The sequence below is a fragment of the Cynara cardunculus genome, unplaced genomic scaffold (genome assembly GCF_001531365.2).
Source record: "Cynara cardunculus var. scolymus isolate 2C unplaced genomic scaffold, CcrdV1 Un_Scaffold_723, whole genome shotgun sequence".
NCBI lineage: Eukaryota > Viridiplantae > Streptophyta > Magnoliopsida > Asterales > Asteraceae > Cynara > Cynara cardunculus.
In genome coordinates, this window is record NW_020200608.1 from 84,741 (window position 1) to 150,682 (window position 65,942).

At 36.6% G+C, this 65,942-nt stretch overlaps 4 protein-coding genes across 14 annotated transcripts; all 4 read left to right on the forward strand.

Annotated features, from left to right (window-relative positions):
• Nucleotides 1-3,722: 3,722 nt before the first annotated feature.
• LOC112501939 (glutamate--tRNA ligase, chloroplastic/mitochondrial) lies at nucleotides 3,723-16,826 on the forward strand. Its single transcript, XM_025105720.1, has 13 exons — nucleotides 3,723-4,080; nucleotides 4,157-4,275; nucleotides 5,491-5,612; nucleotides 7,615-7,797; nucleotides 8,681-8,799; nucleotides 8,920-8,968; nucleotides 9,059-9,160; nucleotides 9,519-9,621; nucleotides 9,725-9,788; nucleotides 10,116-10,230; nucleotides 14,687-14,787; nucleotides 16,206-16,362; nucleotides 16,447-16,826. Exons 1-13 carry the CDS (start codon nucleotides 3,797-3,799, stop codon nucleotides 16,657-16,659), a joined length of 1,731 nt encoding a protein of 576 aa, XP_024961488.1. The 5' UTR covers nucleotides 3,723-3,796; the 3' UTR covers nucleotides 16,660-16,826.
• Nucleotides 16,827-25,079: 8,253 nt separating this feature from the next.
• LOC112501943 (brefeldin A-inhibited guanine nucleotide-exchange protein 1) lies at nucleotides 25,080-44,821 on the forward strand. 7 transcript variants are annotated; one of them, XM_025105729.1, is made up of 12 exons: nucleotides 25,080-26,201; nucleotides 29,055-29,372; nucleotides 31,618-31,948; nucleotides 32,602-33,024; nucleotides 38,118-38,407; nucleotides 38,796-39,069; nucleotides 39,392-39,891; nucleotides 40,490-40,562; nucleotides 40,707-40,811; nucleotides 42,608-42,965; nucleotides 43,240-43,922; nucleotides 44,006-44,821. In XM_025105729.1, the coding sequence occupies exons 1-12, from the start codon at nucleotides 25,168-25,170 to the stop codon at nucleotides 44,606-44,608; spliced, it is 4,992 nt and encodes a 1,663-aa protein (XP_024961497.1). In that variant the 5' UTR covers nucleotides 25,080-25,167; the 3' UTR covers nucleotides 44,609-44,821. The 7 variants fall into 7 exon arrangements, with proteins under 7 accessions (XP_024961497.1, XP_024961496.1, XP_024961495.1 ...); XM_025105728.1 differs by having other exon boundaries at nucleotides 32,602-32,866; nucleotides 32,957-33,024; nucleotides 40,490-40,811; XM_025105727.1 differs by having other exon boundaries at nucleotides 40,490-40,811.
• An 883-nt stretch (nucleotides 44,822-45,704) lies between these two features.
• LOC112501940 (protein FAR1-RELATED SEQUENCE 5) lies at nucleotides 45,705-54,073 on the forward strand. 4 transcript variants are annotated; one of them, XM_025105723.1, is made up of 3 exons: nucleotides 45,705-46,587; nucleotides 46,654-48,255; nucleotides 53,767-54,073. In XM_025105723.1, the coding sequence occupies exons 1-3, from the start codon at nucleotides 46,078-46,080 to the stop codon at nucleotides 53,938-53,940; spliced, it is 2,286 nt and encodes a 761-aa protein (XP_024961491.1). In that variant the 5' UTR covers nucleotides 45,705-46,077; the 3' UTR covers nucleotides 53,941-54,073. The 4 variants fall into 4 exon arrangements, with proteins under 4 accessions (XP_024961491.1, XP_024961489.1, XP_024961490.1 ...); XM_025105721.1 differs by having other exon boundaries at nucleotides 45,705-45,939; nucleotides 46,016-48,255; XM_025105722.1 differs by having other exon boundaries at nucleotides 45,705-45,856; nucleotides 46,016-48,255.
• Nucleotides 54,074-58,573: 4,500 nt separating this feature from the next.
• On the forward strand, nucleotides 58,574-60,716 carry LOC112501946 (SNF1-related protein kinase regulatory subunit gamma-1-like). 2 transcript variants are annotated; one of them, XM_025105738.1, is made up of 6 exons: nucleotides 58,574-58,739; nucleotides 58,893-59,065; nucleotides 59,252-59,298; nucleotides 59,359-59,722; nucleotides 59,807-59,970; nucleotides 60,419-60,716. In XM_025105738.1, the coding sequence occupies exons 1-6, from the start codon at nucleotides 58,574-58,576 to the stop codon at nucleotides 60,714-60,716; spliced, it is 1,212 nt and encodes a 403-aa protein (XP_024961506.1). The 2 variants fall into 2 exon arrangements, with proteins under 2 accessions (XP_024961506.1, XP_024961505.1); XM_025105737.1 differs by having other exon boundaries at nucleotides 59,252-59,722.
• The last annotated feature ends 5,226 nt before the right edge of the window (nucleotides 60,717-65,942 follow it).

Sequence of the window (65,942 nt, forward strand, 5' to 3'; positions counted from 1 at the left end):
TGAATCATCATCGACCACTGCCATTTGAACCACCTCTGACCACCACCCATTTAAACCACCGTTGACCTGAACCACCACGACCACTACCGATCTGAACCACCGTCAACCACCGTCGGTTTGAACCACTACCGATCTGATCCACCGTCGATCTAAACCACCTCTGATCACGGCCATCTGAACCACCGATCTGAACCACTATCGACCATCTCCATCTGAACCACCACAAACCACCATCGATCTGAACCACAGCCAACTACTATCGATCTGAATCATCGTCGGCCACCGTCGATCTGAACCACCGTCGACCATCACCATTCTGAACAACCACAGATCTGATCCATCGACGATCTAGACCACCCCCGATCTGAACCATCGCCAATTTGAACCACATCTGACCAAATCTTCTAAACCTGCTAAATCTGGATGTTCAACTGCCAGATCTTCTATTAACTCAAGTTCTTTATATGTGGTAGATATGAAAACCATTGGCATGGTATGGAGAAAGAAAGATCACTTGCATAAGAAAAACGCAAGTATTTCCAAAAATAGCTCTTCTGTAAAGAATTCGAATGTAAAGCCTGATAGTTGTAAATGTACTCAAATTGCTAAGAAATATGTAATCTGAATTCTGATTTGAAGAAATCAAAACATTTTTCACATTCAGATATATTGCTTTTAGTGCCAAAACATTTGCATTACAACTATTGTGGTTGTAATTCTTTCGTCATCAATGTCAAGTGCAAAAGGCAAATCAAATCCAAGAAGTCCAAATATTTATCAGATTCGTCACATAAAATCAAACCTACTAATGCGTCAAGTGCTCAAAAAAAATTCAAAAGAAAAAAAATTCAAAGGAAAGATGAACTATATTTCGTTGATGTCAAATTGTTTGGAAATGGATTCCTAAACAAAGATATGAATGGCGTGTTAAAACTATCTCTACTAACTTTATAGATGTTAATCCGAAAGGACCCATTGTGAAATTGGTACCTGAGTCTAAGTGATTATTTTTGCAAGACTGTCATGTGTAGTACATTGATTCTAGATGCTCAAGACACATGACAAGATGCAGACACTTTCTGATGGGCTTCAAAGAAAAACCTAGTGGAACAGTTACTTTTGGCAATAAACAGAAAGGTTATATAAGGGGATATGTCACGTTATCGAATGGCATTGTGACGATCAAAAAGGTGTTATACGTTGAAGGACTAGAACATAATATTTTTAGTATCAGTCATTTCTCCGATGGTGGATTTAATGTCAGATTTTTTTGTTAAAGGTTGTGCCATAGATGATTCTGATGGAGTTGAAGTTATTAGAGCTAAACGTTACGGTAACCTATATGTTGTGAATTTTTCAACTCTAATTGCTTCTCGGCCTTTTTTTTCCAAGACGTCAAAAGAAGACAGTTGGATGTGGCATCGAAAGTTATCACATCAGAACTTCAACGACATAAACAAAACTCGTAAGCATAAATCTTGTCATAGGTCTATCAGAATTGCGGTTTGACAAAGATTCATTATGCTCAGCATGTGAAATGGAAAAAATGGCAAGAAGTTCCCACAAAGCAAAGATTGAATCTTCATGCAAATCACATTTGGAAATGATTCACATGGATTTATGTGGGGCAATGTGAACTCAATCGATGGATGGCAAAAAGTATATACTGGTGATGGTCGATGAATATTCCAGATACATGTGGCTAGAATTTTTGAGAGCCAAGTCTAATGCGCCTAAGCTGATAATTGCATTCATCAAGCGTATTCAAGTTCTTCTATAACTATGCAGAAAATCAGAAGTGACAATGTCACTGAGTTTAAGAACGAGACTCTTCATAATTATTTACATTTAGTTGGGATTTCTCATAATTTTCAGCCGTTCGAACTCCGCAACAAAATGGAGTTGTTGAAAGAAGAAATTGGACTTTGGTTGAAGCAGCTAGAATAATGCTTGCTTACTAGGGCCTACCTATGCATTTGTGGGCGAAAAGCAGTTTCAACTGCTTGCTTCACGTAAAATAAAACGATTATTGTCAAGCGTTTAAACAAAATGCTTATGAGATTATAAATAAACGAAAGCCTAATATAAAATTCTTTCGTGTTTTTGGCTGCAGATACTTCGTGTTAAACTATAGAGACAATAATGGAGAGTTTGATATGAAAACAGATGAAGGGTACTTTCATGGATATTCTATCACATCAAAGGCCTTCAGAATCTACATCAAACAAACCAAAACTTTAATTAAATGCATCAATGTGAGATTTGATGAATCATGAACTGCTGAATAGTAAAGTTCAGGACTCAAGCTATAATCGTCGATTTCTAGACAACACAGTTCAGGACTCAACCTACAATCGTCAGCTTCTATACAAGATAGTGTAGAACCTGCAATACGAAACAAGACAATGGATCCTGATTATTCTTTTAAATCAAATTTATTTTCATTGTTTAAATACGTTTTTGATTTAGCCTTGGATGTTTATGCAGAATATTAAATTTCAGATGCATCCAAAGTTAACAATTCAGTGGTTTCGATTCCGCAAGTTACTCAACTTTTTGGACCATCTGAAGCTGATCAACTGATGTTCAACCTGAAGTTGTTCAAGCTCAAGAACCGACTCAATCTGATATTGTTCAATCTGCTGAAGTTGTTCAATCTAAGTCTTCTCAACCTGAAATTGATGCTGAACATTCAGAAATTCAAGTTGTAACTGATGTGTATGATGATCATAATAATTAAATTGATGTACAACCCTTACCTTGTACACACAAATGGACAAAAGATCACCCCCTAAATCAAATAATTAGAGACGTAAATTCCAAAGTGCAAACACGATCTGCACCCGCAAATGAGTGTCTATTCGTAAGCTTTTGGAGTGTGAGAGCGAAAGAAGACATCTAAAGCATTACAAGATCTTGACTGGATTAATGCGATACAAGATGAACTTCAAGAGTTTGAAAGAAACAAAGTTTAGATACTCGTTCCAAGACCAAAAAATAAATCAATAATCGGTACAAAATGGTTATTTTGAAACAAAAAGGATGCAATGGAAATTGTAGTTCGAAACAAAGCCAGACTGGTCGCAAAAGGTTACTCTCAACAAGAAGGTATCGACTATGGTGAGAACTTTGCTCCAGTTGCTCTAATTTAGGCTATTAAAATATTTTTAGCATACACAGCTCACAAGAACTTGAAGACCTATCAAATGAACGTCAAGTCAGCATTTCTAAATGGAATTCTCCATGAAGAAGTATATGTGAGTCAGCATGAAGGTTTTGTTGATCCTCAAAAGACAGATCATGTCTATGTCCTAGACAAGGAACTTTACGGACTTAAGCAAACACCTAGGACATGATATGACACTTTGACCCAATTTCTATTGAAATCCGGTTTCAAGAAAGATATGATAAATACGACGTTATTTAAAAAAAACAAAAGCTTAAATAGTTTAATTATCTGCTAGCCTGACTTAACCATAAGATTGTTAAGATTGACCATACAACGTTATTATCTGCTAGCCTGACTTAACCATAAGATTGACAAACATATGACAATTTTTTTTATATGTAAGTAGTCCGCTTGTCAAAGGGAACCGGTAAGTTTTCATTTTTTTATCGCCATGTAGTCTGCCCGAAAGTTTTCATCCCATGTAGGGTTACTGTTTTCCATCGCCAAGAGAGTTGGTCAAAATTTCACATCCCAAACGATTTAAGATTGTAAAAAACTTCAAAGACGACGAGTCCATTTTAAGGATAATCGTTATCTGTTTGTGCCTTTAGGCTGGTCAGTCTGTAGATGATGAAAATGGCGACTCTTGCCGGAATTGGGATCGGCACTGGGACTCGATTGGTTGTCCCACAATCAAAATTCATACTCCGTCATTCGTCCTCACAAACCTGCAACACTTTTACCAGCATCTCTCTTGTTCCAAAGCGTACTTTCTCAATCTCTGCCTCATTTTCAGAGGATAGCAATACCCTCAAAGACCAACAGGTCCGTGTCCGTTTCGCCCCTTCTCCCACCGGTAATCTTCATGTCGGTGGCGCCAGAACTGCTCTTTTCAACTACCTCTACGCTAGGTTGGTTTTCGTTTCTCCTCCTTAACTTGATATGAAAATCCTCTACTTCTATAACGACCAAGTTTAATTGGAACAGGTCTAAAGGTGGGAAGTTTATACTGAGGATAGAGGACACGGACCTGGAGAGATCAACAAAGGAATCAGAGGAAGCTGTGTTGCGGGACCTTTCTTGGCTGGGTCTTGAATGGGATGAAGGTTGGAAAATCCCTCCCCTTCTCTTTGCTCCAAAATTGGAGTCAGTTTCAAAAGGATTAAGTTTTAGCTTCAGAAATATGCAAGAATTGTTAGGGTTATGGAGAAAAATCAACAACTACGTGAACCAATAAAATTTTTATGCCATTAGAAGAATTTTGAGATGAAAAACTAAAAGGATAAATAGAAGTTCTGAATTTGAAAACTACAAGGCATTTTCAATATGTCTGATTCACAATGTTATGCACTCTGGATCTTTTCCAGAAGAAAAAATAAAGTAAACAAGCACCTGTATAAGATCTTGATGAATTATTGTTATCCTATATCTACCGTGAGAAAACTTAAGGTTCTACCCACTTCCCTTTAGAAAACACCTACACGTCTTTGGTCTTCTTCAATCATCTAGTCAGGTACTCAATCCCTCAAGAGAAAGGAGGATTGGATCAAGTACTTGTGCCATCTGATTTACTATCATTTAGTTCACTATTACCATTCTTTTGTAAATTTATTAGTGCGAATTCCTTTCTTTTCCTTTTGCATTGTGTTCTTTGGTTCAACACCCCCTGTCCTAGTGGGTTGTGCAGCTGCTTCTTTTAGGCTAGCAGTGACAACAGGGGTTGGATCAGGTATGAGAGCTTAAAGAGGGGAAGGGGGGTTGGGAAGGTTTCTAGACAAGTAATTGATCTTTTTCGTAGGAATGCTATGTGTTTGAATCCTTATTTCAAGAGAATGGGCCTACATCTAAAAAAATCAGCTGTGAGAATTAGGAGTCTTAAATCCATTTCTATGTTGGTACTTGATTATGTTCTCATTTCCATATCATTTCATTTCTATGATTGTAAGTAAGTAAAATCACTCTTCAATCTTGTCCTTCTCTTTCACCATTCCATTTTACTTTCACGTTTGTTATCTTGGTCGCTTGGTTTTAGTTTTTTAGGTAATCAGTGGTATAACTTTTTTGTATATTTGTGTGGTTCCTATCTCGAGTCAATTTAACAATATAAGCTTAGGTTGCAATTAGGGAAGATACTCACCTTGTTGGTGCTTTAAATCTCCAGGTTTTTCTTGTTAGCTGTGTTGATTATTAATTTACAGATGAGGTTTCCATATTTAAAGCAAACTATAGTGTTTCTATGAATACTTTTTGGCCTATCCCTGGATCAAAAGATATTGTAATAAATTTGAACTCTGGTGCAACCTTTGATGTTGATTATCTAGGCCCTGAAGTTGGTGGTGGTTATGGTCCATATCGGCAGTCAGAAAGGAATGACCTGTACAAACAATATGCTGAGAAGCTTCTACAATCTGGTCAAGTTTATCGTTGCTTTTGCTCAAATGAGGTAAGCATCCTCAACCTCTTGGGATGGATATATGAGGGATGTGAATGTTGAATATCTTCATATCTATGGATGTGCTGGTAGCGAAAGAAAATTATTGTTCTGAACTATAAGGTTATTTTTCATTGTGTATTCTATTTCATGAACCGTAGAACTAACAAGTGGTTGACAGTGGAAAGAAAAAATACTTATGCAAACCCTTAATCAAGATACATAAGTCATAAATATGAATCATGTAATTAATTTTTGGACTTTGAATGCATACTTTTTATAAAATTATAGCAAATGGCTAGCCCAAGGGCTGAGTTGGTATTTTGATTTTCTCACCCACCATATTATGGTTTCTATCTATTAGCAATTTCTTATTGTTATTTTGAAAATTGCATTCATATTTTAAGTTTATAGAGAAATTATGTTGTGGTTCTCATTGAATAACAAAGGAGTATAAGTATAGCTTAGAAGCCTAACTATAATCCCATTATTAAAGGAATTTGATAACATACAAGGAAACCATCCAACTATACAACTATCAATCAAATTTGTTACCAACTATACAGATATCCAAATCTGTAACAAAAGGAAAATATAATCCCACGAAATCAGGGATTATCTTTTGTATATCAATTCCACGCTCCCCCTCAAGTTGGTGCATATATATCATACATGCCCAACTTGTCTATAAGACAATCAAATGGCGATCTGAATAGCCCTTTGGTCAAGATATCTGTTATTTGCTCTTTGGATGGAATGAATGCAATGCAAATATACCCATTGTCCAACTTTTCCCTTATGAAGTGTCAATCCACTTTAATGTGTTTTGACATGTTGTGCTGGACTGGAATTTGTGAGATGCTAATGGCTGCATTATTACCCGCAAAACAGTTTCGTAGGACCGTAAGTGAGCAAAGATCCTTTTGATCCAGATAATATAACATATGCCATCTGCCATTGACCCGTTTGATCTGATTGTTTTACATATGCCATCAGCTTCTGATACAACACTTTGTTTCTTGCTTCTCCATGTGACAAGATTTCCCATACATAAGTACAATATCCCGATGTAGATCTTCTGCTTATGTTTGGTCTACCCAACTTGCATCAGTAAAGGCTCCAATGGTTCGATTCTCTCCTTTTTAAAGAGTAGTCCTTTGCGTGTATAACTTTTTAAACATATAAGAATTATGTGGACAACTTCTAGATGTCCTTGGTAAGGATGATGCATAAATTGACTCACCATGCTAATTGCAAAAGCATATGTGATAAATAGATCAGCCTTCCAACCAGCCATTGATATTGATGAATATCAACCAGTTTTTCATCAGTAATACCATCCTACCTTTTGTTAGGGTCAATTGGGGTATTTATTGGTCGGCATGCACTCATTCTAGTATCTCCTAGAAGATCCATAATGTATCTCTTTTGTGACAAGACAATACATTTACTTGACCTTGCAACCTCTATCCATAACTTATCTCCAAATATTTTTGCAAGCCGGTGAAGAGATTATGTTTTTTTTCATCTTGGACGTCCCTTGTTGGTTGGATTTGTTGCTTGTTTTCAATTTTTTTTTGATTATGGGTCGCCAATACTTGTGATTGATTAACCTTAGTAAGTTGGATAAGCTTTTTCAACTTTGATCATTATATCAATGTTGATGGATTGTATGCCGTTTTGTGCTCCCCCTAATTCTTAATCTTGCCGCCCCTGCCTGAGTCTAACAATATGTTAATTTTTCGATCTTTCGCTTGCATACATGGTTTTGTGATTTGTGGTTTCAATTCTAGGTATTAGCTAGAAGCAGCGATCATTGTTATACCCTTATGATCATATTTACTATTTCCGTCTCTCTAAACTAGTTAATTTGCTTTACAATCAAACTTTTCTTTATACTTCTTTTGGTATTTTAGCCTCCTTTATCTTCGAAGAATAATTTCAGTTTTAATGTGATGGTTTTTTTACCTTTTGGTTGGTATCATGGTATGTTAAATCCTGTGAAATCATTTAGGAACTTGAGCAAATGAAGGAGATGGCAAAAGAAAAGCAGCTACCTCCTGTATATTCTGGAAAGTGGGCCCAAGCTACAGATGAGGAAGTTCAAGAAGAGTTAGCGAAGGGAACCCCATGTACTTACAGATTCCGAGTGCCTAAGGAAGGGAGTTTGAAAATCAATGACTTGATTAGAGGAGAGGTAATTCATTTGTGTACAAACTTAATTTGATCAGCTATAAGATGTTGAAAATCAAATGTGTTACATTCTTCCTCTAACTCTAAAATATATTGCAAAAGTTATGTCATGATATTTCATTACCACCTCTATTAATTTCTGCTGAATTTGGAACTTCCAGAAATATATGCCAATCAACTAATTTTGGCATTATAAAGTAGGTAAAATGCAAAATCAAGAACTAGGTTGTTCGTTTTTTGTGCTTCTATGTTACATATTTTCATGCCTTATATGGCAGAATTTGGTTCATGATTGATGCTCTCATTTTGAAATTTGTAAAAGCAAGTGTTTGGTTAGAGGTATTAAGCAGTAATTAATGAGAATGAAAATAAGAGAAAGTGTTTGTTTTTTTATAATATAATGGGTCCATTCCTTCAGAAGCCCAAATTTTTATTCCGGGTTAAACTGAGGGGAATGAAAATTCATTCCCTGTCATTTTCATTTTCATACCCATTTTCATTCTTCTGCCTGAACCAAACGCCCCCTTAGTTTTGTTTTTTTATTTTATATTGGATTCCACCTTTTAGTTGCCTTATAAATAATCAGCTTAGCACTGTACTTTTTCACGTTGTCTTCTTGGCTGAAGTAAAACCGCTGAATGTATTTATGGTGTTACCTTTGTATGTTGATGGAAATATTATTAAGATTGGATTGTCACTAGTACTTAATAGCATGTATCATGCAGCCAGAAATGTATTTTGCTAGAGTATACTGAAGTATTTAATTTTTTCAAGTATGCTGGTCTGTGTGGTTGACATGCAGATTACTTCTCTGAAAATGGCTCCATCCTAGATATATGGTTATTCTTCTTGTAGTTAGCTGTTGATATTTGGATAATGTTGTGTAGGTCAGCTGGAATCTAGATACACTTGGGGATTTCGTAATTATGAGAAGTAATGGACAACCAGTGTATAATTTTTGTGTCACAGTTGATGATGCTACTATGGCTATCTCACACGTTATAAGGTAATCTAATGACCATGTATCATGAAACTTCTGTTTCTTTTTTACTTAACAGTTGTAGACTTCATTGCATCATAATCATTAACATCATTATCTGATATGTTGTTAAACACTTGGCTTCAGAGCCGAAGAGCACTTACCTAATACACTAAGGCAAGCATTGATATACAAGGTAGCTTTTCTACTTTGCTGATTTTTTATTGTCAACAAACTTGCTCCTGGCTTACGATCACTCTTTTCATTATGTGTTATTTTGTCATAGGCTCTGCGGTTCCCGATGCCTACTTTTGCACATGTTTCGTTGATTCTTGCCCCTGATCGCAGCAAACTGTCAAAACGACATGGTGCAACTTCAGTAGGGCAGGTAGATGCCAATTTTAAATTTCAATTTTTTTACTTATTTATTTTTAAAACCAAGGTTCAAATTCACTCTGCCTGTTTCCTAATTTATTTGGGATATCGAAGACAAATGGCGATGTTTTCATGGCTGTCCTCTTCTCACCAGTATTATGGCCTATGGGCCACCCTTGTTCTTTTTGCATGATTGCTCTCATGACTTCTCAACACAAGAAGGATTAATATTTTTTATAGAAGATGTCGACGTTTGTTTCTGTGCGGATAAAGTAAATATTATCAGTTCTTGGGACCAGGGGATTACTGCCTGCATGTACTTATTTTTATTGCTTTCTTTTTTCATGATTAATAACTTATGATCTTAACAGTATAAGGATATGGGGTATTTGCCTCAAGCAATTGTTAATTATCTAGCATTGTTGGGTTGGAGTGATGGGACTAATGCTGAATTCTTTACACTGGAACAACTGGGTTAGTACATCTAATCTACTGTTATGCACATAATATGTAGCTGATGATATCATTTGATTGGAGTTCCCCTCCGTAATCTTTATCTGTTTTTCTTGGGTTTCAGTTGAAAAATTCTCGATTAACCGCGTCAACAATAGTGGAGCCATATTTGATTCAACCAAATTGAGGTGACATACTGTGTTCCTTAGTTCCTAATATTGCATGTATGTGACTGCGGTTGTAGCTGTTTTATGCAACATAACTTAACCAACGGAGACTAGTCATTTGTCTGTATATCTATCAGTAATACAGCAAATCATTTGAAATAAACAGTTCTAAAATAATCTTGGAATAGTCAAGAGACTATTGTTCTAGTTCTAACTTGGTTGATTTTTTCATCATATGTCCTTAATCACATGGGGTTTGCATGTTGATTTTTCCTGGTGATTTTATTTTCTTCCAGAAAGTGTCGATCTCCAAATATTCTTAACTATAGCACTTCTCAAAAACATTAGGTGGATGAATGGCCAACATTTGAAAGCTCTTCCCACAGAAGAGTTGATAAAAACCGTTGGTGAGCAATGGAAGAGTGCGGGGATCCTAAATGAATCGGAAGGCCTATTTATAGAAGTAAGAGTTCTATTTTCAAATATTCTCTTTATGTCGTTGTGCAATGAGAATGTCAATTGCTTTCCCTGACGACTTGTTGATTGTAGTTTTATTCATATGACTACGGGATCATCAAGCTTGTGCATCTCAACATGCATGTGTGTCTAACGAAGCATCATATTATGGTGTTTCTCTTTTTGCTCAACAAAAATTCATTGAGAATGCTTAAGCTACAAGCCACTTGATTGTAACGAAAAGCCCTTTACCATCAGCAGATTACATACACAATATCTTTGAGATGATCAGATGAACATATATACCAGTAGAATTGACACTTTAAGATTTGGATTGTCACTTGAAACTTGAGAGGTTATGAGATGTATAGAAGGTTAGATACCAAGGAAGGAGAGATTGGAATATATAGGTTGACAAAAGCCAGGGAGTGGAGACGTCAAGACTTAGGAAACGTAGAGGTGTATTGAGAATGAGAATGAACAGGTCTCAGAAAAGGATGCAGACAATAAGGGGAGATGTTGTAGGAACTTTCATATGCTATTTAGCAAGGGAAAGGGAAAGGGAGGGGAAGGTAGAGGGAGTAAGAGGACATCACAGGCCACACAATCTTTTTTCTGTCGGCAAATTAGCATAGAGGAAGTGGATGGGGCACTAAAGAAGATGGGGAAGGGTAACCAGATCCCCATTGAAGTGTGGCTGTGTCTGGGGAGGTGGGGGATGCAATGATTGCCTGAGTTCTTCAACATCACACTTGGGATTATCCAGATGCCTAAATAATAGAGGCTTAGTGTGGTGGTGCCGCTCTATAGGAACAAAGGTAACACACAACGGGTGGGATATACCGGGCTTCTTTGGTTACCTGAAATTCGAGAGGTGGCAATTTAAGATTAGCAGCAGCCTGAAACTACAGTCGACACTAACCAAAGGAAATGCAAATGTGAGGAATCCCTTTGTGGTTCACCTTGTTCAATAATCAGAAATTATGTTATAACCTGAGTACCTACTCAAATTGAACATGATTTATATAACAAAAGGATAGAAGCTTCAGCTTGATACACCAGCGAAGTAGGRTGGTGACGGAACTTGATGAGATGCTTATGCATCACTGGTTTAACCTCTGTATGACCATGACATAACCGACACCAAGTAATCCTGTTAAAATGCCTATTATTACTTGGCAGTTGGCACATGGAGAATTTTTTTTTTAAACCCTTACGGGCCACAAGATAACATCTGAAAAACATATTAGTGGCTTAATAACAGACTTGAATAGGTACTCTCCAGGAGATGTTATGATTGCTAGAAGCTTTGAATGATGCCTTGAGATTATAAACTTGTTTGAGGCGACTCTGTACATACTCGAAGTGTGTATATTTAGGTGACTAGATTATTGGGAAAACGAGGTGTCAAGGATGCCAGAGAAAGGAAATCTGGAAAAGGAGAGACATGAAAGGCTAGAAAAGGAATGTTAGAAGAACCATCAGAAAGAGGAAGGGTGGAGAGGACAAAAGGCAGAAAAGGTATGGGAGTATGCCAAAAGTACCTACTGGAAACTTTGCCAAATTCAATGCCAGAGGAATAGAACAAAGAGGATGCAGATGCCAAACAATCAACCCACTGAGGATACCTATTGCTCTGTAGTCCAACCACACATTGAAATTTGGAGAAACCACAAACACAGCACACAAATAGCTGGAAGGAACACTCAGTTAAATCTCACCTATCAGTATCATCACATCAAGCATAATCATGAACTACCAATCGACCACACAACTGAAACCTGAACCTAGTAGCTTGCAAACTGAACTCCCAAAAGTGGTTTCAGACTATAATAAAAGAATGCTACTTAATACTTACCACACTCTTTGCAAGGCTATCAGCTATATTTATCTGCATGCTTGATATTTCAGATGAGTCGGTCAATCATAGCCTAGTTGGAGATCCATGATGAGCTTGTTTCTCTGAAGTGCTAGATTTTCTGCTCAGCCTGGTTTCTAGAAGAAGTCTGGCTTGATAATTGGAAGTTGGAACATTCAGGTGAAGGTGTAAGCATTTTGTAGACAGAAAAAACTAAATTATTGAACTCCCAGGATGACATGGTTGATACTTGTGATGGTTCTGAAGGATTCAGTATGAATGCTTCATTGAGCTCTACATTGTAGCTGTATGCGATTGGATCGTCACTGCATCAGTTTGTTTCTGGAACATTGACGTAGCAAAGAGACCACATTTCTCGGCTTTAAGGACCTTCCAACATCCATGCTTTTTTGTATTTCTAGATGAACATCAATGATGCATCACCATATATTGTAGAAAGATTGATTGTGCCCTACAATCTATTGGTTTACCCTCTACTTCCAATCGCCATCTTCAGTCAGTCCAGAAGAAGATGACTGGTTCTATTTCTTGGTACTAAAGGCATTGGTCATCACTGCTAAATAGAATGCCTCTGTCTGGAAAACATTTTTTTTTGGGAGAAAAGGGGATGGAACCCTAGGAAACCTTTATTCAAAAAAGAAAATGGAGCTACAAATTACGAGGGGCATAACCCAAGAATAACAACATGCCTACCAAGGAAGTGTTTAGGGAAAACACTCGACAATGGTCTAACTCTAAACCCAACTCTAGAGTTAAAAACCCAATTTCCACATAAATGACCACCCAAAAAATTATCAAAACATAAMAACTTGAAAAAGCCCAAGTGGAAATGTCCAATATCGGTGGTGGAGAACCCGTCATCATGGCCCAAGAAAGTGGAAAGGAGACAGGCCCAATCTTCAAAATTGATTAAATACTTGAGGTCCACCATAAATTGGGCAGCAACTTCAAAAGCACAATTGTGAGTGGGTAATCCAAAGCCAATGGCAGCTGACGATGGAGATTGCAATTGAGGTCCAAGCGACCTTGCCAAGAGCCCAAATCGCACATATAGGTCGCATAAGCAGAAAGYTGATCATCAGAGAAAGCACAGACTTTTTCCAAAATTTTCCAATCTCCACTCAACTTATTTCCAAACTCTTTCCACCAAACCTCAAACTTTTTTGCCCCATAAAAATCATCTTTAATATCTAAAAATCCTCTAAACCTCCAATCACCATTAATGTCACTTCTACAGATCAACCTCCTTATAATTAGAACACAACAGATGTCAAGCCTAGTATTCCAAAATTTTAGATTTCTGCTATGTGACCAGCAGCCCAATATCTCAAAAATATTCCACCTTATTTCTCCCAAATAGCATAACTAAAACTGCACCAGCTCATGGTAATCTTGCTGGAACCCCAAGGCATAAACCAGAAACTTATCAGGAACATCCTACATTTTCACCATCCATATAATACATTAAAAACTGATCAGAAACATCCTAAAGGTGATAATTAGTCTATAATAAACTTCAAAGCAAACCCAGGGATGAGACCAGAAAGAAATCTTCACAGCAACCAAAAAGTATATTGCAATTTGGCCTATGGTCATTGCAATAATAAACCAACTAGAGCTGTCCCAAAGAAATACTCCTAACCAGCAGCCAAATCTTCTTTGCAGCTTCAGATTGAGAAAACAGCAGTAAACAGATCTGACCAGGAGCAATACCAAAACAGCACCTGAATAAGGACACCCCATTGCACCTTATACAGCCATAAAGAACTCTCAACTCTATAATTTTTTAAGAACAATCGTATTAACATGTGGAAGCTGTCCATATCAGCAGCAAACAGACTATAAGCCAACATAAACAATATCAGATCAGCAACTGATTTGATCTGCATCTTGAATAAATGGATATAACAACCCCAGGGCTTGCAGAATCTAAATTTCTGCATCTGTTTTGACCATTCACATATAGCATCCAGGATGAACATTAGAAACAGACCCAAAGGAGCAGTAGCCAAATTACGTTTGTTCATAAAAACAGCAGCCACATCAATAGCATTTGGAACAGAAGACATAACCAACTTTTCCCTGACAGCTTCTGATAGATGTAAACCATAAAAGGAACAAACAGATCCAATAAGACCCCCACCTTTAAACTCCTGCAGCTGCTATTAACACCCCAGTGCCACCAGATTAGCAGCCAAAGAACAGCAGCATTAATGATAACCAGCACCTGTCCTGATCAGTCCAATAACCAGATAAAATACACTATTAAACAACTGGGAGAAGGAACCAGCACGGAGTCCAAAGAAGGACCTGATTCTGTCTGGAGAACATTTGTATGTGGTTGCTGTGTCTAGTGATGGTAGCGATTAATAGCCTGCAATTTGATAGAAAATGCTCTGATGTTGGACCGAGAGCTTACTGAAAGTGCATATTGAATTCATTATGCATGTTAATGGTTCATCAAGTGGAAGTACAACGAGAAATTTAACCCCAAGGTCCTTTACCAATAACATGCATTGTGTTTTGTGTTTTTTTCTCAATGCTGTTCCATTTGATAATTATTGTGATTGTTTCTTGCATACAGGATGCTTTTAAACTCCTGGAGGGTGGGATTGACGTGATAACCGATGCAGAAAAATTACTTTCAGACTTGCTATCTTACCCTTTGCATGCTACTCTATTAAGGTTAATTGCTAAACTTTCTGCCATATCGGATCAATATAATGTTGATATTCATGGATCATCTTATTATCTCATAAAAAGAAATTGTGTTCACTATTCATCAACATGATAGCAATCTTTTTTTGTCATTTTCCAATGCGAACATGTTTGATGTTACCTTTTGATAATTATATTTATTTTATAGCGAGAAGATTTGTCAGGATTGATATATGAATTAAGATGAATCGATGAAATAGAGAAGAAGAATCTACCTGTATGTATTCACAGTTTCTTCATTACATTTACACGGAAGAGAAGGATGATGGGTTACGAGATCTAAATAAACAGTGGAAGCAAACCATGACCTAAATCGAGGATCCAATCGGAACAGAATAAATCAAGTGATAAATAACCATGACCTTTGATGATAAAATCAAATCTTTATGATGATTGAATCTGGAAGTTGAAAACTTTAAGCTTCTAGCCTCCAACTATATTCATACAAGCACTTGGATCATCGAATCCTAGGAAAGTTTAGACCCCATTAGGTGCGAGTTGTCACTTCATAAGAGAGAAACTCAGCAAAGGTTTCACTTTTAGCCGTAAAACCCTAACCAGTTGGGGCTTTGAATTGCAAGGAAGAACGAGATGAGAAGCCAGAGGTGGATTAGGATAAAAGTAAATTCTTTTGAAATTAGTTGTATTTCATTTAATAATGTTCCTCTCTTATGAACCAAACCTTTATTACCTCCTCTTGGACCTATGGCGAAGCATATATGTTCCCACGAACCATACTTGGACAATGTTGTTGCATGAAAATGCAACAGAAACACGTAGAAATGTTGTTGCAGCAAAAACTATGTTGTAGTGATGCTGCAACTTCCTTATCTCTTATAAAACCTTTAGACTATCATAATCTATTTATTCTAGCCCAAGTAACCACTACCTTTGCTAATTAATTCCTTGTCCAAGGTAGCGTGCGACCCTTTGGGTTCTCGTCACGTTGATAATAATAATAATAATGAATCCTATTCATTATTATAATTAATAGCAGTATCTAGCAACACTTCATCACTACCCAAGTTACGGAAGTTAACTAATTCAACAAAATCAGAAATTTGTATGGTCATCATAGTGTAAAAATGTGTCCCTTTATCCTAGATGCACAATGGTTTGTGTCAATTTTTGTTTAAGTTCAATATCTTAACATAAATTGAATAACTACCATATCGATATCACATATCGGCTAACTGAGCATGTATAATTTCTCATTCTCATTCTATCAAGGGTCCGGAGGCATCACTCTTGTCATGCAAGAGGGACAAATCCAATCTCTGATAATGCCATTGGCAGTTGTAGATATTATAAAGAAAAAGGCCTAATTGAAGTAGGATGATGATGTTGTGATATGTTTTTAACTAAAATGATATTGCCATTGGCAGTTCTGAAGGTAGGGACGTCATAGAAGCTGGTCTTCCTGTGGTTGCAGACAGCTTGTTAGCAGCATACGATAGTGGTGAGCTTGTAGCTGCACTGAAAGAAGGAATACCTGGGTGGCAGAAGTGGGTGAAAGCCTTTGGGAAATCTTTAAAACGCAAGGTTAGAAGATAATATCTGTTGTGTTGGTTGTATGTTGTTTGGGGTTTGGATCATGGATTACTTATTGAAGATGTGAATGGGCAGGGGAAATCTCTGTTCATGCCCCTCCGAGTTTTGTTGACAGGAAAACTTCATGGTCCAGACATGGGAGAGAGCATAGTTTTGATCCATAGAGCTGGAACAAGTGGCATTGTGGCGCCTGAAATTGGGTTCGTGACATTGGAAGAACGGCTCAAATCATTGCGGCAAGTTGATTGGGAAGCATTTATCAAGGTGGAGTCTGCTACTGTTGCTTAGATTTGTCTTTCTGCATTCAGATTTTGTAGAATTTAGGCATCAATTCAATTCCCTTTGTTTGGTATAGTAGTTTGTATTGCATTGGGTTATTTATTTTTCTTTTTCTAAAGTCAAATGGAAGCTCTTGCTGATATATTCTTTAGCTATCAGTAATCCTATTTACAAGCAACACTCATCTCTCGAGTCAAATTTACTCTCTTTAGATGGTTATATTTTTTTCACACATTCTTCTTAATTCTCACTCCAAGATTCTTTTAATCTCTTTTACGTAACTGAATACTCAATATGTTTTGTTATTTGATACTTTTTCATATCGTCATAAGTTTTTTTTTTTACATTTTTGTTTCAGTCTACCAAATATTTTTTCAAAACAGCACCACACAATTATTCATCTTTCATCCTATGAAATGCGTTCCAAAATACTTTGTTATTGTAAACCATGGCATAAAATATCTCAAAAGTGGACAAAATAAAAATATATAGAACTTGCAAAAATGTAGTTCTAAAAAACACGTTAAAAAAAATTGCATAATAGGGTTAGATTATGTAATCTGACCTGATTGCCATCAAATTCATCAAATTGTTGTTGAAATCATTGATTTTTTTTTTAGAGAAATTGATTTCTAAAGAGGAGTTAGGAAAATAAAGGTTTTGATTAATTTTAACTTCTTTGGGAAAATGATGGGTTTTTTATTTAGAGAGGTATGCCACGTATTTTAACTTCTAAGTCGGTCAAACTTTCAAAACAACCAATGATTAAGGCAACTAAAGTCCAAAGAAAACACAAGAGACTATTGGAATGCAAAGGACGCTTGTATTGCTTGAGACCACTTTTACAAGAGAGATTAGAAGAATACTTTTAAGGCATGTTGTGCCAGATGAGGCTGCCATCTATTTATATTGCTCAAATCAACTATTTAGATATGTACAAGGAGCATTTTAGAACTATCAAGTAAAAGATTATATATAGAGGTTTTTAACACTTGTCATGGAGAGTCTTCTAGAAAGCTTCTATAAGAGCCACCATCCTTCTTGAATAGTGTAGAAGATTCCGGATTGCCGTTAACCTTCAGAAAATATGTCCCAAACTTGACGGAGCTCTCCAAAAAAAAATCAGGTATTTTGGCTTCTTTTTTGTTGACGTCTAGTACATTGAACAATCTATATCTCTATATATAATGAGGATCTTAAAAAGGATGATGTGTGAACTCGTAATGTTTAAAATCTCTCCTTTTCTCATAGATTTTTGATTTTTTAAAATATCTTAATTGAATTATATGTAATGATCAATAAATTCAGTTGGATTATGGGAGTGTGTGACTTGAACTATTGATTGGTCTGTGCATTGCCAGAATTCATGTTGTATATTTGAATGCTCCCCTACCGATGTATTTTTACATCCCACAGCTCCTGTCATCCCTACCTATTATTGCTCCTTCAGAGGGCATGAGGACGTAAAAAGAGGGATCTTATCAACTTGTTCCGATGGCCCGTTGTGCCATCAATACCTCCGTAATTGCGCTTGTTATAGACTTTTGGTCTTTTCCATCCCTATATATATAAATTATATTTTCATTAAAAATAAGGGTCCTTGTAGTAAATTTACATACCTATTGCAATTTATGTTAACTAACCATTTGTTTTCCTTTTTTATATTATTAACCATTGTTTTTCATAATTTATTACAATTTATGTAAATTAACCATTTATTCTCCATTATTTATGTTATTAACCATTCTTTTTCCTTTTTTAATTAATAATTTATTTTCTCTTTATTGTAAGTATAAGTGATTTTTTGTATTTTGTTGGCTATGAAATTGGGTTTTTCACCTTTTTGTCTTATAAATATTTACCTCTTAATTTTTCCCTCTATCATATTTTCTCTCATTAGATTTGTCTCGTTAAAAGATCAATCTAGAATATGATTTTTTTGTTTATTGTTATATTATTTGCTATTGTATTGAATTTATATGTTTTTATGTTGTAATAAGTGTCATAGAAATAAGTTTCGAAGAAAATTAAAGCTTCATCACCAAAGCATGCACTGATATCATTACATGTAACTTTTTCATTCAACTACTCCTTTTGATTTCAATTTATTTTTGATCGTCTCTTTTGTAGTTTCATGATTTATTATTCCTTAATTCTCATTTTTATATTTCTTTTTTCAGAAGCATAGCCAACAATGCTAAAAATAACATTTGAGTATTGTGTATTTTAATATTACATTGTTGATCTCTAAAAGATCGTCAATCTACACTTTTAGATTCGGTTTTTGATTTGGTATGCTTTTAGTGTTTTATCTGAGAAACTAAAATTTACGAGAATGTATATCGGCTAAAATTCTTCAAATTTTCTTTTGCGAAGTTATTTCTTTGCTTCATACAACTTAACAATTTGTTTCTTGACCTGCAATTTTTGACCCAAACTGCCTAAACAATTTAAATCAATGAATTGTTGATGAAGGAGAAAAAAGAATTCAGTGACAAACAAAAAAGGAGGTGGACTCTTGATAATCTTTTTCTTAGATTTTAAAGGCTTTTGTGTCTTGTTTTTATAAAATATACATATTTTGTTATATTTAAACGAATCTAAACAAACAATAAGGTGTGTAGAATTTTACATTTAAGATTTCTAGTAGAATCTTAGAGCCCGTTAGTTCCATTTAAATATCGATTTTTGTTACAGTATTAGAGTAAAGTGTTGCTAAGGTTTCAACGCAAAAAAGAAAGAAGAAAAACGACAAAAAATTAAGCTGTTTTGATTTTAAAAAAATCGAATCCATGGCTTACGTCGGGTCAAGAAGATAATAAACAAATTGGATCTGGGTTAAATTCCTCTGGCTGTTTGGGATTGGGCCGTTGGATTTAACTGTTTTTGGGCCTATTTATTTTATTTTTTTAAAGAAAATGGTTAGCCACCATTTCCTTGTAAATTATGTGGAGGTAATCAATGTCGAGTTCTTCATCATCGTCACATTGTGAATAAGTATCGTCGGTATCGATAGTTGGCGGCGTGCTTAGTTTCATGACGATTTCATTTTCTTCCACCGCTTCAATCTCCATCTCTAACGATGTCGTGTGTTGAATCCTATCAACGCTATCCAAATAATCTTTCAAGCAGATGCAACACTCCACGGACTCCGGGCTTAGTCTTGTCCGACGTATGGAAATGATAATGTCACTAAGAGAAAAAACAGACTTCGAAGCTACAGTACTAGCTTAGGTTGTTAGTATATCACGTGCAATGCACGCCAAAATCAGGAATTGAGGTTGTTTTTGTTTCCAAAAATCTAATAAATCATTTTTTTCTTTAAAATCTTCGACATCATTTGCGGAGCATACGACCATAAAGTTAGTATGCACATACATATTTAGTTCACCCAAATCGTTATCATATCGACTTTTTTTACTTGACTCATTTAAAAGATCATTCATTAAATTAGTCATCAACTCTTTATGACTTTGTCGATGACCACTAGAAGAAGAGCCAGAACATGCAAACCCACGACTTGAAGACCTTTGTTGTTGGTTTCATCTTCTATAAAAATGTTTGTAATGATCAAATAAATTTTGAAAATTACGATTAAACAAAAGTTTTGTTCCATTGAAAAAGAATTATCCGTAGTGGTATCTAAACCAAAAGCCATACATATTTGTGTAATTAAAACTTCAACATTGATAATATTTGAATACGGGTTTAACGCCGCAGCACAAAAAAAAACAAATGGGATGCTCATAAAATATTTCAAAATTTTCTGTTTCATTGAAGACATCAACCTTTCCCAATCTTGATGGTCTTCGTATTGGAAAATCTTACTTGCCTAAATATAGATTTGGTTTAAAACTAAATGGCTTGTTGGATAATAAATACCGGATATAAGTGTTGTCGCATTTTTAAAATCGCCTAAAATATCGTACAATCTTTCAAGCACGGTCTAATCAAGATTTCCAATAAAATTTTGCGGGTGTTGATCATCTCTCTCAGTATTTTGATAATAATTTCTTTTACCTTATACAAAGTATTTTATGTTTCTGTCTTTCAGTTCCAACGATCATCACTGAGTCTGTTCAGTGATCGCCGATAACATGTAATGTAAATCCATCAGCGACAACGATACTTCAAGAAGACAAAACTCACACCAAATAACCTTCAGCGAATGTCGAATATTGAAACTGAAGATTATAGATTGGTGAGTACGTGATCTGAAGCGGTATTCAGTGGTTACAACTTGGTCTACATATGTGTAAAAACTGCGCAAGCCTCAGCGAATGCTGAAGAGACATTCAGGTTATTCTAGCATTCAGCGATTAAAAGAAGCTTGTTGGACACGATTACTTTTGTCTTGTCCTTATACACACAAAGAACAAACTCATACCCTTTCTAAAGTATAGTACGGTACGGAGCCGATTACTTGACTCTACTACCCACCAACTTTGTGAAAGAATGTCTGCTTATGAATAGACTTTTGTACTATTCACTGTAGCAAATAACAAGTCTTTCTCTAAAGGCGATACACGTGTTCAAAACCTACTATGTTGCATTAAATGTGCATTTAATGCAATGAGTATAAATAGATTTGTTCAATCTTCATGTAAAGATACTTTCAACTAGGCGTTTGGTTCGTAGAATGGAATTCGATGGAATTGGAATTCATCAAATGAATTTGACTTTGAGGGAATGAAATTTGACCATGTCTTTTGATTGCGTTTGGTTGGATGGAATTGGAATGGAATTCTTAACGGAATTGAATTTTTTTTTTGTTTATTTCACGGAATTCAACGAGAAAATTACAGGAAAAAAAACCGAAACCGATGGTGAAAACCGAAAACCGAAACTTTCGGGCTGGGTTCGGGGACATCTTATCAGGGACAGGGCGGGGATCGGGGATTTTAACGAGGACGGGGAGGGGACAGTGATCATCGGCCTGGCCCGGCCTGATATGTGTATATATATTAATTTTAATTTATATACATATACACACACACACACATACATATATATATATATATATATAATATTATTAAAAGAAAATAGTAACATTAAAATTTAAAAAACTTTTATCCACTTTACTTCAACAACCCAAATAAGGCTCACGAAAAAATCTAATTTATTTGTCTAATTGTAAAATCGTGATTTTAGTTGTATGATGTTTGAAGTTCTGTTTAGTTTTATATTGTACTCTAATACATTCTTTGTAACTGGTTCGATTATGTTTGAGACATTTAAACTTGTATCTTTAAAAAAATTGTAATTTAATTTTAGTTGTGAAAATTAACATATTGTAATTTTTTTAGATCTGTTTCGGGTTTCAGTTACAACCAACGGTGAACGGGAAAAATAGAATTTTTACCTTAACGGGTTCCCCAACGGGGATCGGGGAAACCGCGAGGACCCGATGGGGATCGGGGCAGTCACGGGGACGATTTTAGTTATCGGTTTATGGGACGAGGATACCAATAACCGGTCCGAACCTTTCCCGTTGAATTCTTAGTTTTAAACGAGATCGAGCATAGCAGAACAGAGCAAATCGATATACATCGTTGATGAATGGATGAGGGCTAAGGAATTTGAAATCCGTGGTATACGGTGGAATTGTGAAATCAATGAATTAAAGAATTTGTTGGAATTGAAAGGATTCCTTCACATCTATTATGTGAACCAAACATGGCATTTGGAATTTGGTCAAAGATTTGGACATTCCAATTCCTTCCAATTCCACCAGATTCCATGAACCAAACACCTCATAATACTTACTCTTGAACCCTAACTCACGTTCATAAGTAAAAGAACACACATCTAAGAACACAATACGCTTTTCTTCAAAAGCAAGTTGGAATCCCTTTTTAGTATTATAAATAGTTCTTACCATGAAATAACTTGCTTCTTCTAAGTCTTTTACAGAAAATCTTTTCTCTATTTGCTAAAAACTAGTGTGTAACTTTAGATTGTTTAGATATGTTTTATTTACCTTATCTTTTCGCAAACAATCTTGTAAAATATGTATTCATCTTTCTTTATCAATATATTTTTTTAGATTTAAAAAGTTTGCTGTGTTTGTATTCATCCACCCCTTCTACAAACTGTTATACATATTTTGTAGACCCTAACGGGACCAACAAGTGGTATCAGAGCAGTGTATTCTTTATTCTTATTGTTTAGTTGTTTTTCTGCATTATATTATCTGTTTCCCTGTATAATCCTACTGCTTTCAAATGGCTTTACAAAACACAAACACACACTTTCAAGATAATGACTCTCTTGCCAAACCACCCGTTTTATCCGAGACAACTTTAGTCTCTGGAAAAATCGGATGTTCTTCTTTCTGGAAGGTGTGGATCCTGAAATTCCACACTATATAGAAAATGGACCATATGTTTCATATGCTATTTCTCCGGCTGTTTCTGAGACAGCTACGACTGTCGCGATTCCTGAACGACATATTCCAAAGCTCCCTCATCAATGGAGCGATGAAAATAAGAAGAAGATAGATATAGACACTCGTACAAGGTCTATAATAGCTATGTCTCTTCCCGATGAGGTTTATCACTCTGTGATGAAACTCAGAACCTCTAAAGCCATGTGGGAAACTTTATGTGTTCAATATGAAGGAACCTCTCAGGTTCAAGAATCTAGGAAGATTAATCTAGTAAGACAATATGAAAGCTTTCTCTGTGGAAATATTGAAATTTTGTCTGAAATACGTCAATGCTTTAATTGTCTTCTTATAGATTTAAGGACTGTAGGCATGGAATATTCTAATTCTGAAACTTTGACGAAGTTTCTAGAATGTCTCCCTGAGTCTTGGGATACTTATTCCATGTGTCTCAAGATGTCCAATAACATGTCCTCTCTCTTTCAGCACTCTCTATGGGATACTGCTCAATCATGAGCAGTCTCGTCAGTTGAAAAGAAATCTGATTAAAGATATCAGATAAATGAAGAGCTCTCCATTAGCTCTAATATCTGAAGATGCTTCAGCTTCTTCTTATTCTTCTTCTTCTTCTTCTTCTTCTTGTTGTTGTAATTACTGAGTTAGATTCTACTAACACTGAGGATTTGTCAGAATCTGATATCGCATATTTTAATGAATCACTTACGTCATTAACTAAATCTTTTAGGAGATTCGCCAATAAAAGTAAATTCCGCAGATCTCATTCGCTGACCATAAAGGAAAAGCCAAAGTCTGATAAGATAGGCAAGACTTCAGCGATCTGCTACAACTGTCAACGCAAGGGTCACTTTGTTGGTGAATGCAGGTCCAAGAAGGCTGTGACACCATCTTCCAAAACTCCTTCCTCCTTCAAATCTATGGATGATAAATACCTGAAACTGAAGGAGAAGTATAAGGAGATGAAGAACTTCTAGCGAAAGGCCAAGGGTCTTGTCACTGAAGAGCACGACTGGGCTGATTCATCTAATGAATCATCATCTGATGAGGAAGATACAACATATCTCTGCTTAATAGCCAAAAATGTCAAAGAGGAAGCTCCAGAGACATCAACTTCTAATGATCCCTCATCATCATCACCTGCTCATATATGTCTTCTGAATGAACCATATTCTTCTTCCTCATCTAGCCTATCAGCGTTAGACACACTGACGGTAGATCTTTACAATGCCCTGAATGGCAAGTCTAAACAATAAATGCTTAATCTTGATCTTCAAGAACAATTGAAGATTTGTCATTCAAAGATCAAAGAGCTGACTAAGGTTGAAGAAAATCTTAAGGATCAGGTCATCGTAAACCAAACCATCACTGTCGAACACGAACATACTATATAGTACTCAACCTTTTTAAAAACTATGTTGTTTTGAATCTTGATTGTTGAATTAAATATGTTTCGAAGCTTTGTTAAATCTTGATTGTTAAAGTTTTTGGATTCATGATTGTTTTTCGGAAATTGTGATGGCGGAGACAATGGCGAAGTGTATTCGCTAGTGGGGTTAAAAAGATGGTATGGCTAGTGATGGTAAGATTAAAATAAGGAAATAAAAGATAAATAATATTATGAAATGTGATATGTTATTTTAATAGAAAAATTAGAAAATAGATAAAAAGATCAAGATGCTCCATATTTAATTGGATTTAACGAAAAAAAAGAAGAAGTTAACTTTCGTTAAAAGAATAAACAAAAATCGTTACAAACCAATTAAAGTAAAATTGAATAACAAAAACCGTTAATATTGACAAATGGTTCAACACCAAAAGTGAAGTTTACTCTTAAAAGGTATTTTAATTATTGAAAAACGTAAGAAGAAGGCGTTAGTTAAAGTAGATGAAGTTATTATGTTTGTCGGTTGAATAAATAAATTCAAAACAAGATCAAGCAATCCTATCAATTCAAAAACAAACAATGAAATTCATTCCCAGAAGGGATTTCTTTTACCAATCTCTCGTCTCGTCTCGTCATCAAGATCAAGACCAAGATCAAGACCAAGATCTTGATCTTCATCTTTAGCTCCTCCTCTCCTTTTGAATTCTTTCTTCCCCTGGTCTCAACATCAATGTCGTCGGGTTCTCAAACCCTAGGCGGCCAATCCCGCTGCGGATGGCTACTAGGGCCTTCACTCGACAAGATCATCAAGAATGCTGCCTGGCGCAAACACTCCCACATCGTCACTGCCTGTAAATCCGCCCTCGACAAGCTCGAAACCCTCGCCGACGATCCCTCCTCCTCTACCCCGCTCTACGGCGTCTCCTCCCTCTCCGACGCCGAATCTCTCATCCTCCCCCTCATCCTAGCCATTGATTCATCTTCCTCCAAAGTCGTTGAACCCGCCCTCGACTGTTCCTATCGTTTGTTCTCCCTCCGTCTCATCCGCTGCGAGATCGACCCCTCTGAACAACCCTCCTCCCTCATATTCCGTCTCATTGATTCTATATGCAAGTGCGGTAGTCTCGGCGAAGAGGTTGTCGAGCTCTCCATCCTCAAAACTTTGCTCTCAGCTGTTCGATCTTCAACTGTCTTTATCCGGGCTGATTGCCTCAACCAGATTGTCAAGACCTGTTATAATATATATCTTGGAGGGGTCAACGGAACTAACCAGATCTGTGCAAAGTCGGTGTTAGCTCAGATGATGGCCATCATTTTTGCTAGGGTGGAGGGGGATTCTCTGCTGGTTAGCTTCAAGACTGTATCCGTCACCGAACTGTTAGAGTTCAATGATAGGAATCTTAATGAAGGGAGTTCTATACAGTTTGTTCAGAACATGATTAATGAGGTTGTTTTCACTAACGTAGTCGAAGTTAGTCAAAATGCAAACCCGTTGGCCGAACTGCAAGATGCCAAGTCTGCTACCGCCAATGAAAAAGCTGATTCTTCTGATGCTGAATCGGCTGAGAAGGCGGATTTGAGTAGTTATTCTAAGATCAGGGATGATGGGGTCCTGGTTTTCAAGAATTTATGTAAACTGTCAATGAAGTTTTCTTCTCAGGAGCAGCCTGACGATCAGATTCTCTTGAGGGGAAAGATGTTGTCTCTGGAGCTACTGAAGGTAATCATGGAAAATGGGGGTCCATTATGGCGTACAAATGAGAGGCAAGTAATTGCATGTCTCTTAACTGTCTGACACCTTTGATATTTTAGCTATATCTGTATAACTCTTAAAATACATTGGTTAATTTCCTGATAACTGCATGTCACTAAACTAAATGTAAGTTGCTTTGACAATCCGATCATCATGTGTTAAGATTGAGGGCAAACACATTATATGACCAAGCTGTAGAAGTATTTTCTTGTAGGAAAAATGGAAAATATCAAATATCAATATGTCCACATGACTGAGGGAGAAACCACAATAGACCACCCAGATATTGTTAGATACGTTCATGCACTGAACAGTATATGTGATCCTCAAGTCAGGGGCCCAAATAAGGTCCTAATTGGAAAAAGATGAGATATTCGGTATTGATCTCAATACGACCACACCAAACCAAATCAAACCAAACCAAACAAAACAAAACAAACCCAGTAGATCCCATCTAGAAGTAGGGTATGAGGGGTAGGATGTATGCATACCATGCCTTCACCTCAAGAGGTAGAGAGGTTGTTTCCTAGAAGGCCCGACTTGTGAACAAGATTAGGAAAGTTTAGCTAGAGAGTTCAGTTTTGAACAAGTATTTTTGAAAGGCAAATTTAGAAAAAGATTTGAAGGAGTAAACAAGATGAGAAGAAAAACAGAGAAAAAGAGAAAACATGCTCAACAGACAAAAACGGGACAAACCAAAGATTCCCTCCAGGCCTCCACTATGTATCCTACGGCACAACAAACCTATCTCAATTCCTTTCTACCCTCTCCCATCCCACCCTCTACCCTCTTATCTACTCTCCCCCAACTGACCTAGTAATTTTCTTGAAATAATCTGCTACCCTGATATGCGTCTCCAAGAGCTCCTATATGAAGCCATGTCCTTGGAAAGACCAATGCCGCCATGTCCATTCTCAACTCTTCGTCCCACTTCCTCTTTGACCTGCATCTCCTCCTCACCTTAAACCGTAACGCTCTCAATAAATAGACCAAAAATAATAAGGCGAAGAAATATAATTGAACCAAAGTTGGTCAATCTCACAAGTATATAAAGTTGGAAAAAATTACAATAGGAGTCCTTGAAGATTCATAGCGATGAAGGAGCCAGCAGATCACAAGAAGTCCATTTTATCAAACTACACAATATTTCAGCTTTACAAGGGGGCATCCTCCTCACCACTTAATTGCAATCTTGTTCGTTTCTAGGCATGATTCTCCAATTTTTTTGTTCATGAGCATTATAAACATAATAGCAAATCATTTGCAATAAATACGACCATGATTTTGAGTTGAATAGTTGGTTTCAGTTAGCAGGCCTACCAACATCTCTCCATATCAGATTCATGCATCTAACTTTTTTGGGGATAAACACCAATCATAAGGTTTGAGGCTACCTCTTCCAATTACTATTAGATTTGATTGGGGTTCGGTTAGGCTGGAGTTTTACCCTGAAAATCAGAGTCCCCGGACGTCCTTGAATCGATAACTGCAACCATTATCTTTGCCTATGTACTTATAGAGACTCTAAAATAGCTACTCATTGCTTCTATTGATGTGATGAGAAGTATATACATCTCATTCAAGTAACATCTTAAGCTCCGTTTTCTTTTCATAATGTGGTCCAAATACAGGAGACCTGAGATTCTTCTGTTTATAAAAACAACCAATTTTTGGATCATTAAAAACTATGTGAAAAGGAGACAAAATAAATAATTCCTTAGATGAGCGGTCAAAGTTGAATTTTATTGTCAAAGAGGGTTTTCTCTAATAAGAAAGTTAAGCATGGCGCAATGAAATACTGCCAAGAATAGACTAGCATCATCTTCTTCTCTCAGCTCAATAAGTAAGTAATTTCTGGTAGATGTTGGAGAGTTATTATCTAATAACGATGACTGAAAGTAGTTAAAATCACATTGCAGTTAATTGCTCCAAATCTCCCATCCTTTTATGTCTTTTGGGTTTCAATTGTAGAATGACACAACTAGTTTTGGGTACATGCTTCTGTTTGTGAGTTAATTATGTTAGTTTTACTGCCTCAAAATGAAACAAAACTTCTGCAAGCGTCTACGATAATAGAGTCGAGTTAAAAAATTTAACGAGTCTAGGCTGAAAGTGAGAGATTTATATCATTTTGTAACTCGAGAGGTATTTAACATTCTTTCTTTTCATCAAATTTGATAACATGGCTTTATTTTTTTTGTAAGAGGGTGGCTTAGCCACACGGAAAAGTATTTTGTTGATAAAATGAGTGGAAACACAAAAACATCCTATGACTAACGTCCAAAAGAGGGGGCGAGAGACACAAAAGGCTTTGATTAGAGCTCCAATTCACCATCTTATCTTGTGTTCTGAGCTTCTCTCTGATGGCTAGCCATAGAATAAAGAAGATAACACAGTTTTTTTTTTTGCTTACTACATGGTTGATTTTTTTATATGGTGGCTAAAAGCTGGTTTGATTACTTTTAGGAAAGGCTTCAAGTCGACTTTTTCTAACAAATTAACTTTCAAGGGAGTGGTTTGATAGCTATTAGCCACAAATTTGTTCTGTCAAAATATTTGCTTCTTTGTTATGTAAAATTGATCCCCTTATTTTTTAAACCGACTTATTATGATGTCATAAACCTCTTCAAGGTTGGAACTGATGCATAGCCCAATTGATGAGGAGATAGTGTTTAATACAGCTACATGTATTTGAGCTCTAACATTCTATTGTCATTGATTGATTATCTGGAATATAAACTCTGTTTGCTTGCATAGCATGTGGGATGACTTGTTTATATTATATTTGAGTTTTGTTTCTCTTTCCAGAATTAAATTTAATGTACGGACTCTATGTTTGTTGAATGTGATATCTTACTCTTCAGGTTCCTCAATGTGATCAAACAGTTTCTTTGCCTGTCCTTGTTGAAAAATAGTGCGCTGTCGGTCATGTCAGTTTTTCAGCTTCTCTGTTCGATATTTCAGAGCTTATTATCAAAATACAGATCCGTGTTGAAATCAGAAATAGGGATATTTTTCCCAATGCTCATTCTCCGTGTGCTTGAAAATGTGCTTCAGCCGAGTTTCATACAGAAGATGACAATTCTTAATTTACTGGATAAAATATCTGAGGATTCACAGATTATGATCGACGTTTTTGTCAACTATGATTGTGATGTTGATTCTCCAAACATATTTGAAAGGTAACAGACCATTAAAGATTCTTTATGTTTCTTTGTGATTATAGTTGCAAGTGAATGCTTGTAGTTGATGATGTCAAAATGCACATTCTAGACTGTGTTAGTAAATCCAACTTTGTTTACTGCTATCTTTGTTCTATCGTCATTGTTTCTTTATCATGGTACTTGCAGTTTCCTTGCTGACAGTAAGTTACTTTTCTACAAGTTATATATGCTTTCAGCCTGTTTAGGGGTTCTTTCGGTAGCTGAATTAGGAAATTGTTTCTCTATGTGTTTATATCCCTTGACTAATACAAAAAAATGCGGGAGAGATAAAAAAGATGCAGGGTCATTTGTTTATAAACTCTCCTGGCGGATGGGTAATACCGGGGAACCATATTCGTACACCACGACGTGCATTTCGTGTTGATTTGGTACCGCTCTTGCGGCCCGCACCGAAACAGTGCTCTACCTGGGGGGGATCATACCTGTTGGTAGCGGCTTCAAAAAACAACCTAACAACATTTATAATGGACTCCCACCTTTGACCCCCTTTAAAGGTACCGTTGAAATTTGTGTTGCATGTAATCCTGTTTGTCCCCTGTCTACTAGTATAATTACTGACTAATTGTTATGGCTGCATTTTGCTGATAGTTATAGACAATCACATCATAACTGGTACTTAAGCCTGAGTTTGTGACTTTTTTTCTTTCTTTTGCTTGCTAGTAAGTATGTAAAGTTAGCATCGACCTATTAATTCTTAAGTTTTGAATTTTTCCCGAGTCACTTAAGGCTATGGGTTGCATCTTTCTATAGATTTTGATGATTTTCTATTGGAATTTCAATCTCTTGGGCAAGTTGTATAAGTGTTGGGATGCAAATTGAAATGAACGAAATGCTTCTGATGAGGAATTTTCTCACTCATCTAAAACCATCACTTCATCCCCTATTCTTGGAAGAGTGTTGGGCTAGAGACGATCATGGTTGTGAATTCATAAATTAGTTGTAAAATTAGAAATAATAGAATCATGAATCACAATGATCATATCATAAGATTTGATAAGTATTAGTAGAGAGGAATTTTTTGGACAACTAAGTAGTATAGTATGTAACAATTGGAACCTATTGTGGAACAAATATGATCATGTGATCAAGGAGGCTACATTGTCTTTAGATTTCGCATCTGATGAACCTGGTGGATGAGACATGCATAAAAGAATGAATTTCTTTCAAGGTGTTGTCTTTCACCTTCTTTCTTTGTTTAGTTTTTGCTTAAAGTAGGTTGAACTGACAATATGAGTCTTCTTGGTGTTTTACTCATCCTTGTCCTTTTCATCCATGTCGGATGATTTTTCCTATATCAACTATTCCAGTCCTCATATCTTGAAGACATAGCTGGAGACAGTGCTGTGTCGATGCTAATGCCAAGTATATGATCTCGTAGGTCTCATTGCACTGCCAAGTGGCATTGGTAGTGTGCACTTCTTTTTTCTCATAGAGCTGGTCATGAATTGAATTTTACGCTTTCATTCTGCTCCCAAAGCTTATTAGCATATGGGCATTTTATTAATTTCTAGTTGTGCAATTTTTGCTTGAATCGTCTGCAGTATCGAAGCTGCAGACATTCATAGATGTTGCAAGGTCATTTGTTGTCCTTTAGTAATTTATTGTTCATTTCTTATTCTTAGAATTCTGTGGGACATTTTTCCTGTGGTTGCTGTAATATTTTTCTTTTGAGCAAGATCAACGATGCCATTTATGACCCTCTAGTTTGGTAATGGTACGCTAAATTGTACAGGGCTTACGGAATTATGATGAGAGAGCTAAACCTAATTTTTTCTGGAAAATAATTTTTGATGTCAGCCTAGCATACACCAAGCCCGTAGTGAACCTTAAAATCAGTCAAATCTCTCTTGATTGCTTCTAACGTTTGTTAGTAGTATCTTCCTCATCATCACAATTGAAGTTTAAGTGCTTAGATATGAGAAGTAAGGATTTGAGTGTGGGAACAATATTTTAGAGATGTATTTGCACAGTGTCTTGCTTTTCACTGGTGGAGTCATCTTTTATTTTTGTGTTCTGCATCAGTGATATTCCATGTAATCGTTTCTTGTGGATTTTTGTCTCTCTCTCTCTCTTCTCCTCTTAGTCTCTTATGCCCACAAACGTTTACTGCTTTGTTTTAGTTTTGATATCTTTCTGTTTTGTGCTAGGATTGTGCTTTAGTAAATAGTATTTAAACCTTGTTAATTCCATCAGACATTTACAGGACTGTGAACGGTCTTCTGAAAACTGCTCTAGGTCCACCACCTGGTTCCACTACCTCCTTGTCACCAGTGCATGATCTAACATTTCGGCTTGAATCAGTTAAGTGCTTGGTCATAATAATCAAGTCAATGGGAGTTTGGATGGACCAGCAGCTTAGGATAGGTGAGTTTGGTGTACGGAACACATCTGATAATGATAGTGTTGTTGAGTGTAACACAAGTCTTGGAGGAGATGAAGGAAGTCTTCCTGATTTTGAGCTGCACCAAGAAGCAATCTCTGATCACTCCACTGCTACGCTAGAGCAACGCCGGGCTTATAAGTTAGAACTCCAGGTATAAAATAATTTATTATAGATATTTTCTGGTTTTATATCTATGAAATGTTAGCGAGATTGCTTTTCTTTTATGTGTATGTAAACATCTATATATTGGGAAATACACATAGGGGACCCCTAACAATGAATAAGGAAATATATTTAAGAGATCCCTAACATGAACAATGCTTGTGGAAGAGGCCATCTCACACTTAGGCCCCTGTAGCTTCAGCCTGTGGGTCCTCTGTGGTACATGTGGAACTATGTCTTCTACAAGCATTATTTTTGTAAGGGATGGCTGCAAAACTGCTTCGTGCTGAGTGTCCCTGTACCATCCAAGATACCAAAATCCATAAGATAAGTAACAAGGCAGGCAGCTAGATAAGCATTTGTGACCCAACTACGCCGAAATGTGAACTGATATCATGAGTGAGCAAAGTTCCCCTGACGTAATATTGATGACCTGTAAGGTTTTTCATTTTTTTGACTGTCTATGATATGGTGGATGTTTTTGACCTTTCTAATTTTCCACATTGCACCTTCTACGTTGTTCTGCAATGCCATATCTTTGACAAATCTTTCCAATAATGCTAGTATTATGCCTATCCGATGTTTATATAAATTTAAGTTTTTATATGATTATGCACTAAAATCTTCACCTTGCTACCGCAGAAAGGTATTTCCCTGTTCAATAGAAAACCTTCGAAGGGTATTGAGTTCCTCATAAGTAACAAAAAGATTGATGGTACCCCGGAAGCGGTTGCATTATTTTTGAAGAACACTTCTGGTTTGAATGAGACTGTGATTGGTGACTATTTGGGCGAAAGGGATGATTTCTCATTAAAAGTAATGCATGCTTATGTTGATTCCTTTAATTTTGATGGAAGGGACTTTGGTGAGGCTATTAGATTTTTTCTAAGGGGTTTCAGATTACCTGGTGAGGCGCAGAAAATTGACCGTATCATGGAAAAATTTGCGGAGCGCTATTGTAAGTGCAATCCTAATTCGTTTACTAGTGCTGATACAGCATATGTCCTTGCCTATTCTGTGATAATGCTGAATACGGATGCTCATAACAGCATGGTGAAAGACAAGGTGAGATTTACCAACTCTTTATAGTTTATATTACCTTCGTAACGGCTTATATGTTTATTTATCTGGTCCTGAAATCTTTTTAATTTGGTTCAGAGATATGCAATACCGATTACTTTCTGGCTGGTAGAAGATTCGAAATCCTTGCTTTAGGGAAATGTTGGCCAAAATTAATATTGTAGGATATGCTTAAGAAAGTAAAACAGGAATAATGTTCATCAAAAGCAGTGCATTGCAGAACTGATATTCTGACAGTAACTGAGAAAAGTATCTTTGCTTCATATTTCAGACATATTCATGCTTCAGATAGAGTAAATTGTTGAAATATATATCTGATTAGTATTGATAATAGCTATTTAGATTTGTTTTTATTATATTTTTCTACCAACTCTCCAACATTGAATCTAAAGAATGGGTCTGCAGAGTTCAAACTCAATTGAGTTTTGTATTAGAAAGGGGTACTTGTCCCTCTGGTCTTAATGGCCCCCCCGCAGATGGTTTAGACTTGTTGCAATCTTATCTGCACCTTTTTTCATCTTATCTGCACTTTTTTTCATCTTATCTGCACTTTTTTCCATGTAAGAGAACTATCTAAGAAGTGGTGTAGATATCATTTTATAGAAAAATAAACTGTCTGAGGGTAACTGTTGCCTTCTCTGGTCAAACCAAAAAATAATGCTTCAGAAGCTAGCTGATGATTGTTCATTTGTAATTGTAGCTAAGAAGAGGTTAAAGTTGCTTTTGTTGGAAGAGGCAGCTAATATGTTAACTTTTCTCCTTCCTCTTTTTTTTGTCTTTTTTAGTTGATACTATTTGCTTTCTGTGTATGAAATACGGGGCATTTTCATTCTTGCTTAGACCTTTCAATTAGATGTTTGGATGAAGAATATTTTTCGGTATGTGTTTTTCTTTTTAATGTATTTACTTAATTTGGTTATGTTTTTAAAGAATAGTGAAGAATGGTGTGGGAATGACCTGTTAAGTCAGTAGACACATTTTTGACACAAGAATCTTGAAGGTGGAATGTGATGTGCAGCTTCTTAGAAAATGTTTGCTATTAGTTTTCTCAAAGTAAACATTGGTCACAAACTCGCAGTATTTTGCTATTCATTCCGGGTGGCAGTTAGATGTATCACAATGTTCTTGCTTATTGATGTCACTCATCTTAACAACCAGCCAACTCCACGTACTATTGTGACACAAAGTGTAGAACCAGAATTAATGAAGAATTGAGGGTGATAAGGTGTGAGATGCTCTGATTAGAGAATGAACCCTAGCTTTCGAGAGGCTAGGCTCTCCATTTTAAAACGGTGGCAAGTTTTCTGATGATCTATACCCAACCCACATCCCTGCTTGTATAACTAGAACATGTAACAGAAAATAACATATATTCCCACTTCTACCCCTCAAGGGAAAAATCCCTTGCTCCTCAGATCTATGCATCCAACTGATGATTAATTTCCTTCCACTTAGGGGCCCTTGCTCAGCCTTCATTTCCTGTGTCTTCCTTCTCGAATGTGAAGCGAACGGGTGGGTGCATGACACATATGTGACACATACTGTAGTTACTTATGTTGTGCCTCAGAAATAGTTCTCTTTTTGACTGAATTACAAAAAACGATCCTTTGATATTGCTAAGTTTGTTGATTTTGTCTGTCAACTGTTTTGTTAACTCCGATGAACCCTTTTGTAAAAACTTTGTTTCATCTGTGTGCTGTTAAATTACTCCCAATCAATTTGGGTTGTGATCTTCGTTTGAAGGACTTGGATAAAGTTGGTGATGGGACAATTTTTTTAAGGGATGAATTTTGTAGTTCATTACTCTTTTTTTTTATGGTTTGTGTTTGTATCGATAGATTTTCATGCAATGGGATATTGAGGTGGTCTTGTGGTCCTGATTATGTCTGAGGATGTAATTTTGCTCATGTGTGAGATCATAGCCCATCATGTTGGTATATTCAGGAATTGGATAGTTTACTACACTGGATATTTCATATTAGTGGATCATGATTAGTGTTTTTCCTCTTTTAGGGTTAGATCATACTCTTTGCTGACTACTCTTTGTAAGCTTTGGCGCTCGCCTCTGTTATTATGAAATACTAGAGGTTTCATTTGCTGTTCTTTTCATTTCAACATCGTTTCAAACTAGGTGTAAAGTTAAAGTCTTTGTTCCTGCTTCCCCAATTTATGTTACAAGTGTAATCTGCACACAAATTGATTTATGCGTCATGACACACCTCTCTATTTGGGAAGGAAGGGGGGGGGGGGGAGCTTAAATGCTATTTCCTTTTTTATGGTGGGTTTCTGAGAAGGATTTTAGATTAGTTCTCCCTTAAAAAATGTCGATACTTGCTGGGGAAAATGTGTTCTGGTTTTAATACTGTGTTTGAATATAGGTTCTGGTCGGTCTATGGGTATATATTTTTATTTGATTTCTCAACTCCTTTTTTCTTCTGCTGAATATGCACAATCGACATCTGACCATAAAATTTGAACTTTTTTTTACCGATTTGATCCTGTAGAACGAATTACTGAAACACCCCCTAAAAGCATGAGCAAAGCAGGAGCGGCTCTGGCTGAATATATTATGTACCGTGAACGGCACACTTCAATAATTTATGATGATTCCTCTAAACAAGCGCAAGCTTATCGCCCTATGAAATGGGGGGTCTTTCTTTCGCCTATCGTATGTAGCGGCTGGAAGAGATGAATAAAAATGTGATGAACAAATAAGGCGGGTGATGAATAACTAAAACCCAACAAAAACAGTTATATGTTTATCATTTTGAATTTCAAGTTATTGACTTCATATAGCAAGTGTTGTTTATACTCATAATGCAAAGATGGTATGTTGCTATACCTTAATCTTTAAAATAAAAAATAGAATATTCTCAAAAGAAAAAATGTAAGGAAAGGAAAGTAGAGGAAAACAAGAATAAAGGATTGCACTAGCCAATGCCAAAACCTGTTCCCTCTATATTCTTACCCTGCTTTGGCATCTTCAGTGAACTCCAAAAACAACATCAGCCGTGCCAGCAGCAGCAAAGGCATAACCATCAACAGCATCAACAACATCAGCAGCAGTGGTGATGGCAGCAGTGAACATAATAGGCATGTAGGAAACCTAAGCTTAATCCACATATTTTTGGAAATGGAATCACACCCTAGTCTCTTTCTTTTTTCTTACTCTCACTATATTTTCTCAACTTCTTTTAACTGAAGGTAGGAAGTACAAGCACTCAGTTTCTTTTTTCTAATTTTAAGTGAAGGCATTAGGGATGATCTGCTCAGCCCTCCTATACAAATTCCTTTTCTTGTCATAGAAGTATAGAACAGATTTGATAAAAGGGCATAACTTATGTTCTTGTACTATTTGTAGTTTTGATGAGAAACATATCTAGTTTGTTTTTCTGTTTTCTTTTTTGCTTACATATCTCGTTCTTCCAGCTATTTACTTTTGTAGTAATCACTTCTCAGAAGGTAAAATTCTAAATGTTTGGCTGGTAGTTGAATTAAGCATGCATTTGAAGGTAGAAATACAGGCTAGAGTGGCAATATAACAATATAGTAGAAATATACTGTTAGACATCATAGAGGACCAAGACATATTTCTCCCCTATGTTCTTGACAAGGTTGCATTTCCATGAATGTGTTTCAAAGCATAAAATGCAAAGGAACTATTTGTAGTTTTTGTGAGAAATATATCAGTTTGTTCTTCTGTTTCTTATTTGTTTACATATCTCTTTCTTCCAGTTCTTTACTTTTGTAGTAATCACCTTTCAGAGGGTAAAATTCTAACCGTTTGGTTGGTAGTTGAATCAAGCATGCCTTCGAGAGTATAAATACAAGTTAGAGTGATAAAAAAATATCTTATGGGCCGTTTACGAAACACTTACCTGGTGAGTGCTTACTGGGTCACTTTACCTTATCGGATAAATATGACAGGATTGAGTATCTGACCCGGTGAAAGCGTTGACAAGGACCGAGAGTCCTACCCGGTAGGTGAGAGTGACGACTCTTACCTTATGCTAATAGCGCCGCAATAGGGGATTGTGGACTAAGGGAAAATTGTGGTGGTCAAATTGCGATGAAAATTGCGTTTCCGATATTAGCGGCGCAATTGACCGATATTTAAGGTGAAATTGCGGACTGATACTCCGATATTTTAGCTTGGGCCTCTTTAGAACTATGTTGACTAAGATGCCGAACCTATTGCTTTTGATTAGCTCGTTCATGAACACTTTTCCTATTTTGTTTTGTGAAACTTGTTTAAGTTGATGTTTTGATGTTGAAACTGTATTTTTAAAAATTGATGCATATGATATGCTTATGTATGCATACATATATATAATTCTAGAAAATATTATATGAACTGCTATTTTTAGACCACTATACCACTGCTATAACCGCTATTTCAAATATCAGTCCTGACCGCAAATTTTGTATTTTCACCGCTATAACAGCATAGCTCTTACCCCGTAAGCACTTACTGGATAAAAATGTTGCATACATGTTGCTTGAATGGACTAAAACTTTACCAGCTAAGTTAAATGAAAATGTTGACTCTTACCAGTAAGCACTTATCGGGTAAGCATTGGGTAAATGGCCCCTTATAGTGGTGTGGCAGAAAATATAGAGTTATACATCATAGAGGACCAAAACATTTTTTCACTGTGTTCTTGACAAGGTTGCATTTCCATGAACTGTTTCAAAGCATAAAATGCATAGGAACATGCAAAAGTCTACTTTTTTAAATGCTTTACTAGAGTTTGAATTAGGTTTAGAGGATAAAAAGTGAAGAAAATATAGATCAGGTTGATGTATTGCTAGCTTATGTAATATTTCATCGAGGGTAACATAAATTTGAGTGCTCATAAAATGCTACTCTGTGTTACTTTTTGTTGAGAAAGATTATGTTTTTCTTTTCCTCCAATCTGTTCTCTTATTATACTTGCAAGGTTTTATCATTCCGTTGTGGAGGTTGAACATTTGGAAGTTCTTTCGGGGTGTTTAGACTGATATGGTTGATATAATTTATTACATTCCACATTGATTATTTAGATCTTCTCTGAATTTCATGCTGGTTTATATGTAAGATGAGCAAAGCTGATTTTATTCGGAACAACCGTGGGATCGATGATGGAAAGGACTTACCTGAAGAATATTTGGGTGCCCTTTATGATCAAATTGTGAAGAATGAAATTAAGATGAAAGCTGATACTTCAGTACCACAGAGCAAGCAAACAAACAGTGTTAATAGATTACTGGGCTTGGACGGCATACTTAATCTTGTATGGAAACAGACAGAGGAGAAACCGTTGGGTGCAAATGGAGCTCTCATAAGGCACATCCAAGATCAGTTCAAGGCTAAAGCGGGAAAATCAGAGTAATATAAATTACCTTCTAAATGGATTGTAATTGATAATTTGTAATTTTTCATGTGTCCTCTAAAAATACAGTTTTGCTAGGATTCTTGGCTCTAGGTTGTAGGGCACATAGCAGATTATGAAAGTTCAACACCCCCTCCTCCACACATACTCAAAGAGAACTGAAAAATGTCAAGAAAATTGTGGTATTTTGGCCAGTTTTAGTGCCAAAATTTTATGCTTGTAGTTCCACAATGACTGCAAACTTTGAAACAACGATGGGCATGTAATAAAGTAGTTTGATGCTCTAGGCGTTCAGTTTTTAGACGCTAATCACCTTGTATGTCTGCTTTCTGATCCCTGATTTAAGAAATAGATTATGAATTCCAAAAACTTGCTCTCTTGCAGGTCTACTTACTATGCTGTTGCAGATGCAGCAATATTGAGGTTTATGGTGGAAGTCTGCTGGGGCCCGATGCTCGCTGCCTTCAGTGTAACGTTGGATCAGAGTGATGATAAAGCAGCCACTAATCATTGCTTACAGGGCTTTAGGCACGCTGTGCATGTTACCGCAGTCATGGGTATGCAGACACAGAGGGATGCATTTGTCACCACTGTTGCAAAGTTCACATACCTTCATTGTGCTGCAGATATGAAGCAAAAAAATGTGGATGCTGTTAAGGTAGTCACTGCTTTTTCTAGGAACGTGTTATCACTCCAAAGGGAGTTAGATTTATTACTGTCAAAGTGTTAGAACTGTCAGTAAATAATGAACATTTGTGAAACTCATCACTTACACAAACATGCAGCACGAGTCACAACACATTTATATTTCTGCCACCTAAACTTGTATATGATGCCAACATATGTTAATTCTAAATAATTGTCTTCGAAAATGACAGAAACTCGAATTTTGCTCAGGTTTTATGCTCTTATGGTTTGCATGTATTCAATAAGCGGCCTTTGTTAAATCTTAGGCTTACATTTATAAATTTTATTGGTAGGCAACAATAGCAATCGCCATAGAAGACGGAAATTATCTTCAGGATGCCTGGGAACACATATTGACCACTCTATCTCGATTTGAGCATTTGCAACTATTGGGAGAGGGTGCTCCATCTGATGCATCCTTTTTAAGTGGATCAAACATTGAGACAGAGGACAAGTCAGTGAGATCCAGTTTTACATCCTTGAAAAAGAAAGGAACCCTCCAGAATCCAATTGTAATGGCCGTTGTTCGAGGGAGTTCATATGACAGCACTTCTCTGGGAGTCAATACCTCAGGACTGGTAACCCCGGAACAAATTAACAGCTTCATTTCAAATTTGAACCTGCTTGAACAGATAGGAAATTTTGAGCTTAACCACATTTTTGCTCATAGCCAAAGGTTAAACAGCGAAGCAATAGTGGCTTTTGTGAAAGCTCTTTGTAAAGTGTCCATGTCAGAATTGCAGTCACCAACAGATCCTCGAGTATTCAGTCTGACAAAAATAGTGGAAGTTGCGTAAGATCCTATCTTTGCTTCTCTAGTATAAGCAAATGCATTTATTTTATTTGCTCAAAATCTCATCAAAATTTTTATTTTCTCAAAACCTTGTCGTTGTTTTGTGTTTGCCTTGATGACTTGTGTGCCTTGCAACTAACAATCTTCTTATCTTAGTTGAGGAGAAAGATCATTTCTATAATTTTCTACAAAATTGTTGGTGCAGTGTCTACATAAGCACTTTCAGGTACAATATTTATTACTGAAGGTTTGAAGTATGAGGTGTAGTAGAAAGGCATTCTGGATAAGCTTGTTGCACATAATCTTGCAAGGGATGTTAAAATATTGTAAGAATATGCAACAAGCTTATCCAGAACGCCTTTCTAGTACACCTCATCCTTCAAATCATCAGTGTCATAAAATATTGTACCTGAAAGTGCTTATATAGACATTGCACCAACAATTTTCTCACAAGTCGTAGAAATGATCTTTTTGCCTCAACTAAAAGGTAGGAAGGCTATTATCTAAAATATCCTAACAATGGTGCAAGGCATACAAGTCATTAAATCAAAGTCCTTCCTTTTAGATTTTCACACCTTATCATTTGAATTTTCTTCAGGCACTACAACATGAACCGAATCAGATTAGTGTGGTCTCGCATATGGAATGTCCTTTCAGATTTCTTTGTTTCGGTTGGTTTGTCAGAAAATCTTTCAGTTGCCATCTTTGTCATGGATTCATTGCGTCAACTTTCTATGAAATTCCTTGAGCGAGAAGAGTTGGCAAACTATAACTTCCAAAATGAGTTTTTGAGACCTTTCGTGATCGTCATGCAGAAAAGCAACTCTGTTGAAATCAGGGAACTAATAGTTCGTTGCCTCTCACAGATGATCCTGAGCCGGGTCGATAATGTGAAATCTGGCTGGAAAAGCGTTTTCATGGTAAGTTTTCATTATGCATTCCTTCCTATTTCTGTTAAGCTGGTGTTCCATTCTTTAAACATAGCATTATACTCAAATATCTCAACTGGAATGTAACCTATATTTGATCCATGTATTGGATGAATTTTTTTGGCCCCACTCTATCTTCATCACTTAGCTTAATCTTTTTTCTCCTTTAGGTTGCTTGATGTTTGTCTTTCTTCTTTCTTGTTTATCATTTTCTGCTGTACATTGCCAAACTATTGTAGCCATTGAATTTCCAATGAAATGCTGGGATCGGAAATTTCTGTTTGTTCTCACATATGGCGAGGATGTTATTTGGTACAGTTTTGTGAAACTAGTTTTCTGGGGACTACTTAGGTGTTAGTAATTCTTAGGAGGATTTGAAGGATTCTTCATTGACTTTATTTTACTTATAATGATGCATTTCAAGGAACTTGAAAGATCTCATTCATTAGTTTTAGATACATTAGTTGAAATTAGCCTGTAAATGGTTGTTCGAATTGAAGATCAAGTTATAGAGTTCGAATTGAACATGAAGTTTTAGAGTTCGAATTGGATCAACAAACTGTTACCAAAATTTATATCAACAAATAGTAAGTTTGGACATCCAAATCTTGATTATTCTCATACTGTGCAAACTGAGATAACATCTTAGTTCACTTAAAACGAGATTACCTAAGAACAAGAATCTAAAGAGTAATCTGAACCCAAGTCCCAATATGAGAACTAAGAGGTAACAAAGTGAACATGTTGGAGAGTGGATAACATGTCAAACGGTAATGGATCAGATTGGCAATTTTTCTTTCTTACTGGAATGTATCATGGGGCAAAAAGTTTAGATTGACCTGTTTGAATTTGCTCCTTCATTTCATTACGTTAGTGCGAAGCATGATTATGGCAAAAGTACATATATAAACATATGAAGTTGAATTACGTTAAAGTGCTGAACACATGAAAATAATTCCTAACATTTAATTTAGTGCAACGTGTTGCCAATAGGGGTACCTTGTCAAAAAATCCTATAACAAAGAGCACAAATGCTTAGTTTCATTAGAGTATCACACCTTCACTCTCTGCAAAGAAAGCTATCATTCTGCTAAGAATTGAATTCAAACAAGTAATTGACACAGATTGAAGGTTGAAATTGATGAGTTGAATGATTGATTAAAGGAATAAAAGGGAAAGCTATCTTCTGCTGTTCCTTTTATAAGGAAATGCTAGCTTTAGGTATAACGTCTTGGGCTTCCAGGATATCCATTTGACGGGTTATATGCATAGTTGAGCTGTCTCCAAGAAGGATTCGGATTAATTTTGAACGTAGATGATGATTTTATAAATGCTTTTTCAATCTTCCCTTTTTCCAACTTAGATATGACTGGTGACAGGTGATTCATATAGCATCATGCACATTCTAAACTGGTAACAGAAGTGAGGTCATTAATTCACCAAAAAATAAGTAGGCTATCTTTAGTTGACGATGCTTTCACTTTAAAGCATTGAGTTGAACTCTTCTTTGGTGTCAAGGTAATCGTGATGAATAGTCATCGACTTTGAGGAAAGGCTAGGAGACTGTTAGTTGGAGATTGCAATGATGGATCTCAGACCCTTTAAAAGGCATGTCCAGAAACTACTGACTGGTGGTGGTGTGTTCATCATGTTGAACAGATTTATGTACAAAATGATGCCTAGTGGTGACCCCCACAATAAGTTCAACAGCTCTATGTACCTAAAGATACCTAGAAACTTGCTGTTGCTGACATTGTTCATTATATGCATTCAATTTTTTTTCACAGGCATTAACCGCTGCTGCTGCTGATGAAAGGAAGAATATTGTGTTGTTGGCGTTTGAGACCATGGAGAAAATAGTACGGGAATATTTTCCTTATATAACTGAGACGGAGACCGTGACTTTTACTGATTGTGTTAGATGCCTCATAACCTTCACCAATAGCAGATTTAACAGTGATGTAAGCCTTAACGCCATTGCTTTTCTCCGGTTCTGTGCTGTGAAACTTGCCGAAGGGGGTCTTATTTGCAGCAGAGAAAATGCTGATGATGATTCAAGCATTCAAGTGAAGGAAGCTACTGCTGATGGACATACTTTAATGGATAAAGATGAGAATGCTTCCTATTGGATTCCTTTGCTGAGTGGTAACTTACCTAATCCTCTAAAGCATCCGACAAGTCATTTCTCTCTGCCTTGACTTTTATTTAATACCAAACATGAATTAAAAAGAAACCTGTTGGGGTATGCTGAACTTCGACCTACTACCAGATGCACTACTTCAATCTCTGGCAGGAACCTAATTTATCTTTGAAGAAATGCTGCTTGCTTTCAGGATTGCTTTTATTTAATGTTAGATGTTCTCTGGCCCACAACCATATCAGACATATTCTCATATTGTTTTTTACCTTGCTGTTTCAGGGTTATCTTCGTTGACGTCGGATCCTAGGTTAGCTATCAGAAAGAGTGCTTTGGAAGTGCTTTTCAATATTTTGAAGGACCATGGCCATCTTTTTTCTCACTCATTTTGGATTACCGTAATCAATTCAGTGATTTTCCCTGTCTTCAAATTTGTGAGGGACAAGAAAGAGAATAATGATCAGTCTTCACCAGCTTCTATATTTTCACATCCAGAACCAAGCACTTGGGATTCTGAAACGTCTTCTGTGGCAACTCGGTGTTTAATAGATCTATTCGTCAATTTTTTTCCTGTGATGAGGGCTCAATTAACTGAAGTAGTATCACTACTAGCAGGACTTTTCAGAAATCCAAGTCAAGGTTCTGCTAGCACTGGAGTATCTGCATTGATGCATTTGGTGGGTGACTTGGGATGCATGCTCACTGAAGATGAGTGGTCATGCATCTTTCTTTCTTTGAAAGAAACCTCAGCTTCAATGTTGCCAGGTTTCCTAAAACTCATCAGAATTATGGATAGGATTGACGTGCCAAATGTTGCTCAATCGTATTCCTATTCCTATGATGATGGGGAGACATTGAGCAATAATGGTACAACTGAAAACTACGAGGATGACAACTTGCAAACGGCAGGATATATTGTTTCAAGAATGAAAACTCATATATCAATGCAACTACTTATCATGCAGGTCCACTCTCTACCATTAAAGATGTTGTGTTGTTTTATTGATAGATTTGTAGTAGAAAATGACTTTGGTTACAAATGTTACAGGTGACAACTGATCTGTACAACATGCACCAAGACTTGCTGAAGGCCTCAAGTGTCAAGATTGTACTTGAAATATTTTCACAGACCATGTCTCATGCTCATCAATTGAGCTCAGAAATGGGCCTACATCTGAAGCTGCAGAGAGCATGCTCCATCCTTGAGATCTCTGATCCACCCGTAGTACATTTTGAGAACGAATCTTATCAAAACATACTCAACCTATTGCACCATTTACTGACGAGCAACCCATCTTTGTCAGATGAGATGGGTATAGAAGCACGACTATTTTTAATATGCGAAGAAATTATAGAAATATATCTCAAATGTTCGAGATTGGAAGAGGGGAAACCAGAAAAAGCAGTGGTCCATTGGATCCTTCCACTGAATTCAGGTGTGAAGGAAGAATTAGGGGCAAGGACATCTTTGCTTGTGTCAGCATTGAGGGTTTTAAGTGAAGTAGACAAGGATTGCTTTAGGAAGTATGCATCTAGGTTGTTTCCGTTGCTAGTAGAGTTGGTGCGTTGTGAGCACAGCTCTCGTGAAGTGCAGCCTGTTCTAAGCAACTTGTTCCAGACATGTGTAGGCCCCATAATAATCAAAGTGTGACATGTTTGTTTGTGTACAGATAAGAATATATATTAAATATATTTCTAGTGTAGTACTGACCGACTGTAGGGCACTGGCAATGGCACGATATATCTCCATTCCGTTTTTGCTACTCTATCTAGTCGGTATAAGGAGTTTCTGGTGTTGTATTTGTACTGTGTATGGTATGGCCATTCTTTTGGGTGATTAATACAAACAATTTGTTTATTCTCATTTAATTATCTCTTTGCATTAAGCCAAGTGAGTTGATATTAAGCAAGTTTGTTTCCTTTTGCCATTGAACTCTTTATCTACTTTGGTAAGAGGATTTGATATTTTTTCTATGAATTATGATGTATAGAACTTGTTAGGTCCATTGACGTTAATAACAAATGATATTACTACGAAGTACAAACGTTGTAGAGATAAAAATCTCCGAGATAACATGTTACATTTCTGTTTAACGGAAACAAACAAGAATCTAATCCCTAAAAGCAAATTACATATTACTTGGATTATATTCTCTCTTGTAGATTGTGTCTAAGGATAATCATCCTGTGTAAATAGTTTGTAATTAGAACGATGTGAAAAAATATACATGAACAAACTTCAAGAATGCAAAAACATAAGCTTGATGAGCAATAGTCCATGATTGTTCATTCTACATGACATATAACATACACAAGTCAATTTTTAGCCTCATCGTTTAGCAAAACACTTTCATATATATTTTAATTATCAAGCAATATTTATTCGACTAACATACTTAATAGAAAATAAGATCCATTTCTTAGACCCCAAATGGTATATGAGTAAAATAATCTCCAAAACTTGTGGGATTCAACGTTAAGAATTGAGACAATTGTTACTTAGCAAAAATCAATTTAATCATATGTCAAAATATAAAGAACTAAAGGTCACATATAAAATCGTCATGGATTAACAAAAACTAATCTGGAATTTGTTCAAGAAGAAGATGCAATAAATGAAATGATTTTTGTAGTTTATTATATGCCAAAATAACTTTAAATTTGGTATCTTTAGCAATAATATACTAATATAGTTTATATTAATATAGTTTATACTAATATAGTTCTTGGTTGGAAGAAGAAGAAAAAATAGATTCTCAAGCCACGAACTTGACCGCAGGCAGGAACAGGAGCAGGAGCAGGAGCAGATCCCCAACCACCGGTTCCAAATGCGATTTTGGCCGCTCTTCTTCTCCTTCCCTTGAGGATGTTATAGATAGCGCTGCTCTCTTTTCTTTAGGTAGGAGAAACCCTAAAAATCCTTTTTTTCTTTTCATTTTGATACAGGCAGACCCACATGAATGTAGCGTATCCATGATGCTGGTGAGTTTTTATCCCCTCAACTTGATCCTTTCTTGGAACCTTGGTGTATGTCATGATTTTTATTGTTTTCATATAGACTGCAATTTTTTATTTGGAGTCCTCAATTACAAGTGAAATACATATTCTTCGTTTCCAACTATGGAAAACGAGGTGATCGAATTCGACATGGGACTAGGAGGAGGTGGAGATGATGCGGTAGCCATTATCGATGATGAAGAAATGACTGATGATTCTCCCAGTGCTGCCAATGGCATTATGGGAAGCTCTAGTTTCTTCGATCCTTCTACTTATGTTCTTCAACGGGACCTGGATCTTGAGCCGTGTGAGGGCATGGAATTCGAGTCTGAAGAGGCTGCCAAGGGTTTCTATAATTCCTATGCTCGCCGTGTCGGGTTCAGCACCCGTGTTAGCTCTTCTCGTAGGTCCAGAAAGGATGGCGCCATCATACAGAGGTCCTTCGTTTGTGCTAAAGAAGGATTCCGCAACTTAAATGAGAAACGCACCAAAGATAGAGAGATCAAACGCCCACGAACTGTCACCCGTGTAGGTTGCAAGGCATCAATGTCGGTGAAGATTCAAGATTCAGGCAAGTGGGTCGTCTCAACATTTGTGAAAGAACATAATCATGAGTTGGTTCCTCCAGACCAGGTTCACTGCCTCCGTTCCCACCGCCAAATATCTGGTCCTGCCAAGACTCTGATTGATACTTTGCAGGCAGCTGGAATGGGACCCCGGAGAATAATGTCAGCCTTGATCAAAGAGTATGGTGGTATCAGTAAAGTCGGATTTACAGAAGTAGATTGTAGGAATTACATGAGGAATAACCGCCAAAGGAGTTTAGAAGGAGACATACAACTTCTCCTTGATTATCTGAGGCAAATGCATGCAGACAATCCATCATTCTTCTATGCTGTTCAGGGGGATGAGGAACAATGTACAGGTAATGTATTCTGGGCTGATACAAAGGCAAGGGCCAACTACACTTACTTTGGGGATACTGTCACATTTGACACCACCTACAGATCAAACAGATATCGTTTGCCCTTTGCACCTTTCACTGGGATCAATCATCATGGCCAGCCTGTTTTGTTTGGCTGTGCTTTTCTCATAAATGAATCGGAATCCTCATTCATATGGCTATTTAAGACTTGGGTTTCAGCAATGTCTGGCCGCCTCCCAGTATCAATCACCACAGATCATGACACAGTCATACGATCAGCCATTATGCAAGTTTTTCCTGACATCCGCCATCGCTTCTGCAAATGGCACATCTTTAAAAAGTGTCAGGAGAAGTTATCCCATGTGTTCCTCAAGTACCCCAATTTTGAAGCAGACTTCCATAAGTGTGTGAATTTAACAGACTCAGTTGATGAATTTGAAACTTGTTGGTTGTCACTTGTTGATAAGTATGATCTTAGGGATCATGAGTGGCTTCAAGCAATATACTCGTCACGCATTCAATGGGTCCCTGTGTATTTGCGTGATACATTTTTTGCCGAAATGTCTATAACACAACGCAGCGATAGTATGAACTCTTATTTTGATGGATATGTAAATGCATCAACTACTCTAAATCAGTTTGTGAAGTTGTATGAGAAAGCATTAGAGAGCCGCAATGAGAAAGAAGTTAAAGCGGATTATGACACAATGAATACCCTCCCTCTTTTGCGTACTCCTTCTCCCATGGAAAAACAAGCATCTGAACTTTACACAAGAAAGATATTCATGAGATTTCAAGAGGAGTTGGTTGGGACACTTACTCTTATGGCATCAAAAGTAGAGGATGATGGTGAGGTCACAACATATCAAGTAGCAAAATTTGGAGAGGACAACAAATCGTACCGTGTCAACTTCAATGTTCTAGAGATGAGAGCTACTTGTAGCTGCTGTATGTTTGAATTTTCGGGTCTTCTATGCAGACATGTATTGGCGGTCTTTAGAGTGACAAATGTTCTAACTCTTCCTTCCTGTTACATTTTAAAGCGATGGACAATAAATGCCAAGAGCAGTGTTATACTTGAAGAACGAGTTAATGATGCATTTTCTAGTTATCTGGAGTCGCATACTGTCAGATATAATACCCTTCGACATGAGGCTCTTAAATTTGTAGAAGAAGGGGCCGAGTCTGTTGATACATACAATGTGGCGATGAGTGCTTTGGAAGAGGCTGCAAGGAGAGTTGCCATAACAGCAAAAAATGAAGGAAGAGTTCTTATGATTAATGGGCGTACCAGGGAAGATGCAAGAAGCAATGGAACCCTGACCAAAAGGAATATCAGCAATCACCATGAAAGTTTGGACCAGAATTTATCAGAGGTTAGTTTCTTAGCTTTCTAGTTGCTTGCTGTACTCCAAATCTTAGATCCTGCTAACGAATTTATTTCTTTCCTTCCCTATTTCTTTTATATTCCACATTTTCTCTATATGATGCTCATAGTAAAGTTCTCTAGCTTCTTACTTATCTTGCTGCAATTGTAAGCAGTGGAACATGAGGACATTTTTATAGGATTCCTAGAAGGGACATATTTAGTACCGTTTTTTTTTTGTTACTATTGTTGTGCTTGATCAGGTCTGATTTTTACAGAGGGTGGATATGCTCTAAAGTCTAGCACCTATAGGTCCAGTAAGCTAATATCTCTCTGTCTGTTTTTCCTGGAAAGAGTATTTATTTTCTTTTTTATGAGAGAAAGAACTCTGTACCACAAAGAAAAAGAGTTTGCTTGTTAAGGGGTGAAGAAATTTAAAAAAATGAAGGCTAAGAAAAGAAACATATGTGCATACAGAAAATTTAAGATAGCACTTCCATGTCAGAATTCTTAAACGGAACCTGTGGAAGTATCTCGAGACAACCCAAATACGTATACATGTCCTTAGAAGGTTTATCTGTTAGTGAGCTCCATAAATATGGTAAAACCGCAGAAACATCACAAATTCGACTAATCAGTCCATACTGGCTGGTCAAGAGCCTCTATATATCTAATTCAGTGTTTGGTGTCAACTGAGGGGACACCCAAGTTACGTCACAAACTTTGTTATACACATACTAAGAGCACGATCAGTAGAAGATAAACACCTCAAAGGATTCTTTATTTTGCATCGGCTGCTAAAGGTCATTAGTTTGAAGACACCGAGAAGAACTTCGCCTTTCCCTATCAAACTTTGCCTTTCCCTATCAAAAGGAATGAGGATTACAAGAAGCAACCAGAAGCAGTCAGGAAGGAAATATTAATTAAAACCACTTTAGATTCAAATCCATTTCTATATTGGGAGCATTTAAGAGGTTATTATGTAGAAGCAGATTCTAGATTCAATGCAAGTTACAAAAATATTTTGTTTGAAGTTAACCGAGATAAAGGGGCTGACAAACCTTATCCATCTAACAGCAAAGATATGGATGATAGCAGAGTTTTCTTCAGTTCACCATCTTGCATGTTATTGTTGCTTTTGCAGAGGGTTAACAACTTTGTGATTTATATCATATTTAGCTAGAATGAAGGGGCATGAAATCCATTGCTTAGAAGCTTGATCAGGATATGGCTTTCAGCTTATGAATAGCATTAGCCATAGCCTTGCCTTCAGAAGTAATGAACCTTCACAGAATTAGTGTAGCTAACGGATTTTCACAGAATCCGGGTTAGCTGAGTGATTTCTTGAATATTTGTTAGGTTTATGCACTGAAGAAAGTAAACATTTGTCAAGGTTGGTTGCCAAAAAAGAGAAGATATAAATAGGAAACAACTTACGAAATTGGAAAAGGAAAGAAAACCAAACGAAGAGAACATTTTAGGTTTGTATGTAATTTATAATATAAGCATTGACTTCAAATTTGTTGCAACTGAAACGAACATCAAGGTTTTATATTTTCTAATGTGAATTAACTACATGAATGACATGTACATTATGTCCCTTATTTGGAACAACATTTTTCACTATATGCATCAAAATAGTAAATGTTGGGATAATGGCTTTAGAGGCAACCTAAATCTGGTACCATATCCATATAGGCCACTCCCCAAAAAGATTTGAGGTTACCCACATATCATATACCAGCCACATCATCACCATAGAATTTTCAGCTTCCCAAGCCGCGCATGAGAAGGGTATTCTTTTGTTGGATCGTTCTTATCTCCAGTCAAATATCCAATCTTCCCCCCGCCCCCAAATAAACATTTAGACAGATTGGGACCAAAACAGGAAGTTATCACATGCGAAACATTCCTTGACGTTTTACCTATGAAACAACGCAACACTGTATGAACATTGCATGTTCACATATGTTGTTTCATCTATGAAACAACATACAAACTGTTTATTGTAGTTTCTAACTGTTAGATGGTTTTTGTATGCTTTACCCCCCATATATATATATATAATATTATATATTTGTGTGTCTGCTGCTGGAAAGAGAACCTGAAAAAGCATAAAGCAGTATAGTGTTTATATTATTATTATATTATATTCATATAAATTGTTATATAAATTTCGTATTTTTTATATATTTAACTTTTATTTATTAATTGTTACTCTACTTATCTTTTATAAATATATAGGGGGTCTTCAATTGAGAACCCATAAAATTGTGATAACCTTGAAAAAGATGCACCATGTGCTATTTCACATATTTTTCCCATCTACTGCTTGGATTTAGTATATTGATTACCATACATTTGTTTCACAACATGAACATTTTTTGTGTTTGTGAAACAAACAATACAACTAAAAAGTTTCACATTGTGAACCGACTACATATGAAACATATACACTGTGAAACAAATATATGTTAATCAATATATTAATTCTAGCCTTAGATGGGAAAAATCATGTGAAACGATACCTTACAATAATAGTTCTCACAGTTACCACAATATATGGGGTTCTCAAATGATTAAGTCCCTCTCTCTCTCTCTCTCTATATATATATATATATATATATATATATATATATATAGCTTACGCCTCGGACCGTCTTGAGGCTTACATCTCACGTACCTAAGAGGAAAATGCCTCGAGGCTAGTTTCCGTTTTCTAAAACCCTTAAACGACACTCTAGGGACAACCCGGTCATGTTAACATTTTGTCTCGTCTTGTACCATCTTACCAAACACTATATAGACAACTAGTTCCGTCCTGTCCAATCCATGTACCAAACGCAGCCACAAGGTACAAAGAGAGGAAACCAACTAATTACATATTCTACTTCCTTATTCTAGCATTGGCAACTATCATATCCTGAAAAATATTTCCAAATCATCTCAGTTTTTAACAGCCCCAACTCTTCTGATAAGTGCCTTACCTAAATAAGTTCACAGGCAGTTATGTGTCATGGTTTGATACTAGAACCAACAGTGATTGTTTCTATTCCAGGATATAAGTTTTCTGTCAAAATAAGCACTTGTAGTTGCTCTTTTAATGTATGGACACTTTGTATGGCTCACATTAGATCAACCAACAATCTGAACTTCCTAGCATAGAGAAGGTCTTTTCTTGGTCCACGTTTGAGATATCTTAGGATATCAACCAATCAAGTTGACGTAGAGGCCACATATGAGTGGCTTCATAAGCAATAGGACAGAACTGAGCTTAGCAACAACGCCAAATGTCTCCTCATAATCCTCACCCATATACTTGGGAGTAGCCTATAAGCATTATATGGACCTTGAGACAAGCAAAAGAGTATTTTGGATCGAGTCCGACAACAAGACTTATTTACATTAAATGGATATCCTTCCCTGTTTGAGGATCAACAAGAGTCTCCGATGTACCTTGTCCCGGTTCAGGATGAGCTAGCGTCTCTGATATATAATTCGAAGAATAATACAACTATTTACAGCTAGAAATAAAAGCATAATGACTCAAGGAAAGATGAGACTAAGTAATAATGAAACTGAACCTATCAATCAATTGGCTTACCAACATATACAACGTCGGTACTCTATGAGTCATATTGGGTTATGTACGAGGTCCCTGTAAACAAGGATCATCATTTTCCTGTGATGTAGAGGCATTTGTTCTTTGTCAAGGCTAGGATGCTTCTTTCTTTGTTCTTTGCTGAAAGACTTTAAGAACGTTCCAAGGATTTGCAGTAGAGGAGTCACCAGGGGCAGTGCTATAAAGTTGTACCAAGACTTTGAGATGCTAAAAGACGAATGGTATGAGTTTGTTGAGTTCTGGGACCAGGAATAAAAACAAGGGTGAGATTTGAAACAAAGTATTGCCAGAGGATGGATATATAGAGACGTTGCCCCCAAGGGTCCCAAAAAACTTTATCTTTTTTCCCTAGCATCTTGTTTCATATGTTAGTCCTGAAATCATGTGTGTACATGATGCAGAATCAAATATTTTTAGACTAATAATTTGTGTGTATTAAAGGGTATTATCTGTGTAATACTTTGGAGTGTGTATAATTAATTAGATAGTAGGCTATAAGAACCACATTACTGCGGAATTTATGGGTGTGCTGATAGCGTCTAAAATGTTGCTATGTTTTTTGTTTGACGAACCTATTTTGTTGTAAAGTGTAAATACATGAACTTACGGACCTTGTAAATTCATTTGTGAAATACTTTCATGTTATTACCATGAAAGATTTTACGCTTTCACTAGTGTGACTTGTAATACACAAATTTTTACATAAACAAAGAAAATTCCAGCACGTGCCAGTAAATAAATATAAGTAACTTGTGAATGATTATCAACCAGTGCTATAAGATATTTAAAACCATGAACAGTTTTATTGACAAACCCCAAACATCATATTGGATAATCTAAAAAATGGAACTAGACATTAGGTGGTGAGATGTACCCAATTGACACTACCTGTACAACAAACTAGAAGAAAATGATTCCCAGTTAGAGTTCCTTTACGAGTCAAGAGAGGAATGACCCATCCAAACTATTCAGCATATGACACTAGTGGCCTACCTCAATTGTCCGAGAATTTCCAAGTTCTTAAGTTAAAAGACACGATGTTCGGAAAGGTTACAGAACAGTTTTGAGTCCTTGGGTTGTTTTGCTTAAGGATAATAAACTATCTTGATAAGTGGCATGCAAGGGACATTAGAGACAAGAAGGTCGGGGTAGAGATCGACGTTATTGGTGTCTCCTATCGGGATATTGGAACCATTGGTTACTTTGGAGGATAAGAAGAGGGAATGAATATCTTTATTAGTTACTTAACTATGAAAAGATGTATGAACAACCTCTTATTGAGAGACACAAAGAGTTCTTTTTTATATCAAATGCAGTTCCTCTTCACTGTGAAGTCGAGACCATATGTGCACCACTGATGGGACCATGCTGTAGCTCTGTAAAAAACTACAAATTATTTTCTTGTGACCAAGCGGATGTCAATGGTGAAATCCAATGCTAGACAAATATTCTCTGTTGGATCCTCTACCCTAACAGTGCTGACATCTCGACCTTCACTAGAACCTCAAGCATGAACTTTGCCTCTGCAAGAACTAGCTATGGTGGATTACTCTTGTAAAACACCCGAGAATTGAGAGTCTGGCAACATTACCTGCAAAAGAGATGGTTGTTCTTTTCTCATTAGTTAGGTGTAGTCCACTCCTTTTAATCCATCTTTGTCCCATCGAGGAAAATCATCTGCATGCTCCTAGTCCATCAAACCCCTGTTAAGATTCCTATTGATCATTTCTTGTAATTTGCTTTGATATCATGATGTTCTGACTTTCTCTTAGAAATACATGATCCTATTTGGAATCCCACTACAAAAAGATGAGAAATAAAATAATAATAATAATTGTATGAAGTAGAATGTTGTCAGTTTTGAGTGAATGAATAATAATGATGATTAGTTGTGTGTAGGATGAGATGGACAGAAAGATTCAAGAACTTAACAAGGAGGTGGAATGTGCTAAGCGCAAGTGTGAAGTTTATAGGAGCAACCTGGTTTCAGTTTTAAAAGACATTGAAGATCATAAACAGCAGCTATCACTTAAAGTTCAGATCATAAGGTATAGCATGAAAGATTGTTTGTAAAGGTGATGGATGATTCAACATATATGTATAGTGGATTTTCCTTCCCTCCTTTCTAATGACTGTAAAAAACAAGGTACTGATAGTTGAGGCTTCCCATGGTTTTCATGTTAATAATTTTGAATTTAATGCTTTTCATGTTAATAATTTTGAATTTAGTTTCATGGGTATATATTATATTGTATTATATCTTTTCTTCAACCATTATGGTTTAGCATTAAAGAGTAATATAGTTAAGCTGATTTTTTGAAGTTTTCTTTTTCAAGATTTACAGACTAGTACAATATGGGTACGTGGATAACCATAACCTGTTCGTAAAAGAATTTGCTAACCACATTCCGGGAAATTTTAGTGGGAAATAACTCTTGGTTCATAACTTGGCCCGAGACAATTTTTTTATGTAGCTTATTTAATTAAAAACTATTGATAGGTAATTTAGATTTTTTAATTAAAATAAATATGTAGGTTTGCAAAATTTGATTCATTTATATGAAAACTGTAGTATGAGTACAAAAACCCTTCATCCTTGGACTATTATTGTTTATAAAGGACAGATTGGGATGTTACAAAAATTAAAAGATTTTATATGTATTATTGATTTGTCTCCACATCCGGTCCTAATTTAGCCTCCGGGCTTCTCGGGCTTCTCGGACTTCTCTCTTCCACCACCATTTTTCTCACTTTCTCTCAATCCCGCTCTGAAATTCGTTTGTGTCAAAATGGGTTATTTTGGCATTTGTGGGCTATTCGGTAAACCGATCATAAATCAGGGGAATGTATGTTTATCCGCTTATTCATCATATCTCCATTTCTTTTTGTTTTTCTTTTTATTAAATTAAATTACACATTTCGTCCTTCTGCTTTTATATTGGTTAAAGAAAATTTATAACTTTCATTTTTTGTCAATTATCTTAAAAAACTTGTTAAGTCATAGGCATTTTGGACATTTTGCTTGTTTCAATTAATTTTTTTTTTATTTTAGATGCATTTTACAAGTCTATAAAGCATTTCATGATAAAACCAAAACAAAAAAACATCCACACCCAATCTCTTACAACTACCTACTTTGTCTGATCATCTTCTCCACTCTCTCTTTTCTCTGACCAACACAACATGAAGAACACACTAGAATACACCTATGCCTCCGGATGTGGCTGTGAGACAACTGTTCAATGCTGGCATTGTGCCAGACACTAAAAAAAATCTAAAATATAAATTACATGAATAACCATAGCAAAACATCTCATAATCCTTACTTTTTAACCTAACTTTTAGCAATATGTTCATCAATAATTGTATCCAATGCATGAAGAATTACATTAAAGATTCTCACAGGACTTCTTGCAATACGTTAACAAAGAATCATATAAATTATCAAAACATGAACAATATCTCATTACACATATATGAACGTTCTTTGCTGAAACACATGCAACTCAATATTAAAAACAACACATGAATTCACTAGGTAGTATTGGCTATTAATGAGTCGAGTCAAGTAACAAGTTGTTTGATCTAGGCTCGAAATAATAATATCAAGCTCGAGCTCAAACATTTTTTTCAATGTTTGAGCATGAGTTCAATACAAAATAATTTAACAAATCTATTACAATCCCAAGTTTGGTTTGTTGAATTGTCCGGATTTAAAATTTTAGGATTTAATTGAAACCCTACAAACATAGGATTTTGAAATCCTTAGGGGGTGCTCGGGATTTCGTAGAATTATTTTCCTACAAAATCACAATTAGTATGCGGATTATTTTACTTAACTTACACTAAATATGCATCCTAACACGTTCTTAGTTGATTTGAACTGATACAAACTACACTTCATGAAAACTGTAGGTAAATTGCATAAAAATATAACATAATTCAATTTGATTCATATTTTCTTTAACATACTTTTAAAACTTTCATTTTAATACATCAGATATGACCTTTCAAATATATAAGTAATTGATTTGCTTTAAGTTACTAGAATTCATGAAAAATACAACATACTAGTTGCCTTCAATCCCACAACTAGCTAGACTATCATCTTGGATAATGAAACCTCATCAAGTACTATTGTATCATTTGACTATAATAAACGAAGTTATATATTTTTTACAAAATCATCATTGGTCTATTGATTAGTTCTTTACTTTTATAATAAGATCATGTATTCGAGTCTTTTATCTCAAAAATTTCAGAAACACAATAAATTGAAATTAAAAGTTAAAAACTAAGATGATGATACAAATGAGATTCAAATCTATGACTGAAAGGGGAGAAAAGACCATACAAACCAATTCTACCAAGATAAACTTGCTTTTTATTGTAGTTTCAAATAATATTTGGTTGCACCCAACAAAATAATTCTACGAAATCCCGAGCACCCCCTAAAGGATTTCAAAATCCTATGTTTGTAGGGTTTCAATTAAATCCTAGAATTTCAAATCCGGACAATTCAACAAACCAATCTTGGGATTGTTATAGATTTGTTAAGGGAAAAGTCCAATAAAAACCAATGAACTTTATTGTTTTGATTGATTAAGTCATTGGACAATTTTTTGGAAGAAATAAGTCATTGGACTTTTGAAAATTTGTTAAATAAATCCTTAAACTTTCTTAAATCTGTTAAATAGGTCCTCATTCTTTAAAAATGTAACTTGTAACCTGGTTAGCAGGTAAACCAAACAAATTAAAAAAAGGGAAAAGTCTAAAAAAACCCAATGGACTTTAGCTTTATGTTCCTAAAAAGCTATGATGTTCCCATACTATGGAAAAGATGATCATATGTAAAATAAAAAATGATTCACCACCAGATAAAAGTTTGCATTAAAGCCATAAGTTATGTCCTGCTCATTGAGAGTTTCTCTCTTCTTTGAATAATTGAAGAGAAGAAAAAGTCGAAAGATTCGGCCAGTTGACGATGTTGAGAGACTCTAGAGTGAAATCGCAACAACTTTCAAAAACTTCAAATACTCGTGTCACTCAAGCCAAAAACAGTAGAGTTTCAAGTAGACAACCTGACATCAAAAGGGAAAAACAAGAACTGCATTTGGAGACTTCAGGTTCATCACATGAGGCTGGAATGAAGAATTGGGAAGAAAATCCTACAGAAGTTAGTGGTCAACTCGAAATCAAAGTGTTTATGTCAATGAAAACGCACCCTAAAAGATAAAATGAGAAGAAACTTTTGAAATCAAACTGAGAAATCAAAAAATTGTTGGAACCGAACCTGAGAAATCAAAAAATTGTTGGAACCGAACCTTAGAAATCAAAAAATTGTTGGAACCGAACCTGAGAAATCAAAAATTACGGGAACCAGATGCTGCGGCGGCGACGGACGCGGTGGTGGTGCGACGACGGCTGGTGGTGCGGCGACGATGGACGGTGGTGCGGCAGTGATCGGAGGTGTTGTGGTGAGGAATGGTGTAGGCAGGCAAAATTGAGTGAGGGAGAGGGGAGGATGGAAGCGACGATCTTTAGATAGTTTTAGGGTTTTTTTTAATTTGTTTGGTTTACCTGCTAACCATGTTACAAGTTATATTTTTAAAGAATGATGACCTATTTAACAGGTTTAAGAAAGTTTAAGGATTTATTTAACAAATTTTTAAAAGTCCAATGACTTATTTGTTCTAAAAAATTGTCCAAAGACTTAATCAATCAAAACAATAAAGTCCATTGGTTTTTATTGGACTTTTCCCATTTGTTAAATTACTTTGTATTGAATTCATGCTCAAACATTGAAAAAAATGTTCGAGCTTGATATTATTTTTTCGAGCCCAGATCAAACAACTTGTTACTTGACTCGACTCATTAATGCCCAATACTACCAAGTGAATTCATGTGTTGTTTTTAATATTGAGTTGCATGTGTTTCAACAAAGAACATTCATTATATGTGTGGTGAGATATTGTTCATGTTTTAATAATTTATATGATTCTTTGTGAACATATTGCAAGAAGTCCTGTGAGAATCTTTAATGTAATTCTTCATGCATTGGATACGATTATTAATGAACATATTGCTAAAAGTTTGGTTAAAAAAGAAGGATTATGAGATGTTTTGCTATGGTTATTCATGTAATTTATATTTTAAATTTTTTTAGTGTCTGGCACAACACCATCATTGGACAGTTGTCCCGCAACTGCATTCGGAGGTGTAGTTGTATTCTAGTGTGTTCTTCACATTGTGTTGGTCAGAGAAAAGAGAGAGTGGAGAAGATGATCAGACAAAGTAGGTAGTTATAAGAGATTGGGTGTGGATGTTTTTTGCTTTAGTTTTATCATAAAATGCTTTATAGACTTGTAAAATGCATCTATAATAAAAAAAAATTAATTGAAACAAGCAAAATGTCCAAAATGCCTATGACTTAACAAAATTTTCAAGATAATGGACAAAAAATGAAAGTCATAAATTTTCTTTAACCAATATAAAAGCAGAGGGACAAAATTTGTAATTTAATTTAATAAAAAAAAGAAAAAGAAAAAGAAAAAGAAAAAGAAAAAGAAATGGGGACATGATGAATAAGCGGATAAACATACATTCCATTGATTTATAATCGGTTTACCGAATAGCCCGCAAATGCCAAAAAAATCCATTTTGACACAAACGAATTTCAGAGAGGGATTGAGAGATTGTGAGAAAAATGGTGGTGGAAGAGGGAAGTCCGAGAAGCCCAGAGGCTAAATTAGGGCTGGAAGTGGAAGACCTATGGGACGTACAAGAGCCCCAACTATCTCCAACCGAGAAGCTTAATGCTTGTTTCGAAAGCATTCCTGTTTCACAGTTTCCACAAGCTTCCTCTTCCCAAGGTATTCAAAACATTACAGCTTGTTATATATATATATATATATATATATATACATATACATATATATACATACATACATATATATACATATATATATATATATATGATTTGGTTTACTGATTCAAGTATGTCAATATCCATCGATTTAGTGCAGTAATCGAGATCAAGTCGGATGCCAGTCTAGGTGAAGCTGTTCGGTTGCTATCTCAAAATAAAATTCTAAGTGCACCTGTTGTGGACGTTGATGCACCCGAGGATTCTAGTTGGATGGACAGATATCTCGGGATCGTGGAGTTTGCAGGCATTGTTGTTTGGATTCTGCATCAGGTTCTCACACTCCTTCCCTTCAATTCAATTACACCAATATAGATTTGGTTCGGGTAATAGTTCATTGAAAATGGTTGTCTACCAAGCTTAAGCTTATAAGCTTGTATTGACCTGGTAAGTGAAATAATAATGTAAAATCAGTATTTAGATAAATTAGCTGATATTGATAGGATTTTATCTGTGCAGTCAGAAAAGAATAGTGGCATAGATGCTGCAGACGTATTTGCTAGAGCGTTACAAGAAACCACGGGACCTGCAGTTGCAGCAGCAGCAAGCGGGATGTCTTCCCCGAGATATCGGAGCTCACAACCTGGTTCTCCTAAAACCGCTGGCAACTTTTTTGAGCTATTGACTTCTTCTGATTTCTATAAAAACACAAAGGTTAAAGACATCTCGGGATCATTTCGCTGGGCACCATTTCTTGCTTTGCAACCATCCAACTCCTTTCTGACCATGCTTTTACTGCTATCAAAGTATAGAATGAAGAGTATTCCAGTGGTTGATTTAGGGGAGAGGAAGATCGACAACATTATCACCCAATCTGCAGTATTCCATATGTTGGAGGAATGTGCAGATCTCCAATGGTTCAAAAGYTGGGGATCTAAGAAAMTATACGAACTTGGTCTTCCTCTTATGAAATCTAATCGGGTTATYAAGGTCGGTCTRMAACYCTCYAAGACACTCTTGTAAYCTTTCACATAGATRTCATGTCTAATRTCYTGTTTGTTTCTTGATTTTYAGGTAGACGAGGATGAACCAGTTCTGCAGGCGTTTAGAATGATGCAAGAGAAGGGAGTTGGCGGGGTGCCGGTGGTTGCTAGCGGTAGAAACAAGATGATTGGTAACATAAGCATCAGGGATATTCAATTTCTCCTAATTGCCCCCGAGATTTACAAAGATTATAGGTTTGTCACATATACCGACCTCCTAGGCATTCTGGTGGGCCGTTTGGTACGTAAGTAGGACAAGACAGTACAAAAACTTGTTCATCCACGTTTGGCGCATCATTAGACTTGGACATAAGTCAAGGGGATAGGACAAGATTGATAAATTACTAAATTACCCATGTCAAATTAAAACCCTAAAACATTCCACAATTTTTTCACTCATTCTCACCCGTCCAATCTTGTCCTGTCCAGTCCCATATGCATACCAAACTTATTACATTTGTGGAACCTTTTTGAATCTCTCTCTAAAGGAGCCCTTATTGAGAGGGAATGTTCCTATATATATCTATCCTAGTTTTGATGGTTCGTATCTAGCTGAACAACTCCTGGTTTAGTTATTGTTTAAAGTGTTAATGAGAATCTTATTAACATAATGTAACGATGTTGGGGTTTAATTATACTGCAGATCTATCACGACTAAGAACTTTGTAACAGCAGTTAAAAACTACTTGAAGGAGAATGAGAAGGCATTACCTGTGATGAGTGGCATGATTACATGCAGAAAAGAGGACACACTTAAAGATGTGATTATGAAGCTTGATTCGATGAAGGGTCATCGTATATACGTGGTTGATGAACAAGGTAACCTTGAAGGATTGATAACGCTGAGAGATATCATATCTAGGTTAGTGCATGAGCCTAGAGGATATTTTGGGGATTTCTTTGATGGTGTTTTGCCCTTGCCTCAAAACTCTAGGGTTTAGAAACAAATGTCCTTTGTAACAAGGGTATTTTTGTCATCAAGAGTCTCCAATTAATTTGCAACTTTTATGTATTTGAATGAATGAAGATGTATAATTTAATCATGGAGGTGGATTCTTGTATGTCGAAAGTCTGGAGAACATAAAACTGTATACACATTTTACAACCTGATGAATGCTACAAAACTTTATGCCATTTTGGATGCATGAGGTCACTAAGAACCAAACCAAACAACTCAGACCTCAATATATCTCACTTGGAGGTGAGTGAGGTTTGGGATGGTAAGATGCTGACAGACGTGACCTATACCCAAAAAGTACGACTGTTTTCAAGAAAACTCCCAGACTTGTGAAGAGTGTGAAAAAGAGAGTCAGAAATAGTAATGATTTGAAAAGGAACCTAAGATACTTCATTGAACTTGAAAAAAAAATTCTACTCGTTTGTATCGCATTTTTAGACATCTAGAAAATCACACATAAGAAGATGCTCAAACTAGATTCAATTCTTGGACTGTCCATTAGGTATCTTAATCACTTCGACATGCCTAATTGAGCTTCCGTTCGTCTATATCCCTCCACAACACAACTCTAAAATTCATTTCCCTTCAAATCAAGAAGCAAAAGACGATGACAGCCAAGAGCGACAAAAAAATTGGTTCCTAATACTCACTAGAGACATATTTGGCCACACAGAGATCTTCAAAGATAAAAGGCTGTTTGAATGAAATTTTGTTCATTAATTTGTTCGTTTAGCATATGTTTTCAATTAATTAAGTAGCTAATACTTGCTTTTCTAATAAGATGTTGGTGGGCATGGTGCATTTCCAGTGGAGAAGACAGGAATCAGCTTTGGATATGTTAGATGACTGAAACACATCCTATAAAAGAAAAGAATTTTGAAATGATTATTAGAAAGGGGACCTCTTTTAAACAGTAGAACAATCTTACAACTATGCATATCCAACTGCATGGCCTCCTAGTCCAATTTTGGTAAGAATATGATTTCATCCATAGACGGTTGTTTGTAATAATAGTTTTCCTTCACTCAAGCGCCCCCTTGCATCCCCGAGTGTATCACTAGTTTCACGAATTGTATGATAAAATCCTAACAAATATGCAATTTGTAGTAGATACCAGAAATTCCCAAGTTCAAACAAGTGTCCATCATGAACATGAAGTCATGATTGTTGACTTACGCAACTTGTAGATACTAGAAATTCCCAATATCAAACAAAAACCCATCAAGTCATGGTTCAGGAGAACTCAAATATGATAAGAAAAGCTCTAGAAATTTTAAAAAACCAAGCATGATGAATGCACCAAGTTACTGGCAATATTTGTTTGCTAAAGATAACAAGAGATGAACAATGGTATATAGGACGCACCTAGGTGCCAATAACATGGAGGTCAAGCTCCTTTCCCTTCGCTGTTAAAAGACGAACCCAACAACAAACACCAAGACCAAATATATCATACCAGAATCTCAGTGCAACAACTGATGCATTCATAATGACCAGCAAGGAGCAAAACTCTGAAAAAGGAGAGGAGAAGAAAGAAGAAGGAGGGGGGGGGGGGGGGGGGAAGACCCAACCACAAGGGAAGATTCCAGACAAGCTTAACACATACAATGTTAGGGGAAGGCTTCATGGTAAGGCCAATCAGCCTGGACCGGACATCACCATATTAGAGGATCTTCTCTTATTATTGAAGATGCGATTATTCCTTTCCTGCAGAGATAGTAGATGATTCCAACAAGCACTAAACGTCTAATGATAGACCAAATGGTCTTGCCTCTGGTGGCTTGCTGGAACATACTGATGATATTAGTCCAGTTATACGGAATAACAGGGAGGTTTAGCTTGGGCTTAAGGCCATTCCAAACCTAATTAAGAAATGGGTACTCAAAGAATAGATACTGATGAGAATCAGGTCCGTTAAGACAAGCACAAGATAGGTTAGAAAAGGCCTCCTAGAAACGAAGCTTATCTTGCGTTTTCAGACGCTTCTTGAAGGTAACCCAAAGAACGAAAGCATGTCTTGGAATGTTTTGAGAGAACCAGAACATGTGATGCCACTCGACATCTGGCTCATTGGGTGGATGGAGAGCCAGACCTCATGGACAGAGAAAGAAGTGAGACGACCATCCCTTTTTATCCAAAGGAGTTTATCAGGGACAAAAGGGGAAAGGATAGGAGGGGAAGAATCACGAAAAAGGGGATTGGGACTGCCCTACAGGTGTGGGCAAGTCCAGTTTCCTTGACAGATAATGTCCTTAAAGTAGGCATTATGGGAGAGGTTAGCGCTGAGGATATTTCAGGGAGAGATATGCCGGCAGAGGGCCTCAGCAGGGTGCCAGTTATCATACCAGGAATATGTGGAAGAGCCATCACCAATCTCGGAGACGATAGAGTCTCATATCTTATCCCGCATGCCCAGGATCTTTCTCCAACCCCAACCAACATCGCTGCGGATCGGGGCATCCCAAAAATTTCGGTTTTTAAGCCTAAAGGAGTGGATCTATTTAACCCATAGAGAGTCCTTATTGGTAAGGATTCTCCAAGCGTGGGAGGCCATAAGGGCAAGATTCCGGCTAGTTAGGCTTTTAATATCAAGTCCTCCTTGAGATTTTGGAAGGCAAAAGGTCTTCCAGGAGACCTTTGCTTTCCGTCTTTTAAGCTTACCATGGCACCACAGGAAGCCCCGCATAGGCTGCTCAATCTCCTTAGAAATGGAAACAGAGAGAACAAAGATCGAGGCCCAGTAGATTTGCATGGAGAACAGGACCGTGAGAATGAGCTGCAACCTACCGGCAAAGGAGAAAGACTTGTTTTTCCAGTCATTTAATCTGGATTTAACTCTGTCGACGAGACCCTTACAGTCATTGTGATAAAAATGAGTCATGATAAGGGGGACACCTAGATAAAAGAGCGGAAGGGAGCCCTCTCGGAACTGAATGATAGAATGAATGGTACTCTTTCTGTGCTGGCCGACATTACAATAGAAGGCCTCACTTTTAGCTGGACTAGGGAACAGGCCAGACACTCCAAAGAACTCATCAAGAGAATCCTTTATGATATAGACATAATCACTATCATCATGGCAGAAAATGAAGAGATCATCAGCAAAGCAAATGTGGGTGATCTTCAACTTCTCACAATTCTAGTGATAGGAAAAGGTGCCTGTCTCACTGATTTTTCTTTTGGTCAGGAGGTTAAGAACTTCCATGACCAGAGTGAAGAGATAGGGGGAAGGGGGTCACCCTGCCTCAGGCCATGTCCTCCATTGAAATAACCATGAAGGTTTCTATTAATACTGACAAAATAAGAAGCAACATAAACACATGTCATAATCCAAATTATCATGGTAAGGGGGAAACCATACCCGAAAAGGGTGGTACAGAGGAAATGCCAATCGACAGTATCATAAGCCTTTTGAATGTCAACTTTGAAGGCACAACGAGGGGTGCCCCGTTGCTTATGATAGCCGCGCATGAGCTCCTGGATGAGAAGAATATTGTCCATAATGAGCCGACCCAGGATAAAAGTAGACTGGTTAAAATCAACTAGAGAGGGAAAATGATCTTGCTAATGATTTTATACAAGATATTGCAACAAGCAACGGGGCGGAAATCGGTGACTCGAGAAGGGGCGGCTGACTTAGGGATGATATCAAGAATAGTGTTGTTTATGGAATTTAAGAGCTTACTGAATGTGAAGAACTAATGAACGGCAGAGCATAGGTCCTTACCAACAATATCCCAAGCGGGCTTGAAGAATTTAGCGGTGAAACCATCAGGCCCAGAAGCCTTGTCGTCTCCCATCTGGAAAATGGCCTTCTTGATCTCAGATTCAATGAGAGGGGCGAGCATCATGGCAGCTTGACCGACATTAAGCTTATTTGAAAAAAGAAAAGCAGGATCACGAATGGGAAGAGAGAGATGAGAGGTGCCAAGAAAGTTTTGAAAGTGAGAGATGAAGAGACTGGGAACCTTAGTAGAAACCCAGAGACCGTCAACATTTTGGATGGTATCAATTTGATTCCGGCTGATATGACTCTTGACAGATTTATGGAAAAAGGAAGAATTTTTGTCTCCCTCACGGAGCCAATAGAATTTGGATTTTTTCTTCAGGAACCGCTCCTCATCGAGGGAGGCACCATTATAGGCACATAAATACCCACAGTGCTCCTCTCAGATGGCCATATTTTTAGGGTCCCTATCAACAGCAATCTGGGCCCTGTCAAGCTCAAGCTGAATTTTAGACACTAAAGAGAACAGATTACCCTGATCATGAAGAAGCTTATAGATAGGGCCTTTGAGATTTTTATGATTTAGGGAAATCTTATAGATCCCATGATCAGACAGATTAGGGCTCCAACTCGAAACAACGACATTTTTGAAAGACTCTTTATGAGTAAGGAAGTTAGGAAATTTGAAAGGTTTAGGTTTACGAGAGATACGGGAAGGGGGAGCAAGTACTGCAGGGCTATGGTCCGAAGACCAATAGGGGAGAAAGATGACAGATGCAAAAGGAAAGTGAGCAAGGGAATGGAAATTACCCATGACATGGTCAATCTTTTTAAGGAGACCTCCCATTCCATTAGGGTTCTTGGACTAGGTGAAGAAAAGACCTTTGAAGTTAATATCCCCTGAACCTCAATGTGGCGGGTACACTCACGAAAATCATCCATACCACGAGAGCAGCCTACCATACCAGATGAGTTGTCTTTCGAGTCAAGGGAAGCATTGAAATCTCCCATGATGAACCATGGGGTGTCCTTGATGACATGCTTATGACCTTTAAGAGAAGCCCATAACTGGCGACAGGTGATATGGTAATTATCTGCATAGACAACAGAGAGGAAAAGACTCTTAGGTGGCGTTTGGTTCGCAAAATATTTTTGGATGGAATGGAATCTGTTAAAGGAATTTGACTTTGAAGGAATTTGAATGGAATGTTGTCAGGTTTGACCATATGTTTGGTTGGCAAACATTGGAATGGAATCTGTTAAGGAATTGGAATCCATCTGTTTGGTTGTAACACCCAAAAAAAAAAGAATAGTCTAAACCGTAAATATCTAACGAGAACCAGAATCTTAGATAAAAAAAATTTCACCCAACACAAGTAATAGTATAGCGTTTACAACTCCGCTACTGAGAAGATAAATAACAACCTACTAATTTAGATTTTTCTAGATTTAAGGACGGGTATTCCTATCATTCTCCAAAAA

Coding starts and splice junctions, on each gene's coding strand:
- LOC112501939 (XM_025105720.1), top strand. CDS start 3,797: ATGATGAAAATGGCGACTCTTGCCGGAATTGGGATCGGCACTGGGACT. Junction 8,969..9,058: donor GGCAAGCATTGATATACAAG/GTAGCTTTTCTA, acceptor ATTTTGTCATAG/GCTCTGCGGTTCCCGATGCC. Junction 10,231..14,686: donor CGGAAGGCCTATTTATAGAA/GTAAGAGTTCTA, acceptor TCTTGCATACAG/GATGCTTTTAAACTCCTGGA.
- LOC112501943 (XM_025105727.1), top strand. CDS start 25,168: ATGTCGTCGGGTTCTCAAACCCTAGGCGGCCAATCCCGCTGCGGATGG. Junction 26,202..29,054: donor TTATGGCGTACAAATGAGAG/GCAAGTAATTGC, acceptor CTTACTCTTCAG/GTTCCTCAATGTGATCAAAC. Junction 40,812..42,607: donor GCTGGAAAAGCGTTTTCATG/GTAAGTTTTCAT, acceptor TTTTTTTCACAG/GCATTAACCGCTGCTGCTGC.
- LOC112501940 (XM_025105721.1), top strand. CDS start 46,078: ATGGAAAACGAGGTGATCGAATTCGACATGGGACTAGGAGGAGGTGGA. Junction 48,256..53,766: donor TGGACCAGAATTTATCAGAG/GTTAGTTTCTTA, acceptor AGTTGTGTGTAG/GATGAGATGGACAGAAAGAT.